The 72,089-nt window shown below is 42.8% G+C and overlaps 1 protein-coding gene across 1 annotated transcript; it reads right to left on the bottom strand.

Annotated features, from left to right (window-relative positions):
* Window positions 1-8,497: 8,497 nt before the first annotated feature.
* On the bottom strand, window positions 8,498-57,269 carry LOC307257918 (rap1 GTPase-GDP dissociation stimulator 1; the record flags this gene model as incomplete). The annotated part of the gene is made up of 16 exons (XM_080037279.1): window positions 8,498-9,355; window positions 10,882-11,010; window positions 13,012-13,138; window positions 13,265-13,404; window positions 15,995-16,120; window positions 17,366-17,500; window positions 18,754-18,885; window positions 20,012-20,155; window positions 23,998-24,123; window positions 25,416-25,544; window positions 27,904-28,029; window positions 30,262-30,384; window positions 34,179-34,283; window positions 55,674-56,023; window positions 56,298-57,058; window positions 57,210-57,269. The coding sequence occupies 16 exons, from the start codon at window positions 57,267-57,269 to the stop codon at window positions 9,228-9,230; spliced, it is 2,841 nt and encodes a 946-aa protein (XP_079893405.1). The 3' UTR covers window positions 8,498-9,227.
* Between the last annotated feature and the right edge of the window lie 14,820 nt (window positions 57,270-72,089).

Here is a 72,089-nt window from a genome sequence, read left to right on the forward strand (position 1 = left end):
ATCTTGTGACATTTAGAAGAAGACTGCAGGAACTTGTCATGGTATGAAAAGTAATACTAGTCTGATTACAAGAACAATTAAGTCAATTGTTCTTGAAAAAGTACAATTATTAAATAATTGTTAAGTTTTTCATCAAGCTATTGTGGCCAGTGTAAAATGTGGCCTGACAATACCAGGAAACAGCACCAAACATGTTTGGCAATTTTTTGTTTATTCAGAGTTCCACACCAGGATTACATACAAGATAGCAATATAGTTACAGTAATAAAAAATGTTCCAGTCTCAACAAAAACATGAATAGCGTGTGTTGTCATTTTTTAACACATCTCTCAGTATTTTAAACTACAGGTTGTAAATGCTCAGATAATATCCTGTCTGTAACATGTCAGTATTTGTACTGATTGGCCATAAAAAGTTCAGAGTTCGATAGATACATACATTTCTTTGGTCTCATCATTCCAAATCCAATGATCTTCTATCATGACAGACTCAGAATAAGTATTCACATTTAGTAACTGAAGCCAGTTATACCTTTTTGTTAAATACAATCCTAACTGAAAAAAGTGACACATTTGTTACAAGTAAAGTTCTCAAATTGATCCACATTTTATTTACCTTTTTCAGGATTTGTCTATAAAGCCCCCCCCCCCCTCATTTCTGTGTTTCTAAAATATCGTTTAAAGGAATAGAACATTTGCCAAAAGCTAGAGATGTTGAGTTATGACTTTAAAGGAAACTTATCAAGGAAAAGGACACCAAGGTAAAATAACTTAAGTGACCAAAAAATCCTGCTACTTCGAAGCTCAACAAAAGACACAACTATCTGTTGAATCTGTTCTGACCTACACACATGCACTGATGACCTCTCTGAGGTGCATGTACAAGTTCACTGCCTGATATGGATCTGTTGGTAGAGTGAGATTGGACTCAGCCATAAAGATGTTGCATAGTTCATATAGATCTGGATCACACGGTTTGGTCAGGCGAAAGACACATGCACTTTTGCACAGTTGAAAATCACCATCTTCAAATGGGGAAAGGTAGTCTCTTGTCCCATAGAGGTCAGGTAATGCAAACATCACGTTCGGCCGACCGCTGGGGACTTGAGGGTTTTTGGATGGCCTGATGGTGTGTGTGTTCCAAACCTGTGCAGTGTCATCCAACTCATCCTGTTAAAAGTAAGAATATAAAAATAGTAAATACATTAAAGAAGAACTTTACATGCATATCTAGGGCTGTACGCTTATTTTTTTTTAAGTGGTAGCACTGGTGCTAGCAAGCAAAATATTCTGTAGCACAAAAATCAATTTTGTAGCACACAGTATGATCGAAAACTTGCATAACCCTAACCCTTGCATGTCGCTCCTATTACCTTTGAGCATGTCATCTTTTTTTCCCCCATAGAACAATACTATTAATATCTATATATTGTTTATACACATAATTATTATATTAATAATAACAAACGTGTTTAGAACATTTCATTGAACACATTGAACACATCCTATTAAATGAATGATTAAATGAATAAGTATACATATTTGTACAATTTAGGATAAATTAAATGGGTTGTTGTGAATGTTTTGGGATTAGTTCTTCCATGGTTTATTTCAAAATGTGTTTATAGGCTACTGTAAACTGTGAAGCGCTAATTTCCTGTTCTTATCTGCTTCAAAATAAAAGTCAACTCACTTTTTGCTAATGTGATGCTTTTAATGTGAAGGTGCACAGGAAATTAGGTAATTTAACTGAGTTTATGTAATGAGCCGTGTCCTTCTCCTTTGTTAACGTCGGTGAAGTTTATTAGACGCTAGAATAGCCGCATTAGCACATATCCTTCACCAGCCAAAGTGGCGGGTGGACTCAATAACTTAAGACCACTTTAACCGCAATTTTTAACCTTTTAAGCCGTGTTGTGCATCACTCCTCTTTGTCTCAAAGACAGCATCTGTTCATTAGCAACCTGTCCACTAGTGCGATTAGCCTATCAAATGAAATCAAGCACAACATTGTAGCATTCACCCTCATCCCCCCCCACCTCTGTCTCTTTCTTTCATGCCCCTCTCTGTCAACTCTGTTTATATCTCCCTTTTCTACTTTTCCTCTTCTTCCTCTAATCGGACCCCTCATATCTCACTCACATACACATTCACATGTATATCATTAATTGACTCACCTGGATGAGTCCCATGCAACAGAACTGAAGGAGACCTTTATCCAGAAACCCACCATCAAAGAAACCGTTGTCTCTGAGGTCTGCAAACAACGTTAACCAGAACTCCACGCACTCCCTACGGAGAAAACCCCACCAAGATTCAATCCTTTGATTAGCGGTGCTGGCTCCCTCCAAGTAACTGTCAATGGTGCAGTCTGGCTGAATGGGGACGAGCAAACGCTGAAAGTCTCTGACGTGGCCATTTTCGGTTCCAAGATCGCCGCGCACAACTCTGGGACAGCCCCCTAAACGCTGCACTGCTTCTATGTAATACCCTCCAATCAACTTTGGGTCACTGCTTGTTGTGTAAGCATTGAGCCAAATCATTTTTCTTGAGAAGCCATCGATACTTCCATTGATACAAATGCCATATGGCTTAAGTTTATCATAAGAGTCCATGTGCCATATGAAGTTCGGCCCTTTGGAGAAGTAATTTCGTCGTCTGAGACGTCTGGCTTGCCTTCGTGCCACTCCTCTGGGATCGAGCTCTTTCAACACCAACCGCACATCCTCTTTCCTCACACGCAGTCCATGCTCCCTGCATTTAGCGTACATCCATCGGTACCCGTGAAGCTGTCCAGAGTACTGCAGTTGGTCGCTAATAAAATCTACCAGGACCGACAGGTCAGAGTACGCCTTGCGGCGAGAGTGTCCCCTTTCTCGCAGTATCCTCTTCAGATGTCTCTCACTTATGTGGAAGCCGTGCCTACTGGCAAGCACTGATTTAATGTCCAAATATTTGAGGCCAAGCTCGAAATAAAGGTCGATAAATCTCCCCCACGTGTGTGTGCGCTCCATTGTTGTTGTTAGTTTTTCCTCTGATCCGGAAGTTAAATTCTGACCCGGAAGTTTGTTCTCGAGATCTCGAGTTCGAACTCGAGATCTCGAGTATCTCGAGTTTGATTTTTTATTTTTTATTTTTTTTCAACCAAAATTTTTTTTTTCCTCCATGTCCCTTTAGGGGCTCCGTACAATTCAGTGTTATCAATTAGCTGTGAACAACTAAAACATGTAATACTTGAATTTGTAACATACAGAGTGTAAAAACTTACCTTTGTATGAGTTTATAAAATGTTCTGAAAGACCTGTGTAGTATTCTCCAACATTTATGTTATATTAAAAAGAAGTTAATTCAGAACTCACAGAGTTAAGCAAGAGAAAGTCATAGGTCATACAGTGACCTTATAGGCCACAAGCACACAGCTCACAAGTTGCACACAGAGCAGTAAACAGACACTGAACACTATTGCGATATCTTGCCACATCGTGCCACGAATAGCCACAGATCTGACATTTAGAAAGGATATACACACACACACACACTCATGCACACGAACATACACACACACATGCACACTCTTACACACACACACAAACATACACACACACACCCACATGCACTCACACAAACACACTCACACACACACACCCCCACATACACACACCCACACACGCACACACAGACACACACACACACACACAGATAGTATAAGAGGTAAGAACTTTCACTAGAAGCGCGCCTTTACGCCCGAGGAAAAAGCTGTTGAGGAGGGCCCCCGTTTCCCCAAGTTGAGGGTAGGCTAGGTACATAGGTTAATTGAGATGAGATCTGAACTATTGTAATGAATAAGTACATTTGTGTTGGATAGTAGAAGTTGTCTATTAAGCTGAAACCTGCTGTCAACCTTTAATAAAGTATCCTGTTAGACCAACTCTCCTGCTCTCCGCGTCTACCTTGCCTAAAGATGCCTGTCTCCTTTTAGAAGTAAATGTTATGTTAGTGGAACAAATAATGCCCACTCGGCCACGGATAACAACACATTCTTCCACTACATAAAATGGCGTTGTCGTAACGGAAGACTTCAGAAGGGCAGCAGACAGACAGACGGCGGCTGGGTAATGTATTTTTTGCCCATAACCAATGTCAACCTGTCTCTGTTGTTTTTCCTTGAAGCCTGTTAAACCTTGCGTGCTTGTTCTAAGAAATAGCCTGGATGGTGTTGCAGGAAAGCGGAATCATAGACTTGCAAGTATTAAATATCTGCTTGTCGTCATAACTGAAACTTGGCTTTTCTGTGGATTGTTAAGAAACTTGTTTTGTTGAAAAAGAAATGGTTGTGTTATTTTAGTTGGTTGGCCACTCTTGCTGTTTTTTCCTGTTTTGACATTCCATGTTTGTAAAGAAATTCGCTGCAGCGTGATGAGCTTTCCCGTTGAGGAAAAGGAAAAAATAAGAGTATTGAGATACCTGTTGATGGAGTTTGGGCCCGGTCCATGAGCACACGAACCCCTGCAGGTGACAGTTTGACATTTTGAAAAAGCGTTAGATTGTGAGCATCCTTAAGGATCGACTGTGGCCGAAGCGCATATCTTTACACAGTGTCTGTGCCACAGGCCCCCCAGACACATCGTCCCATGAAAGAAGAATTTAAATAACACAGATTAAATGAGATAATAGCCATGCATGCAAAATAAACACTGCAATGTAGGCTACAGTATGATGATTGGAAACTGTGCTCTCATCTGTGAAAACCTTGTCTATTCAGGTTTCTGTCATGGTCATATCACACATCAAGGGACCAATGGTCATCTGGTTGCTGAGTGTATGGTCTTATGCATGGGTCAGAGTGTGTAGGGACGACCGCACACTGTCTCATCAAGTTTGCTTTTGATAAATTGATAAATCAGGGCCCAGATCCTGATGGAGCCTCCTCCACTGTGCCATGTAAACATCTCCAATGGAAGCTCTTGGTCATGCCAGTAACATTGGTAGTCATCAGGGCAATCCAGATTAGATTTTTTCTTGTAATAAAAATAGCACTTTCTTCCACCTTTTAATATACCATGTTTGATGTTTCCTTGGAAAGTCCAAACAGGCCAGTTTATGACGTTGGAGGAGAATTGGTCTTTGAAGACGTTTTTTTGTTCATAGGCCAATGTCTCTCAGATGCCGTTTTATGGTTATTGGGCTGCAGTCAGCATCAAAAAGAGCCTTCATCTTTGCCTGTCTTCACTGACTGCCCATCGGAAACTCTGGCTCCGCGCAGGTGTATTTTCTTTCTTACTTTTTTGTCCCATGACCATCATGAAGGATCCTTTAAGAAACTTCAAATGACTATCATACTGTGTTCAACATGGGCAGCAATGGCCCGTTGAGAGGCTTTGCTTGTTCAGCGCAACAATCCTACCACACTCAAAGACATAAAGTTTTTTTTTGCCATTTCCATCAGGAAGTCAAGACATATCTGACAGAAAATTACATGAAAGCCAGATTTTAGGGAATTTTGAATTCTCAAGCTATGTTCTCAAATTGTTGATCAGCCGACAAACAGCCTGGTATAGCTTAAATTCCATTTAACTGTCAACTTTATTATTTCTGTATCTTTCTTCTGTTAATTCCCTTTGCATGATGATGCTCTACTAACAACATGGTTTTGAACAAACATTGAAAAATACTATTACTTGTAATTTTCCTATGGCTTTATGCAACTGAAAATCATAGCTGACACTAGCTGTTATTGTTTAAGAGTATGTTAGTTGGCCTTCGAAAAGCTTAAAATGTTCCAAAGAACATAACTATTAAAAACAATTAAGGTGTGGTTTGACAACTGTTTTGTATAGAAGTACACAAACATTAGTATAATTTATGATTATACGGTAAATATGACTCACTGACCTAAAACACTACAATTCATGAAATTAAAATGTGTTACTGAACACTCTTGCATGTTTTTTTAAACTACTGCCATATATATATATACATATATAAATATATATATATATATATATATATATATATATATTAGGGCTGTCAAGCGATTAAAAAAATTAATCTAATTAATTACAGGCTCTGTGATTAATTAATCTAAATTAATCGCATACTTGTATGACACTTTTATACCTGTTTATAAACAGCTGTATAGCCTGCTACTGTTTGTTTCTCTCTATCTCTCTCTCGCGCGCTCACTCTCTCTCTCTCGCGCGCCCTCGCGCACTTGCTCTCCGTCTCTCGTAACTTCTGTCTCCTCCCCTCAGCCAGCTTTATACATGAACTAGCGCCGAATTTTCTCAAAAAAACAAGCAGACAAAATGACTTTCCATCTCCCACAACAGACAGCGCTGCACTGCCACCATTTCGTAGCCTACTCATAGGCAAAAATATTGACACACCGACACATATACACACACACACACACACACACACACACACACACACACACTCGTTTAAATGCGAGACAGCTAGCAAACAAAATTGGAGGAATATTGAGAGATAGGCCTACTGTTTTGAACCTAGCCTACATTGTTGCACCCACTAAATCAATAATGCACGGACACTGCGGAGAATTAAGTAAGATGTCTTCCTACCTTCATGTTTATTTGCCGAAGCATCCCATAAACCGTCCATAAAGCCCTCGAGTCGGCCTCTTTCCCCTGCTTCACTCTTTGCATTTCTCCCTTTTACCCGCGCGCCCGGCCCGGCAACATGGACATATAAAAGCTACAGGTGCAGCGCACCACTTTTGCACCGGGTCAAAGGGCATTATAGAATTGCGATTAATCTGCGTTAATTTTTTTAATCGCATTAATTTTTCTGTGATTAATTAATCGAAATTAACGCGTTAATTTGACAGCCCTAATATATAAATATATATATATAGCAAATAATTATGTATGTATGAACAGTATGTATTTATAAAAGTATTTTACGAATTTTGGGACACACAAATACACAGAAAAGCTGAATTAAGTCATGTTTAGGGACATTGTAGATTTTAAGTTTAAAATACATTTTGGAGCACGCTGAATAAGATTTAAAGGAAATCTAATTGGGGACGGTGGTTTTGGTACCCAATTGCACTTGCGTCCCCAAAGTAGCCTAGGTAAACCCACACACACATACACACACACACACATATTGGTACATGGCTGGATAAACAGTGTTCTAGACGTTTTCTTTGATTAAGTGTATTTGCTTTATGCGTGTATAAAACGGATGTTACCTTAAATTTCATTGTGGGTAAAATAAATGTTCTTATATTGTAACCAGAAGTGTTTGTGATTTATTTGTGTGGATATTATTGGAGTGTCAACAATCAACAAGTGAAAGATTCTGTAGCCTTCAGTGTTAAGATCATATTACCAAATTTATAATAGTAATTACTTGATTACATTATTTTATGGAAATGATCATTGAGACTAGGATTTGCTAATATTGATTTGTTTAACTGAACATTGAGCTAATCAACATTGGAGAATAAGTCCTTTGATTAAACGAGACAATTTGCTATTACTTTTCCATTCTTGAATGGTGGTGCCCCTTTTGAACTTTAATAAATTATTAAAGTATTATTAATCATCAGATTAATTTCTAATATCTGAATTAATCTGAACCACCTGTACCTGCTACAACAGTACAGTACAACTCTAGTTGGAAAACTAGGACTCTTTGAAAAAACAACTCAAAGTTCCTAGGAACATTGCGATTGTGTTAATGTGGCTCGATTGAAAGTTTTCTTTGACTCTGCAATTCAGAATAGTATTAACAGACTGGGCAAAGAACAGAATGAGGCTTTCAGTTAAATTGGCTCTACTTAAAGGAAATTTCACTCAATTGATTTGTAACGATATTAAGACTACAGATTAAAATTAGCTAATAGCTAACTCTGGTACTGCTAATGAGCTGTGCATTGTCCCTGCTAAATAAACAAATAAATAAGAAAGCAAGCCCAAAACACTGTCATTCAGGTCTATGAGAACAATCTTTGTTCATATTTAATGTGCATGTTCAATACATTTCAGTACATTTAGTAATGTGTGGGACTCCTGAGCTTCATGCCATATAGAGTAGAAGCTAAGCAAGTACTAAAGAAATAGTTTGGCATTTGAAGTTCAGAGGAGAAGTGATATTTGTGTTAATATATGTGTTAAATCACTCTATATTCATACAGCAATCACTTAAACAGTATACGCAGTTCACATCACCTGTCTCCCAATCATTCAGCTATGCAGTAATAGCCAAATGTTTTAAATATTTTTTTATCCAATCAGGAGACAGAGCACTATAAAGAGGCGGGTCTCTGTGCCAGTGAACGATGACTCGCTGCTCTCCATCGCGGCACTATCTGATGAAGACGGCTCTGTGTTCATGTGGTGGTGACGTAGGGACGAGGGAGGGGACTGCTCACTGCAGTAACTGAAAGGAAGTTAGCTAAAAGAACCACATCACTTACTTCTCCTTTAATACCTGTAGCTCACAGTAAACCAAATGTTCAACAATGGCTTGCATCCCATAAGCATAAATCATTTGCACTAATATTTAAGTTCAGACCAATATCAGGAAAAAACTACAGTTCAGATGACTGTGACATTTGGTACGGATACAGTATTTGTAGTTTCTACAGAATGATGTGAAAACCAGATTTAGGATTCTCTTCTCTTGACCTTTGTAATTGTCAGCTGTCGATAAAAGTAGATGTTAATTTTCTTTTCCACGACAAGGTATTTTGAAAGCTTCAGACGGGATTTCCAAAAGAAAATGTGGATATTCATGGTCCCCAGACGATAAAAAAGGAACTGTATGACCTGTATACAAGAAAAGTGAAAATCTCAGTCATGTTCCCAAGACACAAACCATTTCATTTTGGTAATTTTGTGAACTTCCCCTCTTACTCCATCCACAGTCCAAAATGCCAGCTTTGCAAATAATGATGTACCACTATGTATCTGGTACATTGCATTCATTTTTTTCCCCACAAATGCTTCTAATTGAATGAACCCCTTTTTGTTTAAATGGCCTTTCCTTGTGAGCCAACACTCACAGCAAACCCCTTGTAACCCTACTTTTGGCAAGGCTTTAAGAACTGAAAATATAAATAATGATTTATTGTTTTTTGAAAGTCAAATCAATATGTATCAGTATCTGTGCAGTAAGGGCATTTGAATTAAAGCATGTCACTGAATAAGCTGAATGAATCCAAACAGCAGATGCCGTCCTTTGTTACTGATTGCCGGATTAGCTGTTTTCTCCGAGAAGGGCCAGTATGGAGCCGGCCTGCGAGGCAAGTTTACTGCTGCTATGATCTGTCAGTTTACTGATGCTTTCCTTCATATTCACTGAAGTCAACTCCTCCTTCATCGCACCTAGAGCAAAACAAGAAAGGCAAGAAAAAGAGAGGGGAGTGTGAGATAGAAAGCAGAGTAGAGGTTAAAATCTGCAGATAAGATGTATTTAAGACCAGAGTATTCTCTCTATATGAAGGAATGTGAGTGCTGTGTGGATTGTGTGTACATAACTTTTCCAGGGAGGAACACAAGATGGGCTACATTTTCCTTGAGAGGAAAAAGACACACACATGTTGCCAGGACTGCTAATCATTATTTAATGCATTAGTTCAACAGCCAACAGAAAGAATAAAGCTGTGTTTCCACCAAAACTACCAGGAACTCCTTGAGCAGGAACCTTTAGTTCCTGGGCCGCAATGGCTGTGTGTGTTTCCACCGGGGTCTGAAGTCCCGCGGAGGTTAATGCATATCAGGAGGATGACGTATGGAGAAGCAGTAAAAGTATCTGCACTGCACGTCATTTAATAAATGTTGACTTTGGACAGAATCAGTCAATCAGAATCAACAGATTATTCATTTCTCTATTTTAGCAGAGAGAAGCAATCGTCTGGTGGAAAAAAGAAAAAGGGGAGACTGGTGAGATGAATAGTGGCAATGGTGAGGTGTGTGGCTGCTCTGGTCTGTTAACACGGTCAGCGGACAGATTATTTCTGATGGTAAAAAAAGAAGAATAAAAATAAAAGGCGAGACAATTGAGCTGAAGTGTTGCATGTACTGCAACACTTGTAGACTGTAACGGCTGCTATAATCTTAACACTTTCGCAAAAAAGAAAAAGGCAGAAACAAGCGCAGCAGATGCATGATGTGTAGCCCGGGCGATAGTACGGAGGACGCTCAAATTGTGCTGTTGCTGTTTGCTTTTTATTACATTGCAAATAGATTAACTTCAAACCAGGAAATGAGACGCTCACTAAAAGGAGATTTGAACATCGGGCGACTGTGGCTCAGGTGGTAACGGGTCGGCCGATGATCAAAGGGTTGGAGGTTCGATCCCCGCCCTGCCACCTGTGTCATAGTTGTTGTGTCCCTGGGCAAGACACTTCACCCACCTTGCCTCGTGTGAATGTCGATAGTTAGCCTGCTATCGGTGTGTGAATGGTAACGTGTAAATGGGAACAGGTCTCCCTTGAAAAAGAGTCTTCGGTCTCAATGGGATTTACCTGTATAAATAAAGGTAAAAAAAAATAATAAATCGTGGGTGAAATGCTGCGAGCAGGCAACTCCACCAATCAGACATCTTCAGCCCCGCCCCAAAGGTTCCTGAACCTTTGTTAAGTCCTTCCCCCCGAGCGGTGGAAACACGCATAGTTTCTGCAAAGGTTACTAGTTCCGGGAACTAGACAATCTTTTACAATTTGTGATGTTGAGCTGGAAGATGAAGAATAATGAATTAATGTGCGTTTGCTGATGGCACATATGTTGCTGATGGTTTGGAATTGAAGTGACAAGTGACAAATTTGTTTCTGTCGTAAAACATCTTGAAATTGGGGGTGAAATATAATTTGTGGGATTGTCTGTTGATTGTGTACAAGAACAAGACGTACTGGACTGAGCCAGGCTGCAGATTACACCCAAAGCACTGAACTTGACTTCGACCGCCCCCACTGGATCAGCCAACATCTTCTTCAGCATGGGTAACAGCTCTGCATCCCTAAACGGAACTTTCATGGACTCTGTAGGGTTCACACACGCACAAACACACACAATATATAGATAAACGCACATGTAAATGTAGTATTACATTTACACAATTTCATTCAAAATGCTTGGATTTCATGTGTCATGAAATAAACCAAACTAGTGGTCAGAAGTGGTTTAACCTGTGTATTAATTATTTCGTCTAACGCTTTGATTGCATCTAGCTGCACTGACATTTGCTTGTTTCTTTTGTTTGTTTGCGTTGAAGCAGTGAAAACATCCTAAGTTTAGGGTACAATTGAACGGATATTCATGTTTTAGCTAAGCATTTATACTGTATACGTGGCACTGTAAAACAGTTTGTCTACTGGTCCCCTCTGCAACAGTAAAATGCTGACTTCTGCTACAGCGAAGTCTTCACCAAAACCACTAATTTTGAGTGAGTAAAGTAATCGCCATCTCCATAAGGTAACAGACTTACTATACATAAGTAGCTCATACAACCCCACTTCAAAAATGCATGGAAATGCAAAGATGATTGCCATTGGAGGCCTATAAGAACATTAGAGGTTAAAGCTTTGGTCCTCATCAAGCATCTCACAGTGATAAAATCTGACTGACCAACAATTAAAAACAAGTGTGACTTATGTTTGGTCCTTGACCTAGGTTAATGGGTGACAACACTCTCCATTGGGATTTAGAAGACCTGCAGAGCTGTCCTAACACCTAACAGTGTTCCAGGTTGGCCTGCTAAAAGGACATGTGCTTGCTTCGCTGAAAGTTCGCATTTACAGGGGAAACTCATATTATTAGAATATCATGGAAAAGCTATTTTTTAATCTAATTTAATTCAAAAAGTGAACATCCCATATATTCTAGATGTATTAGACATACAGTGATATATTTCAGGCTTTTTCTTTGTTTAACTTTTCAGGATTCCGGCTTACATCTCATGAAAATCAAAAATCCAGCATCTCAAAATATTAGAAATTCCATAAGGCCAATCAAAAAAAATATTTATAAAACAGAAATGTCGTACTTTTGATAAGTATTTTAATTAATCTACTGTATACTTGGTCTGGGATCTTATTTTGCATGAATTATTGCATTAATGCGGCATGGCATGGTCAGTCTGTGGCACTGCTGAGGTGTTATGAAGCCCAGGTTGCTTTGATAGTGGCCTTCAGCTCATCTGTATTGTTGGGTCTGGTGTGTATCATCTTCCTCTTGACAATACTCCATAGTTTCTCTATGGGGTTCAGGTCAGGAGAGTTGTCTGGCCATTCAAGTACAGTAACACCATGGTCAGCTAACCAGTTACTAGTGGTTTCTGGCAAGGCAGGTGCCAAGTCTTGCTGGAAAAGGAAATAGTCATCTCCATAAAGCTTGTCAGTAGACGGAAGCGTGAAGTGCTCTAAAATCTTCCGGTAGATGGCTGTGTTGACTTAAGACTTGATAACACAGTGGACCAACACCAGCAGGTAACAAATCATCACTGATCCAAATGAAATGTTGCTTTTCATTTGGAAATCAAGGTCCCTCTGTCTACAGTAGAGGAAGTAGTGAAGGGGCACAAAATCCAAGTTGATTGAAAACCAGTAGACCACTGTGCCACCATGCCACGCCGCATTAAGGCAGGAATTCATGCAAAAAGGGCCCAAACCCAGTTCTGAGTACATAAGTATTATTATACTTTCTAGAGGGCCGACATTTCTTTATTGAAATCCTTTTTTTATTGATTTCATGGAATATTCACAATTTCTGAGATTTTGAATTTGGGGTTTTAATAAACTGTAAAACATAATTATCAAAATTATAACAAATAAAGGCTCACTTTGCATGAAATGAGTACTGTATATATATTATATTAGTTTCACCTTTTAAGTTGAATTACTGAAATAAATTAACTTGCACGATAATCTAACTTTTCCAGTTTCACCTGTAGTTTGTGTAAACTTTCTAGGAATGATTTTGACATGCTTGATAAATGTGGGCCCAGAACGCTTGACTTTACACATTCTTGGAAATTGTTTTACCAATATCAATGGCAGATGCTATGGCCAGGGCAACCAGGGCCTCGTTCTGCATGATTACATGTTCACTTGTTGCCATGGAGATGAGGTGTCGAATCCCATCTGCTCTGGCTAAGGCATGGACAACTTCCTGTCAGAGAAGAAAACAGAATTACAAATTTAATGTACAGGTGTGTGTGTGTGTGTGTGTGTGTGTGTGTGTGTGTGTGTGTATTATATATATATATATGTATATACAAATAATAAACCAACTCACAGGGCTGCGGCTGTGTCTGATGAGAGCAGCCAATAGGCGACTGGCTTCTCCTCTGACTCCTGCATGGTCCTTGGCTTCACACCACTCCATGACCCGTGCTAGCAGTACAGCATCTCTCCCCAACACCAACGCTGCCTCCTCTGACACACAGTACGAGGCAGAGAAAAGGAGAAATACATTTTTAGGTGAGAAATAAAGGAAAAATTATTTAAAATGTATACATTTGATAAGATTTTCTGTGTAATTTGAACAGTATCCAGTAACTTTGAACAGATACAGTGCTACAAAAACAGCTCTGAAAATTGTATTCAGTGACCATAGATCATGAAAAGATTTCACATATTAAACAATTAAACATTCAATGCAGAATTTTTATTTTAAAATTAGTTTTGCATGTTTAGATTGATGTTAGAGTTTGCATATCAATTTAAATATACACTCACCGGCCACTTTATTAGGTACAGCGGTTCATTTTCTTGTTAACACATATAACTAAGCAGCCAATCACATGTCAGCAACTCAATGCATTTAGGCATGTAGACCTGGACGGGACAATTTATTGAGATTGAAACCGAGCAACAGAATGGGGAAGAAAGGGGTTTTAAGTGACTTTGAACATGGCAATGTTGAGGGTGCCAGGAGGGCTGGTATGAGTATTTCAGAAACTGCTGATCTACTGGGAATTTCACTCTAATCCATCTCTAGGGTTTACAGAGAATGGTCTGAAAAAGAAAAAATATCCAGTGAGCGACATGTAAAATGTGGATGTAAAATGCCTTGTTGAAGTCAGAGGTCAGTGGAGGATGGGCATACTAGTTTGAAATGATAGAAAGGCAACAGTAACTCAAATAACCACTCGTTACAACCAGGGTATGCAGAATACCATCTCTGAACGCAAAACACGACCAACCTTGAAGCAGATGGGGTACAGCAACAGAAGACCCCACCGGGTGCCACTCCTGTCAGCTAAAAACAGGAAAATTAGGCTACAATTCTCACAAGATCACCAATATTGGACAATAGAAAATTGAAAAATCATGCCTGGTCTGATGAGTCTCGATTTCAGTTGCGACATTCAGATGGCAGGTTCAGAATTTGGCGTTAACAACATGAAAGTATGGATCCATCCTGCCGTGTACCATCAACCATGCCATGTTCAAAGTCACCTAAACCCCCTTTCTTCCCCATTCTGATGCTCGGTTTGACTTCAGTACATTGGCTTGACCACGTATAAATGCATAAATGCATTAAATTGCTGCCCTGTGATTGGCGGATAAGCTTTTTGTTTTTATAAGCCATTGAACAGGTGTACCTAATAAAGTGGCCGGTGAGTGTACATTTTTCATTTACTTTGAATGAAGTGGGGTTGTCAGCAAAACAGTGTTTGTGGTTGAATGTCATTCCCCATCGCCCATGGTCCCATGTCTCTCAGGACTTCATCACGGAACTCCCTGCGTCTGAAGGTACACAGTAGTTGATGTATTCTCAAAAACTGCTGACTTAATCCCTTTGCTGGAATTGCCTAATACTAGAGAGGCGGCAGAGCTTAAGTTGAACCTGTCGTTTAAGTTACTTTTTTAGTCAATGGCTACATTGAAATTTGTCTTTTCGCATATCCCTTCTCAAGTTACCCCACATTCGGTAGGGGTCAAAGAGTAGGGTCAGCCAAAGTACAGCGCACCTGGAGCAGTTTGGGGTTAATCGTCTTGCTCAGGATCACAATGGTAGAGATGGTGCACACAATGTAATACCAGCCACTGATAGGGGGACTCAATTACCATGTCATTTCTGCACTTAAGCTGCATTTACACCAAATCCTGCGGTGCGTCAAATACCAGCAGTGTTATGCATCGGTGGGATCTTCAATCATTCAAACGAATGCGATAACCTGCAACACTGCCTGATTTGAGGTGAATGCAGCTTTAGTTATGCAGCTGCTTGATGCCACACTCACATTCACACTCCCTGTTAAATGGCCTGTCTGGCCTGAGAGAATGAAGACTGCAGTGGATGGCCTCAAGCATTCAATAGTGCTCAAGACAATTGTTATGAGAGGAGTGTGCTCATAACGCCTAGCCCAGCTCTGATACTGGTCTACATTCAAGGGTTCCTGGAGCTATCAGCATAGCAAGGCCAGCTTTCCCTCTGTCCACACCTTCATCAGTCGATGACAACGCATCTAACATCCGCCACAACAGATTGGTCAACCTCTGCCTCACCCCAGATTCACCTAAGGTCTGGCTCTCCAGGTACAATCCAGGAAGTTGGCCACAGACTTTGTGAGGCCCTTGTCCTCATTTCCAAGATCATCAACCCAGCAGCTATTCACCTGTATCTTCTCTGGTCTCTTTGCATCCACCCCACCTTTCACATCTCTCTACTCAAGCCAGTCAAGAATAGTCTGCTTGAGGGGTGGTCATGGACCAGGAAGAATAGAAATAATTTTAGTTCATTAAATGACATGATCTTTTTTTATTCAAAGCGCCTCACAAGTGGTGGTTGGCAGTTATAGCAGGAAAGCCCTTACTGGACTGACCAGGAATCAAACCTTGGTTTGCATACCAAGTGTTACCTTCAGCTATCCAGCTGTCATCCATTGCAATTTTCCAATCTTTAAATTACAAATAATTATTTTTTTAAATGGTCCTAATTGTAGTGTAGTGTAGAAATTTGACCCAATGGGAATCACATCCAATGATACTATTACTATTTATTTGTACTTATGCTCACCTTGTCCATCCACCATCATGCGTAGAGTACCCAGCAGTTTGAACTGGACTGGTGGCATGTCAGAGCGCAGCAGGGTCTTTATCCTCTCAGTCACTCCGTTCTCCAGCATCCACACTTTGTTGGTGGCTGGAAGACACACAATTCATACTGGTACACTTCCCACGTATCTCAATGTAAGAGGTACTTACCGACAAATGTTACCCTGTCATTTAAAAAAATATCATATCATAAGGGCTGTCAAACGATTACAATTTTTAATCAGATTAATCACAGGATTATGTGGATTAATCTCGATTAATTTCTACCATTCGAAATAGGCTTGAAAAATTCCCATTTTCTCTGTGTATTGTTGTATGAATGGAAAGATAAAGGACAGAAGGTGAATATATACATTTAAATGTAGTTTTTTTATTAATTGAAAATCCAAATGATGGTGTAAATAGCCTACTGCAAATAAATTATAATCAACAAAAACATATGCTACCACACCATACTTCAATCTGGCTGTCTCTTTGCTATGTCTTTGAGCAAATATAGGATAGGCTATAAAATGGCATTTATTTGGTGAATCCATCGTTTTGCATCCCTGAATACAACCTGATTGCAGTCTGTGCGTGTGTGTGTGTGTGTGTGTGTGTGTGTGTTTGCACGCGCGACCACGTTCTATGGGACTGTTCATTTGTAACAGAAAGCCGACGTTATGGTGATGTCACATATTAATCACACACACCTCTGAAAACTGCAGACTTTTGTTTCCTCCCGTGAACGGAGCATAATATTTCTCCTGTTGCTTCCGAGAGCAACTGCCGCCCGCGACACAGACGTGGCCGTTAGCAGCAGTTATAGGTCCGTGGTTAGCAGTTTAAAACACAGACTAGCGTGCTGCTATGTTTGGCCTCGCGCAACTACTGATCCTGGGTCAGCCACAACGTTAGAGTGACTGTAGTACAGAGCGAGTGGGATGCACGGGGCGGATCATTCTGCACATGCGTTAATTGCGTTAAAAAAATGAACGCGTTAATTCCAGAAATGAATCACCCTGCATTAACACGTTAATTTTGACAACCCTGCATCTACATAATATAACTTTATTACTGTTTTAAGCCTTTATTACAACTATGTTTTCAGTTTTGATGATTAGAAACTATTGAATGTCAATGTAAAGGGTTTGTCCATAGAAACCCATCTGAATTATTTAAGTAGGTATTTGAAGAAGACTCAGTGATTTTGATGTTTCTAGGTGTAAACATTTATAGGACTCTATATGTTCAAAGGTAAATCCTGGTATTCAACTTTCAAATAATAACTTTGATGTTGGGTCAATGAAAACATATTATAAACACACATCTAGTGTTTCACTTGAATCCATACCAGGAATGGCCAGGTTTCTGAGCGCGCTCAGTCCAGCATGTTGAACAGACACATCTCCTTCGTCGACATGCTGCTCCAATACGGTCAGGATATGAGGAACCACACCCAGGTCCAGCATTTTCACACAGTTACTGTCTGATAGAAACACAGCAGGCCAACAAAGACACATTAAAAACCTGATTACTATATTACATTACATATACAGTACCACTTACAAGTTTACCCATCCAGCCAAACCAGGTTTGCGTGGAAATGTGCTAACACCCACTATTCTGGTCTACGCACGTTTGGTAAATAAGGCCCACTATAGTTGGGTCTTTCAGCCCCTTTGTGCGGTTTAGGAGAATAAAATTGCCAAGTGCAAGGATGTGACGTGACGCAGGTTCATATGGACTGTTGGATGATTGACAGCAGCCAGACAGCTGGAGGAGATTGTTTGACACAGACACCTGCAGGAGACATGAGGACAATCGGCGCTTGACAAGCATAGCTCAGTGAACAGTTCTTTATTTTTAAGCTTTCACAACTACACTGAAGGATCTCTCTTCCCCATCACACTACTGAACGTAATATCTTACGACTGGACTGGAGGCTCATGGGAGCTGGAGACTGGGCTCTTCTAACCAGCAGACTCAGTGAGCATAGCTACACTTAGCCTCTGTCTCATCAGCTCTAAGTTAGCCTAGTCTTGTGTCCTTTTCGTTGTGTTGCAGTTGTAGTATAACAGTTGACTATAGGCAAGATTTGACCAATGAGATTGGACTATGTCCATTTTTAGTCGAGGACAGCACTACTACACATGTGTAACTGATGAATGTTTTACACTTTAGATTAGGGGGATGCAGAAAGGTTTGTAAATGACTTATTAATTAGCATTTCATGATTTACCAAAAGCTTTATAGAAGACTTACAACACAGTTGTGATATGTTAACATAACACTTATTGATCATCTAAAAGTACATATTACTGTTTTATAAATGACTGGTTCATCTCATTATCTAATGACTTATATATGACTTATGAATGACTTATAAATGAACATTAATATAAAGTGTTAGCGTTGCCTGCTACTGCTAAGAATGCCAATTGGAGAGCGGGGCGAACCAAATTAATAAACTCTGTAGATAATTCTGTGGATTCATCACTATCAGTCACACCTTTCACATTACACATAGTCCTTTGAGCCATACTTATAAGAAATATATCATGTAAAGCTAGTAGGTAAATACTGTATATTTGGGGAGAGGGTGATTGCTTGATTGCTTATCCTATATTAACTCATCATTCACATAGATGGCACAGAGAGCAGGGAATGGCTCTTCAGCAACATATGCCTGATGTGGCAGACATCTCTTTACAGACCTTCATTTACTGACACATATCTCACCGTTCCTGGCGAAGTTGGCGATGGCCAGGGCTCCAGAGAGCTGCAGCTGAGTGTTGGGGCTCTGCAGCCAGGAGAGAACATCCTGATACACCAGACCTGAGCCCTCACCGAAACACTTCTGCATAGAATCATCTGGGACAGGCACGTGCACACACACACACACACACACACACACACTTTTCAACAAGATCATTATAATACTCACAAACAGTGCATTACTTCTTCCAACAAGTAGCACGGACATAACCACCCCCAGAGGCAAACCAGGCAATTGCCTGGAGCCCCGGGGCCTCATAAGCCCCTTTGGGGCCCACAAAATGCCCTCTTTATATTTTGCCCCATATTTATTGTTTTTTATGAAAAATCTCTTCACAATAGTATCATCGGGATGTCTAATTCCATCGTTTTGACGGCCTTTCTGCCAACCGTGCACCCCCCTTCAGTCTGCACTACATGGACTATTCCATTACACATCACGCTCATGACGCTTCACATGGCGTAAAATCCAAAAACGTAAATAGCGGGAGAAGGTAGAGAGAGACGAGATTAACCTACCTATACCAAAATGAAGCGAACATACGAGAGCGGCTCACAAAACAAAAAGAAGGACCAAAGGCAGGACTTGATATCAAAGCTGCCAAAGCTATCAAGCTTTTTTACAGCAGCTGGACCTTCGGCAGAATAACAGCCGTCTACATCGTTAACCGGTAACGTTCAATCTCCTCCGGTCAATCCAGTGTCTCTGGCTCAGCCAGCAGCAATGCTTATGACGTTAATGTGTGTCAACAAACTGATGGAGATTTGGGTTCGGGAGCCACGTGAACCGCGGATTGGATGTAGACTATGCAACAACAAAAAAAAGAAACGACGGCTGTATGTTCACGTTATCGGCGATCGTGTATTACAGAGAACAGTTAGTGGCAACTAGTAATCTAGGTCTACTGTAGGCCCCTGACGAAAATCACACAACACATTGCCTGTATTTTAGTCACAATATTTAGTTTTAGGCTATATTTGGCTGCTCCACCTTAAGTCAGCCCAGCCAGGCGATTCAATTTCGTTTTCACCTCCGTGTCTAAACAGCTTGTTCAGAACAACAGCTGATAGGCTTGCGACAGCAGGAGTCAGTCTAAAGCCAGTGATGATCACTATAAGTAAAAAAGCAAAATACGGGGGGGCGGTAAAAAAGGAAGCTAATACCTACACTGAGTTGATGCTGTTAAAACACAAAGAAAACACTGAAAAATGTCCCACTCACCTCCCAACAACAGGGACACTATGAGGTTGGAGGCGATCTTGATGCTGCAGAGGTCGTGGGGGTCACAACCTCCCTGCAGACCCCGGATCATGTTTGACAGAGCCTCTGGGACTCCTGACTCTGCAAACTGTAGCTTCAGTGTCTCTGGTAGTATAGCACAAAAAAAGGTCTTGAGATGATTAAGTTGTAGCTGATTCAAACACATAACCCCTGACCTACAATGGTTTCAATTTATATTCCATTTTTATGGAACTGGTCTCATTATAGCGGGCCAAAGTCATCTTAACGTGTCACAGAACAACAGAACAGGCTCAGTGCTGATTGTACAGAAGGTGTGGCCATGACTAAACTATCACTCTGACCCAGCTTTGATACTTTAGAACGTTTCAATCCAAAATGGTTGAATGTACGACCCCAATTCCGAAAAAGTTGGGACGTTATGTAAAATGTGAATAAAACAGAATGTGATCATTTTTCAAATAATTTACAAATTGATTTCAATATAAAACAGTACAAAAACATCATTTATCTATCAATTTATAAAGCAAGAAACGTATGTCTGTCTGTGTGTCTTTCGGATATGGCTTGCACACGGCACAAAGGTGTTTGTCCTTCAATTTGAAGTTTTTTGGACCAAATACAGGTCCTTCTCATATAATTAGCATATTGTGATAAAGTTCAATATTTTCTGTAATGTACTGATAAACATTAGACTTTCATATATTTTAGATTCATTACACACAACTGAAGTAGTTCAAGCCTTTTATTGTTTTAATATTGATGATTTTGGCAAAAAAGTAAAGAAAAACCAAAAATCCCTATCTCAAAAAATTAGCATATTTCATCCGACCAATAAAAGAAAAGTGTTTTTAATACAAAAAAGTCAACTTTCAAATAATTATGTTCAGTTATGCACTCAATACTTGGTCGGGAATCCTTTCGCAGAAATGACTGCTTCAATGTGGCGTGGCATGGAGGCAATCAGCCTGTGGCACTGCTGAGGTGTTATGGAGGCCCAGGATGCTTCGATAGCGGCCTTAAGCTCATCCACAGTGTTGGGTCTGGTGTCTCTCAACTTCCTCTTCACAATATCCCACAGATTCTCTATGGGGTTCAGGTCAGGAGAGTTGGCAGGCCAATTGAGCACAGTAATACCATGGTCAGTAAACCATTTACCAGTGGTTTTGGCACTGTGAGCAGGTGCCAGGTCTTGTTGAAAAATTAAATCTTCATCTCCATAAAGCTTTTCAGCAGATGGAAGCATGAAGTGCTCCAAAATCTCCTGATAGCTAGCTGCATTGACCCTGCCTTTGATAAAACACAGTGGACCAACACCAGCAGCTGACATGGCACCCCAGACCATCACTGACTGTGGGTACTTGACACTGGACTTCAGGCATTTTGGCATTTCCTTCTCCCCAGTCTTCCTCCAGACTCTGGCACCTTGATTTCCGAATGACATGCAAAATTTGCTTTCATCCAAAAAAAAGTACTTTGGACCACTGAGCAACAGTCCAGTGCTGCTTCTCTGTAGCCCAGGTCAGGCGCTTCTGCCGCTGTTTCTGGTTCAAAAGTGGCTTGACCTGGGGAATGCGGCACCTGTAGCCCATTTCCTGCACACGCCTGTGCACGGTGGCTCTGGATGTTTCTACTCCAGACTCAGTCCACTGCTTCCGCAGGTCCCCCAAGGTCTGGAATCGGCCCTTCTCCACAATCCTCCTCAGGGTCCGGTCACCTCTTCTGGTTGTGCAGCGTTTTCTGCCACACTTTTTCCTTCCCACAGACTTCCCACTGAGGTGCCTTGATACAGCACTCTGGGAACAGCCTATTCGCTGAGAAATTTCTTTCTGTGTCTTACCCTCTTGCTTGTGGGTGTCAATGATGGCCTTCTGGACATCAGTCAGGTCGGCAGTCTTACCCATGATTGCGGTTTTGAGTAATGAACCAGCCTGGGAGTTTTTAAAAGCCTCAGGAATCTTTTGCAGGTGTTTAGAGTTAATTAGTTGATTCAGATGATTAGGTTAAGAGCTTGTTTAGAGTACCTTTTCATGATATGCTAATTTTTTGAGATAGGAATTCGGGGTTTTCATGAGCTGTATGCCAAAATCATCAGTTAAAACAACAAAAGACCTGAAATATTTCAGTTGGTGTGCAATGAATCTAAAATATATGAAAGTTCAATTATTATCATTACATTATGGAAAATAATCAACTTTATCACAATATGCTAATTATATGAGAAGGACCCGTATGTAGAGGTTATCATATTTACAGCTCCGGAAAAAATGAAGAGACCACTCCAAATGTTCAGTGTCTCTCGTTTGACGGATTATAGGCATATGTTTAAGTAGAATGAACATTTTGCTTTTATAATATAAACTACTGACAACATTTCTACCAAATTCACAATAAAAATATTGTCATTAAGAGCATTTTCAATAAGTAATGTAGAGATAAAGATTTAAGAAAAATCCAGACTGGGCCCCTAATTTTTCTCGAGGCTGTATAACATGCTGGCGGCGAAAACGTGCGAACACTGAAGCAAGTACCCCTGGCTGCGGCTCGCAGACGGAGCCCATGTCTGCGAGCCGCAGTCAGGGGCTTCTTCACTGAAGGCCACAGTGAGCACAGAGCATGAAGTAATCCCTGATTTAACCCCGCCTCCCTCTGATTTGATTGGCTGCTGCGACCAAAACTTGCATTGACGAACAGACACACACAACAGACACAGCCGGTTGTTACTTCCTCATTCAATGCACCCAACTTTCCAAACAAAACGTTTTAAAATCTTTCCACAGACATCAACAACTCTTCAAACCTGTCCGCTTTAGTGTTAAAGAACGCACGTTACGCTATTTTTACTGTTATACAGTTAATGTATAGTTGAACACTTCCGCGACAGTGGTGCTAATTTCAGTTTTTAACATTTTACAGCTTTCCCAATCTTTTAATGCACTTTTTTTTAAATGTGTGTTCTGGCATCAAATTCAGAATAAGCATATATAATAACGAAAAAACAATGAAATAGATAGAGTAAAACCTAAAAGATATTGCCTTTGTATTGTTTTCAACTTGATTGTATGGGAAAAAAGATTAACACAGGATCACATTCTGTTTTATATACGTTTTACATAACGTCCCAACTTTTTCGGAATTGGGGTTGTATCAAGTTACATTTTGGTTCACCTATTACATTTTGTTAGCCTGGCTCTGTCCGCCTACCTACTTCCGCACAAATTGGGGCTGCGGTGACTTCATGTGTTTGAGCGCAGGAACATTTCCGGCCGTCCAATTAGCGAACGGCTGAATGGCTGAGAACGATGACGTTGAAGTCGTGCTCCAGTTTCAGTTGAATGCTGCATTCCTTTATACTCGGAACTCGGAGATTTCCGACTTGGTAGTTCCGAGTTAGGACCTGTCTGTGTTCCAGTGCATCTGCTCCCGAAAGTATGGACGCCTAAACCTTTCTCATCCAAATAACTAAACGTTAGGCTCTAGCAAGTTACCGTTGCCAGGTACCGGTAGATCCATAGACTACAATATGTAGTGAAGTTTCCGAGTTCCCAGTACAACTGGAACGCACCGTCAGAAGCCAGCTCATGACATACGTCACGACCAAACGTTGTGCGATTGGTTGGCTGATCCAGAGTGGCACCGGGCAGATCCAATAGTTTTAAACTTCAACAGACACCCGCCTCCAAGTGAGTGAACATTTGCCAATAGAGCAGTTCCAGATCTTCAGTACAAATTAAATGAAGTACGATGGTCTGGTTGGACCAGGCTAACATTTTGTAGCTAGCAGAATATTTGTGTCGCTCCATAATGTAATAAGTTAACCAAAATGGAATAAGTTGTTACATTATGCACAAATATGGACTCAGCTATTTGTTACATTATCAGGGAGTTATTACATTACAGGTTTTAATTTTTAAATGTATTACATTACGGGTAGTTGTGGACTCTTACATGCCCTCTAGTGGCCTTACCGCTCTCGCCCAGTGAACCCAGGATTTCCAAGATGACATGTCGGCGTTCCGCATCAGGGGCCCGTTTCAGCTGGAACTTCAGTATGTCTGCCACACCCAGGTCTGCCAGGGCCTCGCGTGCAGAGTCTGAAAACAGAGTGCTTTATAACTAAAGACCGTCTTTGAGCTAACCAATTCCCCTGACTAACAGTTAAGATCATCATACATTATACTGGCATGGCATCTACGACTTAATTCACACTGAAGCTTTTTAAATGGTGATTTCCAGTCTTTCTTCTCAAAAGGGTTTCACTTTAAGCAATTTTAGAAACAGTGTTCGCCTGTTGGCCTCCCTTCTTTTGGGGCAAGCGTTGGTTACTTTTCCTTGGTAACATTGCTGTGTAAGCTCTTGCTGAGTGTTTTAGAGTGTTATACAACTAATGAGGGAAATCCAGGGATGCATATGTAAACACACCATATACTGTAAATGACCAACATGTCTATACTAAGACGTGATTTTATCATAGGTCATTAGAAATGAATTACACTCAACAAAAATATAAACGCAACACTTTTGTTTTTGCTCCCATTTTTCATGAGATGGACTTAAAGATCTAAAATTCATTCCAGATACACAATTGTACCATTTCTCTCAAACATTGTTCACAAATCTGTCTAAATGTGTGATAGTGAGCACTTCTGCTTTGCTGAGATAATCCATCCCACCTCACAGGTGTGCCACATCAAGATGCTGATCTGACATCATGATTAGTGCACAGGTGTACCTTAGACTGTCCACAATAAAAGGCCACTCTGAAATGTGCATTTTTTTGCTTAATTGGGGGTCTTGGGACTCAGAACCAGTAAGTATCTGGTGTGACCACCATTTGCCTCATGCAGTGCAACACACCTTCTTCGCATAGAATTGATCAGATTGTCAATTGTGGCCTGTGGAATGTTGGTCCACTCCTCTTCAATGGCTGTGCGAAGTTGCTGGAGACGGCTTATGGTGGAGAAATGAACATTCAATGCACGAGCAACAGATCTGGTTGGCATTCCTGCTGTCAGCATGCCAATTGCACGCTCCCTCAATGCTTGTGGCATCTGTGGCATTTTGCTGTGAGACAAAACTGCACATTTCAGGGTGGCCTTTTATTGTGGACAGTCTAAGGCACACCTGTGCACTAATCATGATGTCAGATCAGCATCTTGATGTGGCACACCTGTGAGGTGGGATGGATTATCTCAGCAAAGCAGAAGTGCTCACTATCACACATTTAGACAGATTTGTGAACAATGTTTGAGAGAAATGGTACAATTGTGTATCTGGAATGAATTTTAGATCTTTAAGTCCATCTCATGAAAAATGGGAGCAAAAACAAAAGTGTTGCGTTTATATTTTTGTTGAGTGTACTTATAATAAATCACTAAATCCTCACCCATGTCAGCCAGGTTACAGAGGGCCAGCAGGCAGACGTTGACCAGTGGGTCGTTCTCTGGATACTTCCTAATGATGGACACCAGTCTGGGGATGACTCCACTCTGCACTAACTGGTCCTGTTGGAACGCTGTGTGGGAGAGAGTGGAAGTGAAACGGAAAGATATAGACACATTGTTTGATTTTGTTGATGTTGTGAGTCTTGTTTTTGTTATGTATGTATGTATTTGTGTCTGAGATTTAATGTTAAAGGGACACTGTGTAACTTTTTAAGTAATTCATTAGCTAACATCAATGTCCTTATTCCTAAATATGTCCTCATTGGTATAAAATCACCTCTGCGAATAATCTGAATTATCCTCCTGAGCGAAGAATTTCTTATATTTATATAATATTATGTACACTGAACGGATAGGCCTCCATGTTCTTCCGGTCTATGAACGGCCGAGAGGGACATAAAGCACTACGTGGTAGGCTACTAGCTGGCAAACGTGTGCTTGTTCAGAGCATAGATAGTAAATAATATGGATGTAGCATCCGGGCTGACCTCAGTTATTCACACGGCATCCAATAATCCTGGTTTGTGCGCGTCGCCATTTTGTGAGGGGGAGGGAGATAGCTGACGTATACCTCCGAGGCAAAGTGAGGGACAACAGGTGGAGAGCTGTCACTCAAGAGATCGCGCTAATACATTTTAACCTCCGATAAAATAAAAACTGGCGTGGTCCGAAAAATCTCTGTAAATGTAAATAGGTTTAATAAGACTTTGAAAACAGCCTGTTTAACAAGTGAGTCAATGAGAGATGGATGTCTTCTGCTTCCACTCCCCTAGTGGCACTTCCGGTTACTACAGTTGTGGTCACTTCCTTATTGGATGCTGGTAAAAATCGCTGAGGTTGGGGCTTGGTTCAGAGCCAGCGTGACTGAATCGTAGAAGGAGCTCAGCAAGACGCGCTGGCGCCCCCGCAAATTTCAAAGCCTGCACTGCACTTTAGTTCACAATGCAAGATTATAGTTCACATAGATCAGTGGTTTTCAAACTGTGGGGCTTTTTTTTTTCACATATTCATGAATATGTGAAAAAAAAACCAGCTGTGGGGTAAACTGATCCACTTACTTTTTCCACTCTGAAACTACCATAACAACACATATTATAACAGTAAGAATTCTAAAAATCAAATACAACATATTATAATTCAAAAGGTTTTAATAAGATTCAAATTAAAGATAGAACCAGTTAGATTAGAACACAGTCTGGGGGTCAGAACACAGTACCCTTAGAGCCAGCTAGTGTCTGGGGGTCAAAGCATAGGAAAATCAGAACCAGCAAGAACAGCCTGGGACTCAGAACACAGGAGAAGACCCAACTGGATTATAACATCAGCCTGTCATACTCTACAACTAGGCCTACTCTACATTCCAGCCCTGAAGGTTACAGGGAAAAATGAGAAGGTGCTCTTTCTGTGTGGTTGCCCCAAGTCGTCTTCCTGGTCTATTTCCTTGGCATGATGGCTTTTCTACAATGTGTATGACATTAAAATAAAACATATGTCATGTAATATTACATTAAAATATGTTTAAGACTAAACTTAACTTGTGCCTTATGGTGGGGGGAAAGTTAGACAGTGACTCACTTTCCCCCACAGCATTTGGCTCACTTTCCCCCACCACCACAATTTGAGAAAAAACTACCTCTCTTAGCATTTCAGGCTAATCTTCAGTTATCAGCATCACATGGTTTCATATGTTGGTAGTTCATCAACACGTATGATATAAGTTTGTCTACGTGAATACATTTGCTTTGGCACAACAGTTGATTAAGTTGACAGCAAGAAAATTTACTTTTACATGTAAAATACCTATTTTGGTGAAAAAAAACATGCCACAGCACCATGAGGTCCTCTCTTTCAGGGCCATGGGGAAATGAGAGGGTCTTGAAAACATATATCTCACATGACCACAAATGTTTTCCTTTGCCTAGATACAGGGGGTGGCTTACATTACCCGATGCCTCAGATTCCCCCGTTCTCCCATATATATATATATATATATATATATATATATATATATATATATTTTTTTTTTTTTTTTTTTTTAATAAAAAGATAATTCTAATTTTTGGAATGAATTGATTATTGTAAAAAAAAAATATATATTTAAAATTTTGTAGACCCTAACTGTCCAGTATAAATGTTTTAGTGAAGTAAGATCAAGGAAAGGCCCAAAACTATACATGAAACTTTACTTTAATTAGAATATGATGTCTTAATATTTGAACACAATTATAAACAATAACGAAAACCAAAACATTAGGATGTGTATTATATTTTCTGTTCATTTGTAATCAGTCCAGTTCACCCAGAACACAACAGGGAGGGTTAAACCTTGAGACGGACACTCTTCTCTCTGTTGCCCTGAAATAGTCTTTGCCTCAAGCATCAACGAACTAACCCTGTATACTGACCCAGCACTGTCACACACCCACTCACAGTTATCAAAGCAGATTCGTCCGATGGCCCTGCCGGTATTCAGCAGCATCTCCTCATCACTGCAGTTCAGATGTGGAACCAGCACCTTGACCAGGCCTGCTTCAATGCACTGTTCTCTGACTGCAGCTACAACACAAACACACACATACACATTTTTTTTTTATCTGATCATAAATGTATCATGTTTGACACTCTTTTAAGCCCAATTGTCTTAAACCAGAAGCCCACTGTAGGACGTCGTCATATTAATAGCTAGTCCATAGCAGCCTTTTCTGCTGTAGAACTCTATTCCAGCCAGATCAGCAATTTCCTTGGGGTGCTATAAAACACAAGTCAAGACATATCTTTTTACTAAATGTTTCCGTGCTTAAATAATGTACAGCCCCCTTTAGTGGGCTACTCCTGTTGCCTGTATTGCACTGATGTATTTTTGTTTTTCTGTTTGCTTTTGTCTCTGTTTTTATTGTATATTTTTATTGTATTGACACATGTATTGGACTCATGTGTCCTGTGTCCTTGTTAAGCACTTTGTAACCCAGGTTTTGAAAGGTGCTGTATAAATAAAACTGTACTGACTTACTTACTTACACAAGGATAACATGTTGAATTCTAGTAAATGGTAAATGGACTTGACTTTTATAGTGCATATTAGCCGATTTTCTCAGACCCAAAGAGCTTTACATTTCTTACCACATATTCCCATTCTCTCACACACACACACACACACACACACACACACACACACACACACACACACACACACACACACACACACACACACACACACACACTCATACAACGATGGCAGTTACATTCTAGTAATTCCCTTAAATCCCTCTTTTAAGAAGATTAAAAGTCCCTTGAACCTCTCTTTGTAATTAACAATGTCTTGCTCTTCGTTTTACAAAGAAACACATTTGTCTGTAATAAAGCATGACTGCGGCTTCTCAAAAAGGGACAACTTCCCCGTGTGTAACAATAGTGCCAAAAGCCCTTATGCATAGTTTGTTTGAAGAAGAAAAAAAGTTGAAATATGAAATGACTCACAAAAGGCATATCATTTGTATTTGATTTCATTCATGAAACACCATCCAGCTGTGTGTCCATCAAACAACATGTTGGCAGTTCGGATGAGAATGCCTTTAGGTGCTCAGCAGAATGGAAAATCTGTACAATTCCATGACAAGGAAAAACTTCATCTGTCAAGTAAGAACATGTGATTTGATCAAAAGCTCTGAAACCAGCCGCTGAATGGTACCCGTGGAAATCCAGACTCTGCGCTAGCAAATTTGAATTTGCTCTGCAGCTTACTCCGGGCACGGAACCCTAAACAACAAAGATGGCTGCAGATATGTTGTTTGAAATGGCTTTGACCTCGACACTCAGCGATTTGGATTTTTTTTTTTTCTTTAAAAAATTAACAGAAGATGGCAGTTGGCACTTAAATCTTTCATTAGTAAGAAAGTTGTATTTGCAGTGTTGCCGACCGGGTTCGGGAAAAGTTTAATTTACCAGTTAGCCCCGCTTGTCACTAAACGACGTAACCTTGTGCATTGCTCTGATTGGTCGAAGTACTATCCATTTGTGTGCAGTGGTATTTTGAAATGCATGCGTTGGTGCAGTGCCTTGAGTTGGGAAGCTATATTGCTTATTGCCAGACCCTACATCATTCTTGATGTGGGTCTGGATTTCCAGGCTAGCTAAATTGACCTTTTAACAACAATATTATATTGGGCCAGTGAAAAGCTGTGCTAATAGGAGAACGCCCAAATGGTAACTGGACCCATATTACACTGGTGTAGTGTTTATCTAAAATATTCAAATAATCATTTCCCCATCATATTCAGTAATTATTATATATCATTATTTTTAATCAAACCTGCTTTTCCTACGTGGCCAGGGGGGAAATGGTTTAGGCTACGTACCTTCCCTTTATTGACTGTGGTGATCTGCTGTGCATGCAAACTTCAGCCCACTGCGTACTACAGCACAGCAGAGGTTTGTCACGACCTGCAGAGCTCTCACTCACCACATGTACCCGGTAGGCCAGAGCACACAGTGGCCTTCACTTGGTGCAGACTAACTGGCTGGTACATTTGTATAAGTCTGCTCTTGGCCTGCTCCCCCTCTTACTTTCATTGGTATATCTCACTCAACTAGCATCTATTGTTTGCAAATGGGTGAATAAACTACAGTATGTGAAGCGCTTTGAAAAAAAGTGCCACATAAGTGCAGTCCTTTTTAGTCCAATACAATATTTATTGCAGAAACTTTTATTGTTGTTGTTAAGTTGTTAGAAATCTTGTTTTGTAGTATTCAAGAACAATGCACCTGTAAACAACTGGAGCAGTACACTACCTTCTCGGGCCATCTCTGCTACCACCAGAGCCACCTGGCAGCTCAGCCTGCTTTTACTTCGTAAGGCCTGAGCCAGTGTGGGTAGGATTCCACTTCTGGCAATCTCCACAGCAGCATCATTCTCTGTGGAAATACAAATCCATTTAGAATAGAATAGAATATATTTATTGCCATTTGCATAGGTACAAGTACAAGTGCATTGGGATTCTTGTGCGAATCTCCCTGAGTCAGCTTCAATACAAACAATGTATAAATAGCATTATAACAGGAAAATTCAAAAAAATGAAAATAAGAAGAATCGTAGAAAAGTAGAAAATAAGAATAAGTAACAGCTAAGTACCCTGTACAGAGGCTATTCTATCTTAAAACAAGATATAATACAATAGAATAAAAATAAATAATAAATAAATAACAAAGGGGAGCACTGTACAATAAGATGAGACACATTTTTCCCTGATTGATCATGATCAAAACAATTGCAGGATATCCAATCACAGCCTGTAAAAGAAATGTGTGAAGTTCTCTTCTGGTATTGTTCCTAAAGTCTAGAAAAAATCTCACGTTATACTTAAACTGTCTTAAACAACATTGTTACAGCTATAGACAAAGAAAAGCACTGTGCAGCACTTTTTGTTGATCTTTAAAAAGCATTTGATACTGTTGACCACCATTTGCTCCTACAACGGCTGCATGAAATTGGTTTTGATTATTCTACATGTAGCTGGTTTAGGGACAATCTCTCTGATAGACAGCAGTGTAAAACTGGGAAGCTACCAAACTGAGTTTTTAAAGGTCACATATTATGCTAAATGCACTTTTTAAATGTGTTCTAACATATCCATGGGTCCACGGTGTGCCTAGAGACTGCCAAAATATTTAAAAAAATAACAATCTCTCCTTTTCTCACTCTCCCCCTTTCTGAAACCCCCACCCCTCCCCCCAATATACTCCAGTCAGAATTCTCCTCGTTTCTGACCTCAAAAACGGGAAAGCCAGAAGCTTCCACTGTGCAGCCCACACCCCTATTTCTTATTGGTCCACGGCCCTGACAGACAGAGGGCGAGGCGTATCTGGCTTCGCTTCCGGACAGGGGGCGGGGGGAGCTCAAAGATTGTATATTTACGAGGGGAGCTGCAGCTCTTTTTAAAAAATAGGCCATTGTGAGATTAGCTGAACATCAGCATAGTACAATACATTATCTGAAAGTTTTTTTCAGCAAACAATTAAAGAAAAACGTATTAGGGACCACTAAGACCATATAATATGGTGTATAATAGAACCGAAAAGTGTATAATATGGGAGCTTTAACAGTTACAAATGGTGTTCCACAGGGTTCAATTTTAGGTCCAGTCCTATTCTTCTTCTATTCTATTTACTTCAATAACATTGTTTCATCGCTACAAAACTGTCAAGCCCATTTGTATGCTGACGACACAGACTGTATTGCATTTCTGATTCGGTGCATCAATCTATTCAGAACCTACATAGCTTTTTTAACACCCTGCAGGACTGTCTAGTGGACCTCAGGCTTGTTCTTAATACAGACAAAACAAAATATATGTGTTTCTCCACAGCAAATACAACAATAATGGATCTCCAATTGAAAGAGTCACTGAATATAAATATCTTGGCATCTGGATAGATAAAAAACTCACTTTTAAATTTCACATAAAAAATCTTGTATGTCGTCTGCAACAAAAGATTGGATATTTGTATAGGAACAAAGCCACCTTCCCGGATTATCGAGGAAGTTTTTACGTCTGTTCTTGAGTACGGTGATTTGGTTTATCGGCACGCATCACATTTGTGTCTTAAACTCCTAGACTCTGTTTTTCACTCTGCATTAAGGTTCATTACAGGAGATGCTTATGACACACACCATTGTGTTTTACACTAAACAAAAATATAAACGCAACACTTTTGTTTTTGCTCCCATTTTTCATGAGATGGACTTAAAGATCTAAAATTCATTCCAGATACACAATATTACCATTTCTCTCAAACATTGTTCACAAATCTGTCTAAATGTGTGATAGTGAGCACTTCTGCTTTGCTGAGATAATCCATCCCACCTCACGGGTATGCCACATCAAGATGCTGATCTGACATCATGATTAGTGCACAGGTGTGCCTTAGACTGTCCACAATAAAAGGCCATCCTGAAATGTGCAGTTTTGTCTCACAGCAAAATGCCACAGATGCCACAAGCATTGAGGGAGCGTGCAATTGGCATGCTGACAGCAGGAATGTCAACCAGATCTGTTGCTCGTGCATTGAATGTTCATTTCTCCACCATAAGCCGTCTCCAAAGGCGTTTCAGAGAATATGGCAGTACATCCAACCGGCCTCACAACCGCAGACCACGTGTAACCACACCAGCCCAGGACCTCCACATCCAGCAGGTTCACCTCCAAGATCGTCTGAGACCAACCACTGAGACAGCTGCTGAAACAATTGGTTTGCATAACCAAACAATTTCTGCACAAACTGTCAGAAACCGTCTCAGGGAAGCTCAACTGCATGCTCGTCGTCCTCATCGGGGTCTTGACCTGACTCCAGCTCGTCGCCGTAACAGACTTGAGTGGGCAAATGCTCACATTCGATGGCGTCTGGCACGTTGGAGAGGTGTTCTCTTCACGGATGAATCTCGGTTTACATTGTTCAGGGCAGATGGCAGACAGCGTGTGTGGTGTCGTGTGGGTGAGCGCTTTGCTGATGTCAATGTTGTGGATCGAGTGGCCCATGGTGGTGGTGGGGTTATGGTATGGGCAGGCATCTGTTATGGACGAAGAACACAGGTGCATTTTATTGATGGCATTTTGAATGCACAGAGATACCGTGATGAGATCCTGAGGCCCATTGTTGTGCCATACATCCATGAACATCACCTCACATTTCAGCAAGATAATGTACGGCCCCATGTTGCAAGGATCTGTACACAATTCTTGGAAGCTGAAAATGTCCCAGTTCTTGCATGGCCAGCATACTCACCGGACATGTCACCCATTGAGCATGTTTGTGATGTGCTTGACCGGCGTATACGACAGCGTGCACCACTTCCCACTAATATCCAGCAACTTCGCACAGCCATTGAAGAGGAGTGGACCAACATTCCACAGGCCACAATTGACAATCTGATAAACTCTATGCGAAGAAGATGTGTTGCACTGCATGAGGCAAATGGTGGTCACACCAGATACTGACTGGTTCTGAGTCCCCAGACCCCCAATAAAGCAAAAAACTGCACATTTCAGAGTGGCCTTTTATTGTGGACAGTCTAAGGCACACCTGTGCACTAATCATGATGTCAGATCAGCATCTTGATGTGGCACACCTGTGAGGTGGGATGGATTATCTCAGCAAAGCAGAAGTGCTCACTATCACACATTTAGACAGATTTGTGAACAATGTTTGAGAGAAATGGTAATATTGTGTATCTGGAATGAATTTTAGATCTTTAAGTCCATCTCATGAAAAATGGGAGCAAAAACAAAAGTGTTGCGTTTATATTTTTGTTGAGAGTATATGAAAAGGTTGGGTGGTCCTCTCTTAAAGAAAGACGTGATGCACATTGGCATATTTTTATATACATAAAGCCCTGACCGGAAAGCTACCACTCTATTTGACAGAAATGCTGCATATTTCAGATGGGCTTTATCAAACCCGCTCAACTGACATGCTCATGTTATACAGTATGTTCCATACACCCGGTCTGACCTTGGTAAAACTGTCTCTTTGTAAGCTTGCTGTGTATTTTTTATTGTATATCGTGTATTTGTAATACTCAACGTCATTGTAAAAGAGGGTCACCCCTCAATTGATCTTTCAAGGTTAAATAAAGGAAAATGAATGAATGTATGCAAGCACAGCAGTTTGAATGTAACGGGCCTGTGTTTGAGGTTTGTTTAATGACTTACTCTTTTCCAGCAGAGCAGACAGCACCGTGTCCAAATGTGGCTGGAGTTCCTCCTCAATCAGCTCTGTACTCACACTGAGAGCCTTTAAGGCTTCACTCAGGGAGTCTGTAACAAACACACACACACACACACACACACACCACCAAAAGTTAAGAGTATGCATGTTTCAAAAGTATTCCTTATCCCATTTTAAACCCATAATAAATTATAATAATTCATTATTGATAGATTCCTTTAAAATAATAAGATAATAAAGTATGCAGCTGGAAAAGTCAAATGTTGTGTCAAAATATGACACCTTCTTAGAAGCATAGTGTCACATAGACTTTTTCTACCTACAATGTCAGTGACTAAACCATCTCCAGCTTATAAGTGGAAAGGTTTAATTTAAACTGACTACTGCTGGCATGGAAAAAAGCACAAGCAGAAACCAAAGAAGCCAATGAAAAACATATACAATACAATACAATACAATACAGTAATTACAAACAAACACACACAGTAAGGAGAGACCTGCAGATGGTAATCACCACAACTACTAATCCTTTGTAAGACGATTGAAAATAGCCTGAGTGGGAAGACAGCTCAGCCTGCTAGGTCAGGATCTAACCCCCATGTTCTCCTGTGTGTGTCTATGGGCTTCTATGTATGTTTGACAAGATAACAGGCGAGCAATTTTTAAATCGGTCCCACGGAGTACTGGGAGGGAATCCCCAGGGTGCTTATTACAGATCCTTCCATAACACTGCATGTTACCACATACAGTATATACACATGCATTGCATACATGTGCTACATTAACATGCAGGGGGTATAAATCCCATCACTGTGAAGCCTATTACGTTAATTGGAGGCTTAGACTTGTGGCAGGGAGCTGTTGGTTCATGACCACCTATATGATTCATTGTAAATCTGTATATGTATGATGTTCCCTGTGCATTGTGTGCCTTAGCTCAGCACTTAGCAAGACAAAAGTTAGCAGCAACAATATCTTAAGTGTGTGTCTTTAGCTTTTTAATGGAGTGCTACTGGCCACTTAATAGTTTCTGTCCCAACCCTTTTGAGTTCAAGTCTTATTCTATTGTTGTATTCCTTTCTTGCTGAATGTATTGTTTTTTATTTACTTAGTGCAGGCCCTCACGATGACTGAGGGGCCTGAAATTATTGTTCTGCACCTTACTTTTTCTTATTATAACGTCCGCTGTTTTTCTAGCTGAAACTCCTCCCACAGTTATGCGCAGAAATGCATACCTTTCACACAACATGCATCCCAGCTCCAAGGGGGTGTGCTATTATGTTTCTAAGGAATCCCCCACAAGGTGGCACTGTTATTAAGCCGTGAATGAAAAAAGTTTGAGAGGCCACGCCCCTCACACCGTAAGTCCGATTTACTTTTTTGATACCGCTCTCCAACTCCAGGTGCTCTACAAAAATGCCTCTGGGACCAGATAAGTCCACCTGGAAATATTTTAGCTAATTTGCATAAACTGAAAAACAGGTTTTTCACTACAACTGTCTATTATTTTACTTTATCAACACCAAATTCATCACAAAGTATGGAAGAATGAGATACAGATGTCTATAAAAGATGAGTAAGATAGCTTGAAAAACATGGCTGACATTGACCAGAACGTTTATGCAGGGGTGGGGCTTAGCAGCTAATTGGCCATTGGTCCTATCATCATAAAACTTGCTGGATAAAAACACGTTTGGTAGTATAGCTCCAAAGGCTTTTCGAGCCGAACCCATAAGGATGAGAAAACCATTTAGCTAAAAAATGCAAAGTTTGACAGGCCATGCCCCTCGCCCCCTGACTCTAATTGACCTGAAATGTCTTACACATGTACAGCTCATGGTGCTCCACAATAAAGCCTCTTGGACCATAGGGGCCAGCCATGATAGATTTTACCTAATTTGCATAAACTGAAATACAGTCACATGACATTTACTTTATGGATTTCCAAACTATCATTACCAAATTTTGTACACAGCCTTTCCCCTGAAAAACACATTCTACCTCTACTGCACGTCTGCGTCCGACTTTTTTTCACCGACCGTGTAAACACACTACAGCGGGCACACATCCAACCTCGGACGCGCTGCCGACGGCCGTCTGACGCACGTCTGCAGCGACGCTTCACTTTACCTCAGGAGGCTCGCCTATTTTTTCGGTGAGACGCACGTCTCTCTGCTTTAACTGATAGAGAAATGCTCTGTTGACAGTCATACCAGCAGCATTCACTGTAGTTCTACGGCTTCCCGGTGTGTCCCTTTCAAAATAAAACACCCCACAAGCGAAAATGGGAAAAAAAAGGAAGGCAACCAGGTACTAGGTTTACTGTTGAACCTCAATATTAATCATATGCATCATAAAATGACATGACACAACTTAATATGGGAATTATCTATGAAAACTCTGTGTAGAAAGACAGGGCTTCAAGGAGCAGCGCTGCAGCAGGAGTGCAGTTGAGACGTTCCATGTGTGGCCGAAAAAAGCGCGAGAGAGGCAGCACTAACGGAAGGCGACACGCTCCAGAGGTAGACGCAGGATGTGTGTGGAGGCTGTTAGGGGACCGTCATACACATGTGTATACAGTTTTAGTGAGATAGCTCAAGAAAAATGGCCGCCGTTGACGAAAACGTCTTCAAAATCGAGCTAGGCCAATGGGGGGGACGGGGACGGGGGCTTACAGTTTATAATTATTATTATCATTGTTATTATTATTATTGTTGTTGTTATTATTATTATTATGACAATTCTAGGGGGAATCAGGCATTTCATTGCTGAGTATGTGATAATGTTGTAGTGGAGACCACCTAAACTGAGAAGTCATTACCGAGAACAGAGTGTACCGAGACCAAGACAAGACCTTTATAAAATGGTCTCGAGACCGGTCTCATGTACTACAACACTATGTGACAAATAAGAACTTGAAACTTGAAGTTTGAATCCTACAAAAAATGCTATATTCAACTGCTTCAACTGCCTGATTTGTATTTCAAATGTTCTTCTTCTTTCACCAGCCTGTGGACAATCAAATCTAATCTAATGAGTTTTTATTTAAATAGCCCAAAATCACAAATAGCCTGTTGCCTCATTGGGCATCCAAGACCACTGAGAAGGGGTATGTTATATTATTTTAAATGAGGAAATTTGCTTTTTTGTCTTTTCAAATTAGTTATTTGTAGTTGTAGTATTGAAAACAATGCAACAAACAATGGGCTAGTTTGCTCAGTAAATAATATGCAGATCATTCGGCAGTGTCCTGTTAGGTCTACACTGTTTTACGGTGTACATTTGAACCATTGTCATACTGACCTTACAGGTTGTCTAATGTTGTGTGATCATATTTTCAGCAACAAAACTTATCCAAGATAGCATTGGGGTCTGACGATAGGATCACATTTCCTACTCTCATATGTTCCTGCAAATACCATACTTCCTCTTAAATTGCAAGCCAATTATGTCATAGCATTATGTATGCTGAAGAATCTGTTGTAAACAGATATGCTTGTTATGTTAGCAGAAACTTTTTTATAAAAAGTAATTGAAATGTACTGCAGCTAGCTGAACTATTAAATGTCCCCTTTGTTGGTTATGCTGCAAGTAGTAAAAATATAAAATTAAGTATTTTTCATGCCTTTATACTTGTACGCTCAGCTAGAGATAGATCTACAAATGGATGACTGTCTTCTTCTTAAGACACTAAGGCCCAATCTAGATCCACCCCCTACACCCTATCCCTATCCACTATCCCTCCGTTTGCGCGTTCGCGGAGAGGGCCCGCCATATTGAGTTCCGTCCCAAACCACCAAGCCTCTAGTGTAAGTGGGTTATAAAGCCCTCGATCACCGAGTCTGCATCGATGGAGGCTTAGCCCTACGTTTGACACGTGTCCGCCAATCAATTATGTCCGGAATGGAAGAGCCAAACCTACAAATGAGAGTTCCATGGAGTTTGTTTCCCGAATTATACATTTAATTACCTCAAACAGACATTTGATTGATTATTTTTATGCATAGCCCTAAATGACGGAACCGGAGGGTAGCCTACAATTTAGCATATTGGAACGATGTTGTTTTACACTTGTTGAATTGACTATGCCACTTGTCTACCTTTAGTGTTTTTTCAGGGCCGTGGATAAAAGATAAAACGAAGCAGATGAAGAAAATGCCCACAAGTTAATAAGGGACAGTGATTATTATTTCCTTATATTGTTTGTAAGATTTGTGTTACTGTTATTTAAAGCCAATGAGGGGTAGTAATAGCGGAGGTGACGTCAGTCAGCCGAAGCGTCTATGCATGACTTTTCTTATTTTTGACCATCCTTGCAGTGCATTATAATTTATGCACACTAATTAACTGCCGCGATTCGCGGGTGTAATGGCAGATTAACGTATGACAAGTGGAATACATGCCTTTGCAGACTATTGTTCTTTTCCCTGGTTGTGTATGCTGCTGTGCATGTAAACTAAAAGGATAATTAAGCAGCGGATCAAACACCCACCCGTTTTCCCACATACTGAGCTGGTAAAATTTAGAATATGCAGTTAGAAAATGTTTAACAAAAAATTAATTATGCAGCCAAAGAAGCATGGGAGTGAGTTTGTTTTTATTCAATACTACATTTTATCCTCACATGCGTATATTATTATGAATGTAGGCTAAAGAGTGTTTCAGGTCAATGCTTTGTATACGATTATCATCAATATCCTTTCTGAAATGTTCTGTGTACAGGTTAAGCATAAAATAACTTGGACTTGAAGGTAAAGCGATAGCAAAACAAGCCTAAAAAAATACAAGGTTCTTATCGTTACCGAATTTAAATATTGCTGTTTAAAATTTAAATGCGGTGGAATTTTATTTTATGGTGAGAAATAAAGACTGAACAAACTTCCTGTTTCCGTCTGACAGAGGCGAGGGCTTGCCAAAGTCGCACCGTTGTTATACCCTCCCTTTAATGATCGAGTGGCACTCCACGGCCGCGAGGGTGACTCCACAGCGAGTGACACTCGCTCACGGAGTGGGAGTGCCTAGGGAGTCATTTGGGATTGGGCCTAAGGGTGTATTCACACATGCCGTGTTTAGTTCGGTTGAAACAAACTCAGATGCACTTCACTTCAGTGCGCATCTGTCAGGCAGGTGTGAATACAGCAATCGCACTCGGGTGCGGACCAAACAAACGCTCCGAGACCCAGCTGAAGAGGTAGTCTCGGTGCGTTTCCAAACGCACTCTGCTGCAGTTCGTTTGTGGTGTGAATTTGTCCAGACTCGATCCGACCCAAATGCAGGAGGCACTGTGCCTTTTATTTCTTTTCTTTTTTAATAAATTGCAGTCAGCTTCACATTATGGGAAAGTGTTGTTGTCGCCATTGTTAGGACGATAAGTTGTGGTTTGACCGGGAGCCCAGAACAATATATTACATTTGTTCGAGAGGACGCATAAAAATGCTGAATGTGTTCAGCGATCAGATGAAGGAGAGGGGAGCATCTCCCGCACAGTGCATACAGGTTCATGCTGCGCAAGAAGTGTGTGTTTTTATTTTGCTTCCCATGTACGGGATCGTCAATACTATCCCCGTGTCAGTTTGGAGCTGAGCCGAGCCGAACTGACTCCCACCTGATCAGTGATGCCGCTAACGCGTTACTTAGTAACGCATTACCGGCATCGGACCTATTTTTTCAGTAACGAGTAAAAAAGTAAAAAATTAGTAAAAAAAAGAGCATGTTTTAAATTGAGATATATGGGTTTCAAAACCTGTAAAGTAACGTTTTAAGTAACTTGTAATCTAACTTAGTTACTTTTAACATCAAGTAATCAGTAAAGTAACTAAGTTACTATTTTAAGGAGTAACTAGTAATCAGTAATCGGATTACTTTTAAGTAACTGTGGCAACACTGCAGCTGATACACAGCTTAATCAGCTGAGTGTCAGCTTGAGCTTATTCTTTTCGCTAGCCGCACGTCCAGCAGCAAAAATACAGTAAAAATTATGTTTCACATCGTAGGCTAGAAGCCACATAACGTGGCATTGTCATAGGGCTACATATTATAACCATATGCAACAACAATAATTTGATTTTTTTCTTCTTTATTTATAGGCTAGATGTAGGCTTTTTTATAATTTTTTAACCCAATATTATATCATTGATATATTTCGCAGTTTCTACTTCGTGCTTCCTGCTTCTCTCTACCCCAGAATGTCTGTCCAATGAATGAATGACCTCAGATCACGTGTGGTTTTGCTTCGTAATGCTGGTTCACTTACAAAAGGGTCAATATGAAAGCGGACCACACCAAACAAAAACAATCTAAATTCTATTTGGTCTGGACCAAAACAAGTGAACTAGCGGACTTTCTCAGTGTGAATACACCCTTAGAGGTTTGTCTGGGTCATTTGACTTAGTGTCCTTATACAAAAATAATTATTCAAAAACATGTTAAAGTAGGGAACTTTCTGTGGGTTCCTTTTCAGGGTTTATGTTGACAGTGTCTTAAGTTCAACCTATACACTGAAACTGAAATAATTCAAAGGTCACCTACTATATAGTAACTTGCAGTTAGATTCAGGGCCAATCAAAGAAGACTAGGGGCCTATCCGAAAAGTATTTTTTGCATAGGAAATGTCCTTTCCTATCGAGATGACCCGGAAGTACTCGGCAGATAGGTGATCCGAATTCTCAAAATGCTTAGGAAAGGCATAGGAAAGGAGCCTCGATTCATCCTTTAACCCTCCTTTAGCATAGGTTACTCCGGACCAACCTATGCTAAAGGAAAGGAGATAGTGGTATCCCATAATCCTTTACGGCGGCAAGATTTAAAGCAACAGGCCACCGCCGGAGTTTACCGACTCTACACGAATACGAACGAGAGGTAAAACAGAAGAGAGGAGAGGAGAAGAGAAGAGAGGAAGATTTAACTCGGCTAAAACAAAATACCCCCCGCCCCCCCACACACACACACACAGGCTAAAGATAATAAAGAACTCATAAAAGACCAACATCATAATAGTTATTTTCATAGCACATAATTTACACCATAAGAAAATAAAATACCAACTTCACATTTAATGAAGTTACTGGGGGCAGTTCATTTCAACATCAACACAAGTGTAGCCTCTTTTTATTCCACATGTGAATTGGGATATATGGGAGTGATTCTCACTCTGTTGGCGACAACCTGATTAAAATCAATATGAAAAGAACGCATGGATCAAACGAGCGCTTGTTGTAGTCAATTTTCGGAGAATAGTCTATAGTGTAGTTTCACGCTAGTGACTCACGTCAGCAATATTCGCCGTCGCGCAATGACGTCGGTTAGGAAAAGTGGAGTCGAATTCATTTGAAACAGCGCTGTCCTTTCCTATGTTCGATAGGAAGCACCTTTCATCTCTCCTTAACCCCGATGACGTTTAGGGGTTAAGGTATAGGAAAGGAGGCTTATAGGTTAGGAGATTGGACTTTTCGGATAGGCCCTAGGCTTTTTGGAAGGTGAAGAGACAGGCTCTAAAATGGAGCGTTTCAGACAGAAGATGAAAAGGGGAGATTCAGCAATGGCACTGTGAGAAATGTAAAGGCCTTTCTGGACACTACACCTATAAAACAGTTGAGTATAAACCCAAATAATAATTTTGAATGAGGAGAATGTTTGACCTTTACAGCGAGAAAATATGTATTTTACTCTAATGTATTTTGGAAGGCTGTATATATATTTAAGACTTATTTCTTGGGTACAATTTAAAATGGCCCTTATATGATTAGGCCCCATATACAGTTTCCTTTTTACACCTTGCATCACACTATAACTGTACATCAGGTTAGAACATTTGTTCTAAGGCATTCTCATTTCTGTTTTATGTTACAATTCCCTCCCTGCTCAATAAGTGAGATATACTGTGATAGTATATATCTCTTTACCCATGTGATCTGTATAGTTTCACAAATAATTCATAGTGCATTTAATCTTTAGTGATGTAGTTCTTTTTTATCAGGTAAATCATTAATAAACTAATTATTTACCTAAATTAATTTAAAAATCAAAATAATGATATCATGGTGTATGAAGTCAATGTAAGGATGAGCTAGACTGACATGTATTGTCCCAGTGGGAGATGTGTTGTCAGAGCCAGTGCAACACAGAAACATACTGTTGATACGCACAGGTTTGATTTCTACTTCACTCTTCATTCAACCATATCTATCTATCTATCTATCTATCTATCTATCTATCTATCTATCTATCTATCTATCTATCTATCTATCTATCTATCTATCTCTATAGTCATCACAAAGCTCGTTCACAGTCCCTGCCTACAATCATATAAACCACAGTTGGTATTACACGTCATTACTCACACACACACACACACACACACACACGCACGCACGCAAGGATGTGTTAGATATGTTGCTACTCACCAGTGTCTGTCATGGCTGCTAGGCTCTCTGCTGACTGGCTCTCTGCCTCTGCCTGGTAGCACTGTGTGTGTGCGTGCGAGTGTGTTTGTGTGTGCGCCAAAGGGTTTGGGTGTGTGGCTAGCAGAGGAGCTACCCTCCCTTCTCAAGATCAGGTGTACATCAGGTCTGTCTCTTATCAGTTTCTCTCTACTCTTTGCTCTCACTCCCTCAATCCCATCATCAAAGTCTCTCTATCTCTCTCTGTCTCTCTCTCTCTCTCTGTATCTATAAATATCTCTGTATCTCCTCCCCCCTCCTTCCCCTCCTTTCTGCGCTTGCGTTCTCTCTGTGTGCTCATTTGCTCTCTGTTCCCATCTCACTTTCTCTCTCTCTCTCTGGATTTAAAAATTCAAGTATGCTTTATTGTTTGGACAGTATGCATGTCAAACATCTACTGCATATAAGAATTTGTTATCCAACATAAAGAAATATAAAAAATTAAATATAACTCAATAATAATAGTGCAATAAAGAAATTCTAAATTATAGGATAATAATAATAATAATGATAATAATAATAATCATCATCACAAGGTAGCAAAGTGATGTAACAATTTAATCATAATTTTCCCTATTTTAGAAAAAGCCGCAGATTGAGGAGCAGTCTATTAAACTCTGTTATTGTTTCACAATTCACATGTGGAAAAAAAGAGGCTACATTAAAAAAAGAGGCTCTTCATTAAATGTGAAGTTGGCATTTGATTTTCTTATGGTGTAAATTATGGGCTACGAAAATAACTATTATGATGTTGGTTTTTTATTAGTTCTTTATTATCTTTATGGGGGGGGGGGGGGTTCTCCTCACTTCTGTTTTACAGCGTCTCTCGTTCGTATTCGTGTAGAGTCAGCAAACTCCGTCGGTGGCCTGTTGCTTTAAATCTTGCCGCCGTAAAGGATTATGGGACACCACTATCTCCTTTCCTTTCGCAAAGGTTGGTCAGGAGTAACCTATGCTAAAGGAGGGTTAAAGGATGCATTGAGGCTCCTTTACTAAGCAATTGTAGAATTTGAACCACCTTACTTCCGGGTCATCTCGTTAGGAAAGGAAATTTCCTGTGCAAAAAAGAGAACAGAGTCTCTTGTTGCATAGGAAAGGAGCCTCGATGCATCCTTTAACCCTGCTTTAGCATAGGTTACTTCTGACCAACCTTTACGAAAGGAAAGGTGATAGTGGTATCCCATAATCCTTTGCAGCGGCAAGATTTAAAGCAACAGGCCGCCGGCGGAGTTTACCAACTCTACACTTAAAAGGAGGCTTAAAGGATAGGAGATTTGACTATTCATACAGTGCGTTCCAAATTATTATGCAAATGATATTTTTCTCAGATTTTCCTAAATATTCGATGCAAATGACAGTCAGTATAATTTAAAGCTCCCATATTATACACTTTTCGGTTCTATTATACACCATATTATATGCTCTTAGTGGTCCCTAATACGTTTTTCTTTAATTGTTTGCTGAAAAAAACTTTCAGATAATTTATTGTACTATGCTGATGTTCAGCTAATCTCACAATAGCCTATTTTTTTAAAAGAGCTGCAGCTCCCCTCGTAAATATACAATCTTTGAGCTCCCCCCGCCCCCTGTCCGGAAGCGAAGCCAGATACGCCTCGCCCTCTGTCTGTCAGGGTCGTGGACCAATAAGAAATAGGGGTGTGGGCTGCACAGTGGAAGCTTCTGGCTTTCCAGTTTGTGAGGTCAGAAACGAGGAGAATTCTGACTGGAGTATATTGGGTGGGGGAGGGGTGGGGGTTTCAGAAAGGGGGAGAGTGAGAAAAGGAGAGATTGTTATTTTTTTAAATATTTTGGCAGTCTCTAGGCATACCGTGGACCCATGGATATGTTAGAACACATTTAAAAAGTGCATTTAGCATAATATGTGACCTTTAAGTCATCAACCGTTAAAGTATGATTCACATTTTATTGAACAAACCTCCCAATGATAACAGTATTTTCTTTCAAAAATGAAAAACTCAAAATGCACCGTTCCAAATTATTATGCACAACAGAGTTTCAAAACATTTTATAGGTTGTGAAGAACTAAAAATGGCCATTTGTTGAATTTGCAGAATGTGAAGGTCATATTTAGTGAAATCAAAAGCTATTTCAATCAAAAACATCTGAACAGGCCAAGTTACATGTTAACATAGGACCCCTTCTTTGATATCACCTTCACAATTCTTGCATCCATTGAACTTGTGAGTTTTTGGAGAGTTTCTGCTTGAATGTCTTTGCAGGAAGTCAGAATAGCCTCCCATAGCTGCTGTTTTGATGTGAACTGCCTCCCAACCTCATATATGTTTTGCTTGAGGATGCTCCAAAGGTTCTCAATAGGGTTAAGGTCAGGAGAAGATGGGGGCCACACCAAGAGGTTCTCTCCTTTTATGCCCATGGCAGCCAATGACACAGAGGTATTCTTTGCTGCATGAGATGGTGCATTATCATGCATGAAAATGATTTTACTATGGAAGGCACGGTTCTTCTTTTTGTACCACGGAAGAAAGTGGTCAGTCAGAAACTCAACATACTTTGCAGAGGTCATTTTCGCACCGTCAGGGACCCTAAAGGGGCCTACCAGCTCTCTCCCCATGATTCTGGCCCAAAACATGACTCCGCCACCTCCTTGCTGACGTCGCAGCCTTGTTGGGACATGGTGGCCATTCACCAACCATCCACTACTCCATCCATCTGGACCATCCAGGGTTGCACGGTCGGCACTCATCAGTAAACAAGACTGTTTGAAAATTAGTCTTCATGTATTTCTGAGCCCACTGCAACCGTTTCTTAGCCTGGTTCTACCAGACCATCGTACTTAATTTCATTTGTACAGAAGGTCTGGAATACCTTGGAATAAATATCACACCAAAATTAGACGATTTGTTCAAAGAAAACTACACTCCTATTGATAAGATTAAAGCAGATTTGTGTAAGTGGTCAACTTTACCATTATCCCAGTTAAGAAGAATAAATGTTATAATAATGAATATTCTACCAAGATTGAACTTTCTTTTCCAAATGTTACCATGTTTTTTATCTGCAGCATTTTTTAAACCATTAAACAAAGATATTTCTAAATGTATCTGGTGCAATAAAAAAACAAGGATAAGTTTGACAAACCTCATGAAACCAAAAAACATGGGGGGCCCTGGTCTCCCCAATCTCCAGTATTACTTTTGGTCAGCGCAATTACATAATTTAATATCATGGTCACTGGGGAGACAGGACTCATTGTGGGTCCAGATGGAGGCCAACTTTTTTGATCGCTTGCCTTTGGACTCCCTTATATTTATAAAAATAATTAATTTGATAAAAAACATGGATCAGTGCTTCACTGTCTACAATACACTATTAGCATGGACGGATTTTATTAGGACACTTGGCTTCACTAATTGTACTTATCAATATCCTGATTTGAAAAAACATTTAACATCAATTATTATAAGTAAATGGACAAGTTTGGGTATAAAACTATTTAGAGATGTATTCCATAAAAACTTACAACCAAAATCATTAATTGACTTAAGTGAATATGGCATCCCGAACACAGATTTTTTATAAATATCTACTGATCCGGAATGTTGTTGGATCACTAATCAAAGAAAAAAAGTTCAGTTTGGGACTATCAGAAATGGAGGATACATTCATTTCCTCAATTACAATTAAAGGAAAAATGTGTGAAGTGTATGATGTCCTATCAACAACTGTTACGGCTGGGCAGGGAGGACACAGGCGCGGAGACAGTACTAGTTTAAGATGTTTTATTTGCTGGAAAAACTGGGGGTTTGGGCTGTGATCCGGTGGGAGCTGGCTGGCATGGGGCTCCAGGGGGAGAGCAAAGGAGAAAGTCCAGGGAGATGAGCAGGCAGGGGGGTCCGGGATGGAGAGCTGGCTGACAAGGGCTGGAGCTGGTGGCAGGAGTCAAAAAAAGACAGAAATCAGGCGACGGAAAAATACAGTGGAAACTGTCAAAAATCAAGATGGCTGGAGAGTGACTGACAGAAACTAAAATCTGGCAGTGTCTGGAAGGTTGAACCGGGTATTTGTAGAGCAGTAGATTGTGATTGCTGGCAGCTGTGGATGCTGGTGCCTGACTCCTACACACCTGACTCCAACCCTGCAATCAGACCAGACAGAGACAAGGGAAATGGGGAAAAAAACAACACAAGGCCAAAAAGGCCCAGAGGGGTATACTACGAAGCGAGATTAAGGGCTGAGCGAGGTCTGTTGAGTCTAAAGCCAGAGTTTTCAGTATCACGAAAGGTGGCTCTCCTTCTACCTGGCTAGATCACCGTGGTAACAGAGGCTGCACGGCTAACCTGCCCAGACCAGTTTTTGTTCCAGAGTTTGAGCTTAAATTCGGCTCTTAGAGCGCTGCCCTTCAAGGAAACTACACATTTTGAAATCCCGCGGACCTGACTATAATGTCTGAGCGATACTTTTCACTGAGTAAACTAGTTAAATCAGTAAACTTATTGATCAGCAAGTTAATGAACGAAACGAAGCCGTGACATAAGGCTTACATTAGAGTGAACTGTAACATCGCGCTGGGGCTTTTTGCCACATGCATACAGCTATTGATGCAGAAAATTTTAAATAGCCTAGACCTACTGTATGCAGCGCCACTCTATGCTCTCACCTCAAATGATCTGGCGATCTACACACACTGGCTCTTAATGAAGCGTTCTATAAAATCACAGGTTGCAACATTATTTCACTGTAGGCTTCTTTCTTTTCATCAGTAGCGATTACAGTTGGGACGTGACAAGTGACAGCTGTCACAGTCACAGTTCGGACATCGCTGCAGACTCGCAGGTTAAGCTTCTCACAGTAGATTCATATTTGTCCGTAAAATACAGACTACAGGTTTTGTATCTGGCTATTTATTTTAATGGTATTTATAAGATGCAAATAAAGGGCTATTAGCCTAAATCAAAATTGTATTAATTTTGATGTGGACAGTGGCCCAAAACTAAAGTGATTTTCCACATAGGCTATGCTATTCATTAGGGGACAGTGTCAGACTTAAATCAGATTCTTAAGTGTAGGATTATCAACTAGGCTAAATGGTGTACTGTTTAAATCCGAGTTCAACCTTTAATTGCTTTATAATGTCACGTTACGCACTGCGAGAACGATCTGTAAAATAATTAATCAATTCACTAGCCCAATTTTCTGACAACATTCCACTCTCTCCTTATTTGCAGTAAGAGTTTTTTTCGGCTCTCTGTTTTCTGCTGTTCTGTGATCATTCAGACTGACAAACTCTTCCTCTTGAGTGAAGTTAGCGACGCACTTTTTTTTTTTTTTTTACTCAGCTGCTCGTAATCAGTCCGTTTGTGTAAAGTTAGCGGCACAAGATCAGTCCAGTCTGTGGGGAAGCAGAGTCAAATGATGGGTCAAACGCCCCCTTTTATGGGGACGCGCACAGAGCCTGAAGCCGAAACCCTCGTTCAACATAAGAGGTTGATAACTTCCTTCGTGATACCGGTTAGCTCTGAGCGAGGGTATGTGTTATGTTGAACCAGATCAAAAAAAGAGAGCCGGGCTCTGTTGAGTTTGTTTCGTAGTATACCCCTCTGGCAGGATCATGACAACAACGGGTCATTCATGTTTTCAAACTTTATTAAAGATCTGGGAAAAGGACATTTTTTAAACTTTGATTTTAGTGGTTTTATGGTTTTATACATATGGACAAAAAAAGAATAAGTAAACACATACAATACATACACAACCCCCTCTCCCCTCCCTCACAGACAAGGTATACAGAAAAAAAGTGAAATAAATAACTAAGATAAAATGATTAAGAAAATAAGCTATAAATACACAAGAAACAAAACAAAGCTAAAACAAAAACAAAACTGGGGCAAACCTCACACCTTTTGGTTCCCTAAGTGCCGCAGCACTGGGCCCCATATAGCGGGGTATCTATGGGGGTGACCTGACAGCTCATGTCGTAGCCTTTCCTAGGGGTGGTTTTAAATGAAAATATTTGGGAAGGAAGCTAATTTGAAGTTCATTCATAAATTCTATCTCACACCAATAAAAATGCATAAAATCTCAAATGATAACCAAAGTGTCAGAGATGTAAAAAGGAAGAGGAAACATTTTTGCACGTTTTGGAAATGTAATTTGTTGAAGGACTTTTGGAATTATATTCATAGTTTTACGAAATCTGTTTTGGAATTGCAATTTGATTTCAGTGGCGGCTCCTGACAATAATCTCAGGGGGGGCAATTGTTGCCATGATGGGAAATATGACCCAAAATTAACCTAAATCAGATAGCATATGACAATGTCATATTGCATTTAACTGTTTGTTTTTCCTGTTCATCTGGCATAACCACTCTGGCAACATTAGACAAGCATTGCACTGTACAGTATTTTTGGAAATTAAGTTTGTTAATTTCTTGAATAAAATTATTTTAGCTCTAAAATGATTTAATTATCCGGCTGTGGCCATCACAGATAACTTGTCATCTACCAGTGTGCTCCTCAGATAGGCTTCCTTTAAAAGTTAGGAGACAAAAATGGATGCTGGCATAGCATGTGCAACATTAACAGTGCTAATCATCACATTGGTTTGGGTTACTACTGTCTACAGCACTTGGTAGGCGGGTTTATGTCGGACGGTGAAAGCAGCTGTCAGCTAAACGACGTTCAACAGCTGATCGCCGTTCAATAGCCGATCAGCTGTTGAACGGCGCTGGCTCGTATATGCAGATTGATGTTTAATGTTTGTTTTACCTTTTCTGAGAGATGATGCATAGGGGTGACACCCAAAGTTATCCATGCGGTCTCTGTGCTGCCATCAGGATGGATAAAAAGCCAGTATACAGTCCATATCATCATGCAGCGGCAGCAGGACAGAGCGTTAGCGCATTAGCATCCTGCTAGCCTCGTTAGCCGTTCAAACGAGCCCCGTGAAAATCCGCGTTTATAAGATCCCCCAATCCATCTTGGTAGATACTTGCTTGATGGTTACATTTTGTCTGGGAAAGACCTAGTCCGAGTCCGATCAAGTAAGTAGCTTGCCAGCCTAGCCTGAGTTGATATAAAGTTGTGTTGGTCTTGAATATGACCGCTCTGGGCTGCATACTGGACATGTGACTGTATCAGTCACTGTAATTGGTTTATTGTTTACTGTACGTATGACGACAACACGTTAGGGCGAGCACCCCTGGAACCCATAGAGATTGCATTGCGAGGCTTGCAGTTTGAAAAAAAAAAGTTTTACATTGATGTCTATGAGAGCGCTGGGGGCGATTCTCAACCAGCCCGACATCGCCCCAGAGTGACGGTACAGAGCACAGACGCTGATTGTACAATGATATTCAGACTTAGATGCAGGTAAAAACTGTATTGAAATCATAAATTATGATTATTAATACAAAAAAAAAAAAAAAAAACATCATTATTATTCATTATTATATTTTCGTTTTTTGCTGATATGGCTCAAGGAGGGCGGCGCCCTATCGCCCTCTATGGGCGAGCCGCCACTGTTTGATTTAAACCCTTGTCTTTTTTTATTAAATGAGTCTCTAGATTTTCACTTAGATATAAAAAAAAATCACGAATTTTGGATTCCATTAATCAGTTGTTTAGAGGAATATTCTCAAGTAGGTTGTCAACAATGATAATGAAATTATGTTATGATTTCTAAATATTTTATTTTATTATTTTAATACCATCATTAGTATTATTAGTACAGGTTTTTATTTTTTTCGACTGTGTGTTGTAGCCTATATGTGCCTGCATGTAGGCCTATATTGTTGGTGCAGGGAAGGGATACATGAACATTCTGTGTTAAGTATGTTTATCAATGTATATACCGATCCCAAATAAAAAGATGATAAAAAAAGAGATGAAGCACAGGATAAGACCATCTTTAAACTATGCAGTCGGTCGTTGCCAGCAAGAATGAGAAACACAACTAATTTATTTCAACATCTGAAAACATAACATCCCAGCGACCACACAAAGTATGAAAATGCACGCAACAACAAGTTTTAACCGCCGTCCTACCGCAGCTGTCAGCAGTGCGAGCAGGGGTGTTCAAAACAGCTGTCTATCGTGTCGTCTTTTGCGGCAGTTGCACCGTATGATACACAATCAAAAAGAAGCAAAGATATAACATATGCAGTTTCTTATTGAATAGCAAAAGACATGATGCCCATGAGCACAGTGGAGAAAGACGGGTTCAAAAAATATTTTTTTTAAACGGCACTGCCTTGTCTGTATGAAGAGTGCCGGGGACATCTGGAAATCCAGCTTGGGCGTGTGAAATACTTTGCCATAACCCTGGATCTATGGTCCAGTCGTACATTTGAGCCTTACATGAGCCTCACCATCCATTTTATCGACAAGGAGTGGGCTCTTCAAAGCAGGTGCTTACAGACGGCATATGTTCCCTTTTAAAAAAGATTAACTATGCTACCTGCATGAGTATGGCTTTGGTGTTTACTCAATGATTAAAACAGAGATCAAACCAGGTCAGTTTAAGCTCACCAAAGTGAACCCATACAGGTCAGACATGCCAAGACAGGGCTCCAGACTAACCTTTTTTACTAGGAGCACTGGTGCCCCTAACTCAGAACTTTTAGGGGCGCTAGCAGAAAATTTAGGGGCACACCTTAAATATACCTGCGACGCATCTATTCAAATGTTTCCCAATTTAACTAAATAAGGCCTACTGATATTGTATTATGCTGGCAATACAATATCAGTAGGTATATGTTTTGGACCAGATTGACAACAGATGATACAGTTCATTGTGTTTTTGATTTTGAATCACCATGTGAAATCCTTCAGACATTCCTTTAGGAAAAGGATTTTCTTTGCCCATTTTTACCACAGCCCCTTCTATATCAGAGTATTCTGTTTTTTTCCTCCTCTATTCTGGCTGACTCCTCTATAAGGAAAATAGTTATTGGCCCAAAAGCAAGTAGTAGTAGCTAGATGACATTATCAACTACTTTGCATTATATGCAATTCTGAAAGAGGCAAAATTAATAGAAAATGTTGACCAAGTAATTTACAAATTAACCAGGCCTATTTACAAACTCACTTTCCAAACTTTTTGGGTTGCCATATTACTACAAGGTTAGCTTTTTTATAGATATGCAGTAGCCTATTGAATGTGGACCTATAAACAAATTTTCGTGTTCACAAACGTCACCTGACACACGGTGCTGTCTGTCTGCTGGCTGCTCAGACTCAGCTCAGACTGCCCGTGTGACTTGTGAGTGCTGTCAACGGTGAGGAGTAGACAGAAGCCGTTGCTACTCTGCTCTCGTGAGCGCGGTGAAAAGAGTTGCAAGATGTGTCGCTGGTCTTTAACAGCCTTCGCTATGGTGGAAAGTCGGCATGTATAGCGGAAAAAGTCGCCAGTTGGCAAAATGTTAAAGACGTGACGAAAGCGGGACACTGAGAGGAGAGTAGGTCACGTGATCCGCGCAGTTGATCGTTTCACTGATCACTCGCGGACTGTCCCTTCTCTCTCTCTCTCTCTCTCTCTCTCTCTCTCTCTCTCTCTCTCTCTCTCTCTCTCTCTCTCTCTCTCTCTCTCTCTCTCTCTCTCTCTCTCTCTCTCTCTCTCTCTCTCTCTCTCTCTCTCTCTCTCTCTCTCTCTCTCTCTCTCTCTCTCTCTCTCTCTCTCTCTCTCTATGAAAACGAATCTCGGCGAATTTTTCACGCGCGTGCCCCTACTCGCATTGTCTCAAAAAATGCATTTGGTCGCAGTCTAGCCCTGACCCAAAGATAGGAGCGTCTGCCATTCCATGCCTCTGTACACAATGTTGTAGTTCTTCCTGGCTCAAGGAAAGCATTACGCGCCCCACACACATCCTGCGTCTACCTCTGGAGCGCGTCGCCTTACCTTACTGCTGCCTCTCTCGGACTTTTCTCGGACACACATGCAACGTCTCAGCAGCTGCTGCTGCTTGTTGGAAGTTTTATTTTGAAGGGGACACACCAGGAAATGGTGAAACTACAGCGAAAGCTGCCAGTATGAAGTCAATATGACTCTCAGCAGAGTATTTCAAAAATCACTTTACTGATTTATACGAGAGAGAGAGAGGGGGGTGTGGTCGGGGAAGAAGAAGGCCGTAGACACAGATAGAGCAACGGAAAACTGTTGCGCTCATCATGATCTTTTTTATTTCTTCACTATATTGGATCTCTATATGTGTCATTTATCCAAAAATGAAATGCCAGAACTAATTGGAAATTAGGTTTTGAATCCCTCGGATTTTGATTGCACAATTACATCGTGAAATAAAGGGATTATTTGCATATACGACTGAGGGATGTTTTATTTTGAAATAAACACACCGGGTAAACGTGTAACTAGAGTGAATGCTGCTGGAATGACTGTCAGCAGAGTATTTCTCTATCAGTTAAAGCACAGAGACGCGAGAGAGACGCGCTGCTCTCAGAAAAAAATAGGCGAGCCTCCTGAGGTGAAGGGGAGCGGCGCTGCAGACGTGCCTCCGACGCGCCTCAGCAGTGCGTCTGAGGTTGGATGTGTGCTCGCTCTACGTTGATTTCACAGTCTGTGACCAAAAGTCAGACGCAGACGCGAGGTAGACGCGCAGTAGAGGTAGGATGTGTGTGGGGCGCGTTAGGGTCTGCACAATCTGCCGTCCTTCACATAATTCCACCTCAACAGGCAAATGTTGAGGTGGAATACTGTGGCGGGTTTACCAGCATCACACGAGACTACAGCACTTGATATGGATGATTCTCTATTCCTTCTTAGTATTCTGAGATTCTATTTGATCTTTCATGTTTATGTTCAGACCTCTTGCCTGATTCGGTTGACCTTTGGTTTCGAAACAGACCTTTACTTTTCAGTAACTCCACCTTTTCTTTATTTGTTCTGTTTTTTATGCCTTGTGTGTCTTTATGAACAATGCTTCTCAAGAACATTTCAAGTATCTTGGTGTATTTTTCTCTTTTCTCATTTTGATTGCCTGTCAATATGATGCGACCACTTTGACCTTGGTGCAACAGTAGTAGCAAAACACCTTCCTCGACTGGTTTTGTAGTGAGTTGCATTCTCATCTCCTTGCCTTTGACTCTGGCTATCTCTAATCTCCTCTCCATTGAAATCCCCCCTCCTCAGCCCCCACTACTTTCTCTGTCTCCCTAAGGTGCAGAATGTCTTCACTACTTCCTCACTAATACACTACATCTATTAAATGCTCATTAGTTGATTATCAACTGCAGAGGGAAAGAAGCTGAGACTTAGATAAAAGTAGTGAGCCATGAAACAAACAAGCCCCTGGTGGGGGGTGGGGGGGCTGTGACTGCGAAATGTCATGCGTCTGAACAAAAACCCACTAAATGAACGGTTGGACTGGAAAACAGTATTATGTTTGTGATCTGTGTGGACAGGAGAAAAGTACGGTGGCCCTGAGAGCTCACAGCACTGCAACATCAGAAAACACATGCAAGAAGAGAAAACACTAGCAAATTAAGAAAACATCTTCATCAATTTGACAACACATGAGCAGCATTTAGAAAAACGCTGCAAATAGCCCAAAACACAGCGGAAGTAGGCCGAAACACGACGGAAGTGCTTCCGTAAGTGTTTCCAGAGGACACTTAAAAGTGATGCAAACGTCCAGACAGGCTTGTTGTTTATGCAGATTTTGACCATGATTTTGACTCACAGTGCTATTAAGGTTATCTTTCCGTCTACACTACCTAGCCTACGCTGTGTAGCAAATGTTGGCAATCTAAAAGTGTGATTAAAGCCGTTTTACTGGACTGTGGAGGAGACTGTGTGCAGGAAGACTGAGACACCATCTGTCTGAAATGTAAGTAGTCATATTTTTTTAATAATTATGGCCCATTGTTAGTTGAATGTCTGTGATGTCCTTTATCGTATCCCTCCTATAATAACCAACACTGACTGAAATGAGAGAATGCCGCTGGGTTTAGTTAGCGTCAGCGTCCGCTAGCTTAACCGTTAGCTTTAGGCTAACCGTTTGAGCTGTGGAGTCTTTGGCAACAATGACTGTGGCTGTGTCTTGATTCAGGGGTTGCAGCCTTGGTAGGACGCAGTCTCGCGGTCTATGAAGGCTATAGCCTATGAAGGCCGATTTTAAGGCCGGTTTTAAGGCCAACGAGCCTTGTTAAATGAGACGGTCTCCGCAGGTCTCGGTTTACGAGCATTTCCGGTTTACGTAACAAGCCGCTACCTTGCGTGACGACTCGCCACTCCTGTGCTGCCTAGCAACCCTGATTGCTGCCAACGGAGACAGCCCTGTCAACGGAGGAAAAAAGAAAAAGAAGTTGCCTACCAGACGAAAAGAAAAAAAAGTACAAGAAAAAAGAAAGGAAGATAAAAGTTAAGAAGATGGAGCAACACGTTGCTGTTTTGTTATTTTTTATTTTATTTTATGCCATCTCTGAAAAAAACGCAATGAATCTTGGGATATGTTGGGCCACGAAGGATACATCTGATGCAGCCTTCAAAACCGTGAAACGAAGGCTGCATTTCTCGGCCGCATATGAGGAGCCTTGCAAGGAGCCTTGCAAACGGGACAGCCTTTGCGCGCCGCTATGACGCAATCGGTCTTCAAATGCAGCCTACGTAGGGTGCAACCCCTGAATCAAGACACAGCCTGTTTGTTGTCGCCTGCAGCTCGTTTTTGTGAACTCACATTAGACCGTAGAGTTACGTATGTAACTCCGGTTCTATGAACCCTGGCGGTGCATAAGCACTGGATTTATCCGTCTCGCGCATGCGCAGTTTGAGTACCAATATCAACAAAGTCACCTGTGACCCTCGTGACACCGGAAGGGCTATATAGCCCGGTGTCTACAGAGGATCTGTTCCCAGAATGTTCTCGCAAACCACAAGACTTCTGAGTGACCTGTTACTCTGGCGGTCATCCAGGATTCATAGAACCGGAGTTACATACGTAACTCTACGTTCTATTTCATCCTTACTGACCGCCAGAGGCGGTGCATAAGCACTGGATGGCCAATACCAACAACGACACGAAGAATCCAAGCACTCACCTTACTGACTGGAGACAGCAGAGCTTGGCATCAGGACCACACCCATTGGATGGGGGGTGGCAACGTTGACACGGTAGAACCTTGAGAATGTGCTAGGCGAGGCCCATGACGCCGCGGCACAGATGGTCCCCAGGGGCACTCCTCTCAGGGCAGCCCATGATGTAGAGACGCTCCTGGTTGAGTGACACCTCACCCTGGATGGCGGAGGACGCCCACTGGTCCCGTAGGCATGTGCTATGGTATCCACAATCCAGTGGGACAGCCTCTGCTTTGTCAAAGCACGACCCCTGTTAGGGCCACCATGGAAAACAAACAGCTGCTCTGACTGACGAATACTGGCAGTAGCAGAAATATAAGCCCTAAGAGACCGCACTGGGCACAGCAGCTCAGACCCACACTCCACAGTTGGGGGATCGAAGCGCGCCAACTGGATGGGTTGGTTTAGGTGATTACATGGAAGCACCTTTGGTAAGAATGCAATGTTTGGCCATAGAGTGACCCCCGAGCCATCAGACTTCCACCTCAGGCATGTATCACTCACCGATAGGGCATGCAACTCCCCGTCCCGCTTCGCCGAGGTTATGGCGAGTAAAAAGGCAGCTTTCATGGACAGCCACTTCAACCCCCCTTGACCCAAAGGTTCGAAGGGAGGCGACGACAAAGCCTCCAGCACCAGTGGCAGGTCCCATGTCGGAGCTCATGGCTGTCGGGGGACGCAGCCTCAGAGCCCCTCTAAGGAACAGGGACACTAACCTGTGGCATCCTACCGTGGCGCTGTCAACCCTATCGTGTAGGGAGGAAATAGCAGCGACATAGACCCTCAGGGTAGAATGAGATCGGCCACTATCCAGGAGGGACTGCAGAAATTCCAGGACGGTGGTCACAGTGCAGTGCACTGGATCCACGGCCCTAGCTGCACACCAGTTTGAAAACAGCTTCCATCTGTTCCCGTACTGCAACCTGGTCGATGGTGTCCTGGCACTCAGAACAGTGTCTCTGACCGCTGCAGTGCAATCCCTCAGCAGCGGGTCGGGCCCTGCAGTGGCCAAGCCCAGAGCTGAAGGCGACGGGGGTCGGGATGCCAGATCTGACCCCCCGCTGTGACAGGAGATCCCTCCTGTCGGGGAGGCGCCATGGCGAGCTGCAGCAGTGCCTGAGCAGCAGTGGATACCAGGGCCTCCCCGGCCAAAAGGGGGCCACCAGAAGAAGCCGGTGGCCCTGCAAAAGGACCCTTTGGAGTGTCGGTAGAACCAGAGGCAATGGCGGATACGCATACAGCGGCCTGTCCGGCCAATCGTGTGCCAGCGCGTCCTAAAGGGCTGGACGCTTCTGCCCAGGAGAACCAGAGGGGGCAATGTGCCGACTCCTCCGAGGCAAAAAGGTCTACCTCTGCCCTGCCGAAGAGGCCCCACATTGACACAGCCGCCATTCCCCCGGTGGAGGCTTCTGTCGGAAGACTGCAGCCCGATTATTTTCCCCCGGCAAATAGGCTGCCCGTAGGCTGGCCAGACGGGGAGAAGCCCAAGTCAACAGGCTCCAGGATACCTGGAGAAGCCGTGCCGACCTGGTGCCCCCCTGATGGTTCACCTGGGAAACCGTGGCCATGTTGTCTGACCGGACCAGGACGTGTCGGCCTGCCTAATGGGGCAGAAAGCTGGCCAGTGCCAGCTGCACAGCCCGGAGCTCTAGCACATTGATGTGCTGTGTAGCGTCTCGGGCAGACCATCGTCCCTGCGCAGTCCTGCCCCGCCACACTGCGCCCCATCCTGAGAGGCAGGCGTCCGTTGTTACCGTCTCCCGGTGTGCCGGAATTGCACCCATAGGCACGCCTGTCGTCAGATACGCTCTCTCTCTCCATGGAGCCAGAGAGATGAAACACTGTAGGGTCACCTTGACCCTCCTTTGCCTGTGCCATCTGGCATCTAGGTGCAGGCTGTTCAGCCACATTTGGAGTGGGCGCAGCGACAGTAAGCCCAGAGGCACCACAGCTGAGGCAGCTGCCAGTTTTCTCACAAGCTGAAGGAATTGAATAAAAAACAGCCTTCTGCCGGCCGTGAAGAGGGGAAGGAGGCGGAGGATGTCGCTCACGCGCCGAGGTGACAGGTAGGCCTTCATGGTGACCGAGTCTAGGACCAACCCCAGATAGGTAACCCGCTGGGAAGGGTCCAGGCAAATCTTTAATCGGTTCACCGTCAAGCCCAGCAGGGTGATGTGCGCTAGCAGGCGGGCCGTATCCTGGGCCACCTGGGACCTGGACGGCGCACAGACCAGCCAGTCGTCCAGATACGGCAGGACCTTCATGCCCTGCGCCTGCAGGGGTGCGAGGGCTGCCGCCATAACTCTGGTGAAAACCCTCGGGGAGAGGGAAAGCCCGAAGGGAAGAACCTTGAACTGGAAATGCTGGTCCTGATAGGCAAACCTCAGGAACTGCCTGTGGCCTGACGCCACGGGCACATGAAAATAGGCGTCCTTTAGGTCTATAGTCGTGAACCACTCCCCCTGGCCACTACCCTCAGGGTGTCTGCTGAGGTGAGCATGTGGAATGGTAAAACTTTTAAAAACGTGTTGAGGCCCCTTAGGTCCAAAATGGGCCGGAATCCGCCGTCTTTCTTGGGTACCAGAAAGTACACCGAGTAGAACCCCCCCGGGTTGCGACTGGGGGTCCACCGGCTCGATCGCACCCTTGGCCAGGAGGGCGGATAGCTCCTGGGCCAGAGCTGAGGCCTTCGCCGGATCTCGGACGACTGTCCTCTTGACCCGGCCAAAGGCCTGGGGCTGGCGTCGGAACTGTAATTCGTACCCCGGGTTAAGGTGGAAACCACCCAGGGGTCTATAGTACAGGCAGCCCAGTAACTGAGCTGCTGCTGGGAAAAACAGCCGACGACCGGCCCCGTGGTCCTAGTGTCTGTCCCTCCGGCCCCTGTCAGCTCTGGAGGGGTACCGGCGAGGATCTGAGACCCGAGGCCGCCCGGGCGGTGGGCGGGCAGGGGCGCGAAAGTTATCAGCGAGCTGCTTGGCGGGCCGCCCAGACCTACCTACGCCTTCGCCTCTTGCTGGATAAGGCTGGGGACGGCCCCGGGGGGGCTCTAGGCCTGCCAGGGGCGGGCACACTCCTGCGAAGACCCGACAGCTGCATGTTGTTTTGCCTTGCTTGGGCAACTCGCTCCAGCGACTCCAGGGCAGCTGATCCAAACAGCTCCCCCGGCATCACTGGCACGGCCCTGAGGGCCTTCCTGCACGCCTCCGTCAGGGGCGACTGAGCCAACCAAACCTGGCGGCGAGTCTGGACCAGGGTGGACATAACACGCCCCAACTCCCTAGACATGAGGGCGAAGGCCTGTAGGGACGCATCGCTAAGGTCCTGCATAGATGGCTCAACTGCAGCTTGTTGCAGCGAAGTCGAAAGCGCCAGCATCAGGTGGGAGAGGGAGTTGCCTACCCGACCCATACGCGCTGCTGCGTCGTAGGCCTTTGAAAGCAGGTCGTCTGTGACCCTGCACTGGGCCCAAGGACACCTGGCATCCGGTCGCAAAGCCTGATCGGGAGCCAAAATGAGGGAGGCAATGGCAGGCTCAATGGGTGGCATGCGACCCAGCCCATATTGCGCTGGATCCTTCATGGCAGCCAAGGCGCGAGCATTGGAAGTAGGACGGGAGAAAGCCTTGTAATTCTTCCAGCAAGCATGTAGCTCCTTTAAGTACTCCTCCGAAGGCGGGACAGAGAAAGAGGCTGTGACAGGGCTGCCCCTGAAAAAGGCGCTAGGCTGAGCCACGTCCGCCTGAGGAGCATCGAGCCCCAGGCGAGCCAGGGCCGCACGGATGACGGCCCCCATAGAGTTACCCTCTGCACTGTGCTCGGAGCTCTGAGCAGAGGAGCGGGAGGCCTCCCCAAGAGTGTTCCAGGCTCCCTCCTCACTAAAGAAGTTCGCCGAAGCCGCCAGTGACAGGACATCATCCATACCAGGCACGTCCCCCACGGAAGGGACGCTGCCTTCACTGGGAAGCGACTGACAAGAATACAATCAACGAAAAAAACCCTCTTCCCTTTTTTTTTTTTTTTTTTTCAAAAAAGTTTACCAAAAACAAAAAATGGCAATCTAGAACAGCTGAGCTGTCTCTATCAAATGAAATTCAATAAGGGAAGGTACAATTAGCGTCACAATAGTGGAGGGAAGCCCAACAAAGTAGCAATAGCACTTAGTGCTGCACGGCTAAAACAGCCCCTAGAGGACGGGTTCCTTACCCGTAACTCTGACCTTAGTCGCGAGGCTGCACACCGTTGCTATCCTTTCCAAAAGCGAAAAATGATCGCACGCGGTACGTCTGCGTCTTCTGCGAGAAGATGAAAAGGAACAGATCCTCTGTAGACACCGGGCTATATAGCCCTTCCGGTGTCACGATGGTCACTGGTGACTTTGTTAATATTGGTACTCGAACTGCGCATGCGCGAGACGGATAAATCCAGTGCTTATGCACCGCCTCTGGCGGTCAGAAAGGATGAAATAGAACTGCAATGAAGGTCCCTGTGTGAAAAACAAATGGTGAAACTGACTGGTGTGTTGGAAACTGTAAAGAGTATTTTTTTTAATAGCTTCAGGCTGCTACCTGCTAGCTGTCTGACTGTACCAGTACAAGCAGCAGTATATGTCCAGTGTAATGTGTATACAGACAAGAATACTGTAAGTTGCCTCTGCTGGTGTTTGTTTCCTGTCCAAACAGCACAGTATCACTCAGAACTAGTTGCTTATTGAGCCAGGGCTATACTGAATATATTAGTAGCCTATCTTATTTTATAATGGAAGAAAAAACACTAATCTCCTCAGTTTGTAGCTTTGCCATAACTACAGATGTACATGTCAGCTACATGATGTTACATTGAATGTGCCATGTTTTACAGATGTGAGTGACCTGAGGGAGCCTGTGTTTGATGAAGTGTCCGTCGACCCACCCGGACCTTCACACAGCTATCTGTTCCATCAGAGGAGGAGTTTGAAAGCTGCATACTGTACAAACTAACTGTTTTAAGTTTGTGTTTTTAGTTTTTAGGGCACATAATGGCATTTGGGCTTAAAAGCCAAACATTTATTTTTTTGTCTGGCCCAATTAATGTGAAAATTGACAATTTCCTAATCCTAATGTAGCCTACTCTTGATAATCTTTCAAGGCACACACTAGACACACTTCTGATCAGATATTAAAGAGATTTAATACAAACAAACTCATTTGTACTTATTCTCTCACCCAATGAAAATCGATAAGAGAATCGATAAGGAATCGGATCGATAAGCAGAATCGGAATCGTTAAATTCTTATCAATTCCCATCCCTAGTCTTTAATAGACTGACAATGTTATTAACAGTTATACATGACAAGTTATGACAAATTCAATCTATAAAAAGATGAGAACACTAATTTAATAGCCTATAATTTTAAATAGTATATAAATATATATATATATATATATATATATATATAAATAATTGTGTTTATGTCAGTATATATACTGTATATAGCCTACGTAAAAATGTAATCCTATTCACCTGTGGTAAATAGGAAAAAAACAAACCTTTTCGAGGCCTAGCAACGGTTGTTAGGCTGCATTGAAACAAATACTGTTCCATATGTCCCGCCCCCTTGTGTCTATGATGTCACTCATGATGCACAAATGACATCAAATAGTTTATAAATACGAGTAAATTCATGTGACATCACATAATTTTTTGCTTTATCTTTTCAGATCGCTACGTGAAAACAAAGCCAAGGAGCCCACTAAATACAATGGATCAAAATACGTTAACAGTCAACATGAAAACAACAGGGGAAGAAGTGGCAGTGGAGATGCCGGAGCTTTGTGTAGATACTGTTCGTCCACTCATTGAATCCTTTCTTAAAAGGATGACTCAGGAACAGTGGAGACTTTTGAAATTAGGCACCTCTGATGATGCCATAAAAGTAATGTTGGCCGACCTGCTGTTGGACCTGATAACAACAGTGACAAAAGCTCTGTTTATGGCTCTCGGGCATGGAGTTGATGGTGTCTGAAGAGAGTGTGGTTACCAGTTTGGGCAACAAACTTTTTTTCTTTTCTTCTTTAACCTTTATTTATACAGGTATATCCCATTGAGTCCGAAGACTCTTTTGCAAGGGAGACCTGTTCCCATTTACACGTTACCATTCACACACACATTCATACACCGATAGCAGGCTAACTATCGACATTCACACGAGGCAAGGTGGGTGAAGTGTCTTGCCCAAGGACACAACAACTATGACACAGCTGGCAGGGCGGGGATCGAACCTCCAACCCTTTGATCATCGGCCGACCCGCTCTACCAACTGAGCCACAGTCGCCCAAAACTCCCTCAGTGCTTTGCAGAGGTTCTGGACATTAGGGAGGAAGTGGTGAGTGACAGCTCAAAGCGTCTTAATCACCTTATTGTTAAAGAGGTCACAGAAAGTATAAACTCTGCTATATTCAGCAGTGTGTGCAGTGGGGAGCCTGCCATAAATCAAAGGATAACTAGCCCCCGCATCATAAATGCAATGGTCTCCCATGCCTGCAAAATGTTGAAGGCATTCACGGCCAAGATTAAGTTCTTCTGTTCATCCCGTCCAAGTACTAGACAGGGGTCGAGTCCGGACGCCTCGATACAGACAGCCAGCCTGGGAGAAGTAAGGCTGGAGTTCATGGAGTTGGTAGACGATGGAGAAGAGATGGCGAACAAGGCCTCATTAGAGGATAATATTGTGACAGCGACGACAAAAGCGGTCCAAGATATTATTAGCAAGGAGGTTAGTGAAATTCTAAAACCTCTTTTGGACGGAGTGTCAGAGTCCAACCATGAGCTGCTGCAATCGGAAACATCTAGGGAGATAGTTTGTTGCAGATGACATTGCTCAAATACTTGTTGTAAAGAGTGCGGAAGAGATAGACCCTGCCGATTCAAGGTCAAATTCCAATCATCGTTGCACACAGCCTTTTAAGGGAGTAGGATTTAAGATTAGGAGCCTTTTTGCCAAACGCTTTGCCAAAGCGTCTTTACAGCGCATGGTTGCGCAATTGGAGAACACGTTCAATCTTGAGTCAAATGTTGAATGCAGGAGCTCAATGCATTCACTCATAGAAAGTGTTGAACCTCTGCTCCTGAAAGGGGAAAGTGACAGACAGGGTGGAAATGAGGTGTGTCTATTCCAGAGATTTACAAATATCTCCTCTGAGAATGTGCTGTTCTTCACGCAAGGACTTAGCACTCTCCTCTACGACCACATCACAGATGGACTAGGGCCCGATATTACCCCAGGGCCATTTATTATCAGTCCAGCTTGCAGCACAGGGTCTGCTCGTCCGACACAAGTCAACATGCATTTTGATATCAGAAACAAAGTGTGGTGTTTCCTGGGATTTATGGGCTGGTTGGTCAACACCCAGGTTGGCGGCCACAGTAAAAGGGTGACACTGGCCCTGATGGATGCTGAGCCAATGGTACCAACCCAATCAGAGGTTCTCACCATAGTGGAGGTGAGCAAACCTTTAGCAACTGCACCTGTTGAAAAAACAAACACAGAGGAAGAAAACTTGACACTTGCGGGGAGATACGGGCCAAACCTGTTTGAGAAACCAACGCAGATGAAGAAAAATTGACATCTGTTGCAGAATGCGCCTCAGTATGTGAGGAAACAAGAGCCGAACCGGTTCAAGAAACAAACGCAGAGGAAGAAAAAATAACCTCTGTTGCAGTATGTGCCACAGTATGTGAGGAGAAAGGGGCCCAACCTGTTCGGATTTCAACGGCACAGGAAAAAGAACAGGAAAAAATGAAGATGTCTGTGAGGATACTTGTGGAGAAGCTGGTGACAAGGACATTGAACAAAGCAGGAGTCAGAATGACCACTGGTAAACCAGAAAACACCATCAAGCGTCTGGTGCAAAGCATATGGGCTGAAGTTGAGGGTACGGATTTTCAAGTCACCCCCGAAATGTTCAAAACGCTCGACAAAGCCATTTTCAAGGACCTTTGTAAGAAGGCTGTGCAGAAATGGTGCTCGTTTCAATGAATTTAGAGGAACCAGCACTAGAAAAGTGCATTGCCTCATTGTTCTTGTATCACCTGATGGCACCACCAATCTGCAGATCCGGCCTCTGCAGATTATTTTCTAATGTGTGCAGAGTCGTGTCCAGACCCTTTACAAGAAAAAGGTATTAGTTGAATGTAGCATTCATTTTGAAGGTAAGATATTGTCCGGGGTTGTCCTTTTTTTCTTTCAAAATTAGTGCAATACAGAGCTTCAGTCCTGCCTCAAGTCTGAATCATCTATCTTCTCTGCTAGTCTTACCATCATTTGGGGCAGGACTTGGGTTCTTATGGCCACCTCAGTGTAATATCAAGGGGTTTACTCCAGGCTCACCGTTTTCCCTAAAACCACACAGCAAATAGATACTTGCTATTTGGTTTTATTAATAAGAACTTGTAACATCTATCATCTCGTCGTCATCCGCTTATCCGAGTCTGGGTCAGGTAATCTTCAACCCATTACCAGACCTCTTGGATTTAGAAATAGGTAAGTGAAATGTAGCATTCATTTCGGGGAAAATTGTTAAGATATAGAGAGCTCAAGTCCTGCCTATAATCGGGAAAACAAATCTGTTTTCTCATCTTCTGGCCTCTCGTCATAGGGTTTACTCCGGGTGCTCTGGTTTCCCAAAAACCACAAAGCAATTAGACACTAGCTAATGGTTTTATTAATAATAATTTGTGACATATCATCTCATTGTCAGGCAGGGCTTGGGTTCTCGGGTAGGTTGGGTAAGAGGCTGGTGGGGTGGGGTGACATATAGCATTAAAGGGGACATATTATGAAAAACCAAACATTGCCGGTGCTTGGGCACACTTTGTAGGTTATTGGGGTCCCTACCAGCACAAACAAGCTTATAAAAGACAACTATGTTAGTTTTTTCTGGGATGCTTATTTCGAAAAGGGGGGGATTTGAAGGTTTCTTCCAAAAAACACAGACTGATGACGAAATCAGTCGGTTTTCATTAACATAAATACTCCCACGGGAAAGCTCATCAGAAACTCGGCAGTTGATTGGCAAATCAATACGCCCCGTTGGTAACCACACACACCTGGAACTGCACCTGCTAATGCAACAACAGAGCAGAAGCAAGCTGCAGTGTTAGCTCATCCTCAAGCTACCATCACCATAGATATAGAACCATCACACCCCAGCCTCGAAGCAGCCCGGGGCTGAATGGATTTACTTCATTTGTTGTTAGGCTATGCCCAGCAAAGGTTGGCAATCTAGTGTGATCTGCCATTATAGTACTGGAGTGTGAAGGAGATTGTGCCTGGAAGACTGAGAGACACCATCTCTCCTCTGGAAATGTAAGTAGTCTAGTCCTATTTAAAAACAAATCTGTCCGTTTATGAGTTCAATGTGTGTAATGTGCTTTAATTTATCCCTCCTAAAATAACCAACGCCAAACGAGATAATGCCGCTATTTCTTGTGTAGGCTCTTATTGTGAAAAGGTGGAACACGGAAGTGTTGTTGTAATGTGGTTGTTTTGACTTATGTTGGGAGCGCTTCAATAAAGTGGCTCGTTCCGTTCCGTGAATGGAGTTTTCCGAGTCCTTATTCCTATAATACTGTAGTGATCAGAGAGTGAGCCACAGGGTGGTTGTTAATTAGGATGATGCGATGCAGCTGAAGGAGTGGGTTTGGGATCAATCAAGGAGGTTAGAAAAAGGGCAGACAGATGACAATCAGGGTTGTTGGGGAGCGGACTGAATGTTACCGGGCTTGTGCCCAACTAAGATCCATTCTAAAGCCGAATGCACTCGGGCCTGGGGGGTGGGGCCGTTCGCATGCCGCTAGGGGTGCCGGCGGTGAAGATAGCAATAGAGCAAAGGGACAGGTTCCAGTATTGAGGGCGAGTTACTGATAGGGTGGGGATCATTTAGGAGTGCTCAAGCCGCTCTCCAATTTGTGTGGAGGCTCTCCTGCTGTTTGTGGAGCTGCCTCGCTGCGTTGGACCGGAGCCGTGCACGTCAGCCAATCCGGGCCAGCGCCAAAGCCCAGACCCCGAGGGGGGGGTCTCAACTCCTGGGAGAGTTAAGTAGCTTTTAGATATAGATATATATTTTTGTATTGTGTGTTTTATAGCTTTGTTAATTAACTGTATTTTAATTAGACACGGCAGTACAGGGGACCTAGTGGGGAAAGTAGTAGGAGAAGACCGCTCGTCCAGTGTGCTACAGGGGGGCTCTGACGCCACGGGTTGCTGTGTAGTGGGTTGCAGTGCAAGGTTGAAGTGCAGTGCCCTAAGGGGTTGGTGTGGCTGCATAGCAGCATTTGTGTGCCGTGCCCTGTTGCTGGGGGTTGTGTGGGTGGCTAATTAATGCCCTTAATGCCCGAGAAGAAGTGTCACTAAAAGAGGGTCTAACCGAAAGATTCATTCACCTGTGTTCCTGTCCCGTTGTCTCCCAACTAATAATGTTGTCAAATAAAGATAATTGATTGTGATTCTGCAGTCCTCCTCGTTTTGTTTCCTTACACAATTGTTAAGGTGCTCTCTATCTCCTCTAACCCAGAGGCAAGGTTTATTACACTGGTGGCAGTGGTGGGATCTTGTATCTCTCATATTAAAATCTTGGTAGAGTTAGCCCTAAAAATGTCGGAGGAAGAATCCAATCAGTTGCTACAGGCGCAGAACAGTAATGATCATTCCCCATCTACTAGTAGTGGTCATCCAGCGGCTCACATGCATTCAGTTGGTCGTCCAGCCCGCCCTGTGTTTATGCCTGAGACATTTACAGGACTGGGTCGTGAGTGGTATGATTGGTCCGAGCAGTTTGATTTGGCCGCAGAAGTGAATCAGTGGGATGAGACCCTCAAGCTTAAATTCATGTCTCTGTTGTTAGCCGGCCGTGCCAGGGACATGTATAGTGGTTTGTCAAGGGAGGTTAAAAATAATTATGTCCTTTTAAAAACAGCTATGACGAGATGTTTCGAACCATGTGATAGCGATGACTGGAGTAGGGCTACTTTTACTGCCCGGCGGCGGCGGCCAAATGAGACGGCAAGGGAATTTGGTAATGCCTTGAGAAGGTTGGCCACTAGAGCATACCCCACAGCTGATGACCATACCAGAGATATGCTGGCAAGAGATCAGTTCATGTTACATTTTACTTCAGGCGATTTTCGGGTTAGCCTGCGTAGTGCCAAGCCCAAAAGCTTAGAAGAATCTATCGATATTGCTGCTGAAATGGAACTAGTGAGAAACCTAGAGAAGACCAGCTTGTCACCAGATGCCAAAGTAATGGGCGTGACAGTTAAGTCAGACAGTGAGGAACAGATGGGAGTAATGCTGGGGGTGGTGGAGGAGTTAAGACAGGAAGTACGTTCCCTTCAATCCACAGTTAAAACTATGCAGACAACTCCACAAACACCATATATATCCAAATCTGTCCACAATGCAGAGGGGGGTCCCCAAGAGAGGGTGGCACCAAACAGGCCCAGCCGTGGATCCAGAGAGGGTGATGGAGGATGTTGGGAATGTGGCTGTAACCGACACCTTAGACGCGATTGCCCCTATCTGCAGGGAAACTTAGAGGGGGCAGGTAAAGCAGGCCAACTGCCTGCCCCCAAGTACAATGGTACGACGGTGGCCTTTGCAAGTAAGCATGGGGGTTCAGGGTATATTGCAGCTAAAGTAGGGGGAGTAGATTCCCTTGTGTTGGTGGATAGCGGCGCAACAATATCAGTGATCCCTAAACAGGTCTGGTTAGAAATAACTAAGGGTGGGGTTGAGTTACTAGACCATCAAGGGGATGTGTCTGCTGCTAATGGGGGGAGGATGGGAATCCTGGGAAAGTGGCACACTGTGTGTCAGTTTGATTCGCTAGCATTGATGGCAGAGTTTTTAGTTGCTGATGTGCCATCCCAAGAAATTCTATTGGGCTTCGACTTTCTACAGAAATACGGGGTGATGGTAGACTTTGGGAAGAAAGAATGCAGAATAATGGGTAAACTATTCCCCCTTGTGGTCCCAGCAGATATAGATAAGCCACAGGCTGTTACACTTCCCTCAGACACAGTAATTCCCCCTCGCAGTGAAGCCATCGTCACTGGTAGAATAGAAAATTCTGTTGGTCCTGTCAGGGAGGGAATGTTGGAGCCGTCTGATTCAGTTTCTTCTCATTGTAATGTCATGGTTGCCCGTGTAGTCTGTCAGGTAGATCACGGAGCTGTGCCCATCCGGGTCATTAATGTTACTGATGAGGCTCTCACACTCAAGGCAGGGATGAAAGTAGGCACGTTGCATACTGACATTGAAGTGGGCAGTAGGGCAGAACATATGGGGGCGGTAGAAAGCGGGAGTTTGTCACATGTACCTTGGACAACTGATGGGTTGATAGAAAAACTGGGTTTAAATCAGAGAGGTTTTGAGAGAACTCAAATGCCAGCCATCCGTGATTTGCTTTACCGTAATTTGCCAATTTTTAGCACAGGAGAAAATGATTTGGGGAGAACCCACCTCACTTTGCACCAGATTGACACAGGTGATTCTAGACCGGTAAAGTTGCCCCCCCGACGTGTACCCCTTCATTTGCAGCATGAGGTTGCGGATCATCTCAAAAAGATGCTAGAAAATGACATTGTCCAGCCCTCAAATAGCCCCTGGGCAGCGCCAGTTGTGCTGGTCCGTAAGCGAGATGGAAGTCTGCGTTTCTGTGTAGACTATCGAAAACTAAATGACCTTACCCGAAAAGACGCCTATCCGCTCCCACGCATTGATGATGCACTCGACAGTTTGAGTAATGCTTGTTGGTTTTCAACTCTTGACTTAGCCAGTGGCTACTGGCAGGTCGAGGTCGACGCTAAAGATAAATCCAAAACTGCTTTCATCACAAAACAAGGTCTCTTTGAGTTCAATGTTCTAAGTTTCGGCCTGTGCAATAGCCCAAGCACCTTCCAAAGGTTGATGGATCTGGTGTTGGCAGACCTACAGTGGACAACGTGCTTAGTGTACTTAGACGATATCATTGTGTTTGGGAGGACTTTCCAGGAACATTTATCACGACTGGATGAGGTGCTCACAAAGTTGCGTCAGGCTAATCTAAAAGTCAAGCCAGCCAAGTGCAATTTGTTTGCCACTCAGGTGCAGTATTTGGGCCACATCATTTCAGCAAGTGGGGTAGAAGCTGACCCGGCCAAGGTAGAGGCAGTACGACAGTGGCCAGTTCCGAAGAACCAGACTGAAGTCAGAAGTTTTGTTGGTCTGGCCTCCTACTATAGGAAGTTTGTTAAAGGCTTTGCAGATTTTGCACGCCCCTTGCACCAGCTCACAGAGAAGGGTAGGCGTTTCAAATGGACAGAGGAATGTCAGTCAGCCTTCGAAAAACTAAAGCTGGGCTTAATGTCGGCCCCCATTCTGGCGTACCCTGATCCCCACAAAACATTTATCTTAGACACAGATGCTAGTGATGTAGGAATTGGGGCAGTCTTGTCGCAGGAAGAGGGTGGGCAGGAGCAAGTCATAGCTTATGCTAGCAGGGCCTTGACTAAACAGGAGAGGAAATATGCTACAACCAAAAAGGAGTTACTTGGTATGGTGACATTTACAAAGTATTTCAAGCACTACTTGCTGGGGAAGGAGTTTGTGCTGAGAACAGACCATAATTCTCTAAGATGGCTGCACAATTTCCAGGGTGTAGAGGGTCAGCTAGCTAGGTGGTTGGAGCAGTTGGCCAGTTTCCAGTATAAAATTGTCCACCGCCCTGGACGTGTACACACTAATGCTGATGCCCTTTCCAGGTTACCTGCATTCCAGACAGATAGCCCACCCACCATGACTGAATACAGGGGAGACGAGTTACCTGTTTTTGAGGCTCCATGTGCTGTCAAACATGTTAGGGCCTCGGCTCCCGCAGAGCCAGAAGTAATAGATGAGCTGGTAAAAGCTCAGAGAGATGATGTGGAGCTGCAACAGGTGATATCTCTTCTGGGAGGAGAGAATGTAGGCCTTCAGCCCCCTAAGGAGTTGCAGAGATTTGCACCAGTGTGGGCTCAGCTACAGATTCAGGGGGATAGGCTAGTGAGGTTACCACCCATTAACTCAGATGCAGCTATGCAGGTTCAGGTTGTACTTCCAAAATCCCTTGTGCCAAAAGTTTTGGATCAGTTGCATAATTCTGTCACCGGGGGGCACTTGGGCATCCAGAAGTTGCAGGCCAAAGTAAAGGACCGTTTCTACTGGCTGGGTTGGTTTGGGGACGTCAAGCGTTGGTGTAGGGAGTGTATAGACTGTGGGTCCAGAAAGACAAGCGGACAGCAGCCGTGTGCCCCCCTTCAGTCTATTGTAGCCTCAAGGCCCTACGAGCGTGTTGCATTAGACATCTTGGGGCCTCTCCCAGAAACATCTGGTCGAAACAGGTACATCTTGGTAATTGGAGACTACTTTTCTAAATGGACTGAGGCGTTCCCCCTCCCCAACCAAGAGGCTCAGACAGTGGCAAAAGTTCTGGTAGAACAGTGGGTCTGTCGCTTAGGGGCCCCACGCACCATTCACTCAGATCAAGGACGAAATTTTGAGTCAAATTTGTTCAAAGAAGTGTGCCAGCTGCTAAACATTAATAAGACACGCACATCTCCTTATCACCCCCAGTCAGACGGGATGGTGGAAAGGTTTAATAGGACATTGCTGTCTATGCTGTCTTTGTTTGTGGAGGAGAACCAATCCAACTGGGATGCGCTGTTGCCTTATGTAATGTTGGCGTATAGAAGTAGTGTGCATTCGAGCACAGGATTCACACCCTTTAAAGTTTTGTTTGGACAAGAGATGGTTCTACCAGTGGATATCATGTTGGGTCTGGGGGAAAGAGAGAAGTTCTCTGCAGTTACAGAGTATGTCTCAAGGTTGTGTGACACCTTGTCCACGGTAGTGGAGGCGGTAAAAGGGCACCAGGCTAGGGCCTCGGGTAGACAGAAAGAAGCTTTCGATGTAAGGGTCAAGTGGCAGTACTACTCAGAGGGAGAGTTGGTTTGGGTTCGAACACAGGCTAGAAAAAAAGGTGTCTGTCCCAAGTTGCAAAGAAAATTTAGGGGTCCCTACAAGGTCATAGAGAGGGTGACAGATGTACTATATAGGATAGTGCTAGTGGAGGGTGGCCCAGAGATGATTGTGCATTTCAACCGACTTAAACCTTTCCTCTCCCCTGTATCAGAGACAAGGAACCAGGGCGGCTCACCAAGGCGGCAGACCAGATCCCCAGAAACAAATGGCAGCACAGGCTGGGTCTGTTGGAAGGCAGGAGGTGCCGGGGGGAGGGCCGAAAATGAGAGGCCTGGTCGACCAGCACAGCAGGAGAGCGCGGCCCACTCGAGCGACCTTTTGGTGGGGGAAGAGAGGCAGACAGGAGGACCGATGCCAAGTATTCAGCCACCAGCCAATCGGGAGCCAAACATCAGTCAGACGGCTAGACTTATCCCGCAGGAGAGCGCGACAGCCAGTCTGACATTGAGTCGGGCATCACCAGAAGGAGAGACACAGAACAGACAAGAGACGTTACAAGAGACGCGCCAAACAAGGCAGAGGAGGCCGCCCGTGTGGTCCCGGGACTATGAGATGCCTTGACTCGGGGTCGAGTCACATTTAAAGGAGGGAGGAGTGTAGTGATCAGAGAGTGAGCCACAGGGTGGTTGTTAATTAGGATGATGCGATGCAGCTGAAGGAGTGGGTTTGGGATCAATCAAGGAGGTTAGAAAAAGGGCAGACAGATGACAATCAGGGTTGTTGGGGAGCGGACTGAATGTTACCGGGCTTGTGCCCAACTAAGATCCATTCTAAAGCCGAATGCACTCGGGCCTGGGGGGTGGGGCCGTTCGCATGCCGCTAGGGGTGCCGGCGGTGAAGATAGCAATAGAGCAAAGGGACAGGTTCCAGTATTGAGGGCGAGTTACTGATAGGGTGGGGATCATTTAGGAGTGCTCAAGCCGCTCTCCAATTTGTGTGGAGGCTCTCCTGCTGTTTGTGGAGCTGCCTCGCTGCGTTGGACCGGAGCCGTGCACGTCAGCCAATCCGGGCCAGCGCCAAAGCCCAGACCCCGAGGGGGGGGTCTCAACTCCTGGGAGAGTTAAGTAGCTTTTAGATATAGATATATATTTTTGTATTGTGTGTTTTATAGCTTTGTTAATTAACTGTATTTTAATTAGACCCGGCAGTACAGGGGACCTAGTGGGGAAAGTAGTAGGAGAAGACCGCTCGTCCAGTGTGCTACAGGGGGGCTCTGACGCCACGGGTTGCTGTGTAGTGGGTTGCAGTGCAAGGTTGAAGTGCAGTGCCCTAAGGGGTTGGTGTGGCTGCATAGCAGCATTTGTGTGCCGTGCCCTGTTGCTGGGGGTTGTGTGGGTGGCTAATTAATGCC

This window comes from Ammodytes marinus, assembly GCF_949987685.1.
Source record: "Ammodytes marinus genome assembly, chromosome: 11".
Taxonomy (NCBI): domain Eukaryota; kingdom Metazoa; phylum Chordata; class Actinopteri; order Uranoscopiformes; family Ammodytidae; genus Ammodytes; species Ammodytes marinus.